The sequence below is a fragment of the Salmo trutta genome, chromosome 1, assembly GCF_901001165.1.
Source record: "Salmo trutta chromosome 1, fSalTru1.1, whole genome shotgun sequence".
Taxonomy (NCBI): Eukaryota; Metazoa; Chordata; class Actinopteri; order Salmoniformes; family Salmonidae; genus Salmo; species Salmo trutta.
This window is the reverse complement of record NC_042957.1, coordinates 59,588,319-59,651,272: the sequence shown is the minus strand read 5'-3', so window position 1 is coordinate 59,651,272 and position 62,954 is coordinate 59,588,319. Positions and strand designations below refer to the sequence as shown.

The 62,954-nt window shown below is 43.5% G+C and overlaps 2 protein-coding genes across 6 annotated transcripts; both read left to right on the top strand.

Annotated features, from left to right (window-relative positions):
* Positions 1-3,390: 3,390 nt before the first annotated feature.
* Positions 3,391-37,316, top strand: LOC115203374 (synaptotagmin-C). 2 transcript variants are annotated; one of them, XM_029768022.1, is made up of 12 exons: positions 3,391-4,637; positions 5,442-5,868; positions 13,413-13,799; positions 14,197-14,311; positions 19,967-20,149; positions 22,992-23,118; positions 23,750-23,968; positions 25,797-25,917; positions 27,844-28,015; positions 33,062-33,191; positions 33,692-33,782; positions 34,248-37,316. In XM_029768022.1, exons 2-11 carry the CDS (start codon positions 5,721-5,723, stop codon positions 33,776-33,778), a joined length of 1,689 nt encoding a protein of 562 aa, XP_029623882.1. In that variant the 5' UTR covers positions 3,391-4,637; positions 5,442-5,720; the 3' UTR covers positions 33,779-33,782; positions 34,248-37,316. The 2 variants fall into 2 exon arrangements, with proteins under 2 accessions (XP_029623882.1, XP_029623889.1); XM_029768029.1 differs by lacking the exon at positions 3,391-4,637 and adding an exon at positions 4,663-5,031.
* Positions 37,317-40,122: 2,806 nt separating this feature from the next.
* Positions 40,123-56,078, top strand: LOC115203353 (mediator of RNA polymerase II transcription subunit 25). Of its 4 annotated transcripts, none has more exons than XM_029768001.1 (20): positions 40,123-40,270; positions 41,117-41,244; positions 41,335-41,380; positions 41,497-41,621; positions 41,716-41,814; positions 43,414-43,534; positions 43,665-43,821; positions 43,912-44,039; positions 44,176-44,224; positions 44,503-44,777; positions 44,907-45,005; positions 45,983-46,068; positions 46,192-46,249; positions 46,338-46,445; positions 46,834-47,007; positions 49,726-49,839; positions 50,715-50,786; positions 54,522-54,692; positions 54,922-55,042; positions 55,553-56,078. In XM_029768001.1, exons 2-20 carry the CDS (start codon positions 41,120-41,122, stop codon positions 55,657-55,659), a joined length of 2,235 nt encoding a protein of 744 aa, XP_029623861.1. In that variant the 5' UTR covers positions 40,123-40,270; positions 41,117-41,119; the 3' UTR covers positions 55,660-56,078. The 4 variants fall into 4 exon arrangements, with proteins under 4 accessions (XP_029623861.1, XP_029623852.1, XP_029623845.1 ...); XM_029767992.1 differs by having other exon boundaries at positions 44,149-44,224; positions 45,986-46,068; XM_029767985.1 differs by having other exon boundaries at positions 44,149-44,224.
* The last annotated feature ends 6,876 nt before the right edge of the window (positions 56,079-62,954 follow it).

Sequence of the window (62,954 nt, the reverse complement as noted above, 5' to 3'; positions counted from 1 at the left end):
TAGAGTAGGATGGTAGAGTAGAGGAGAGGATGGTAGAGTATAATAGAGGATGGTAGAGTAGAGGAGAGGATGGTAGAGTAGAGGAGAGGATGGTAGAGTAGAGGAGGGGATGGTAGAGTAGAGTAGAGGAGATTATGGTAGAGTAGAGTAGAAGATGGTAGAGTAGAGGAGGGGATGGTAGAGTAGAGTAGAGGATGGTAGAGTAGAGGAGGGGATGGTAGAGTAGAGTAGAGGATGGTAGAGTAGAGTAGAGGATGGTAGAGTAGAGGAGAGGATGGTAGAGTAGAGGAGAGGATGGTAGAGGAGAGGATGGTAGAGTAGAGGATGGTAGAGTAGAGTAGAGGATGGTAGAGTAGAGTAGAGGATGGTAGAGTAGAGGAGAGGATGGTAGAGTAGAGTAGAGGATGGTAGAGTAGAGGAGAGGATGGTAGAGTAGAGGAGAGGATGGTAGAGTAGAGGATGGTAGAGTAGAGGAGAGGATGGTAGAGTAGAGGAGAGGATGTAGAGTAGAGGAGAGGATGGTAGAGTAGAGTAGAGGATGGTAGAGTAGAGTAGAGGATGGTAGAGTAGAGGAGAGGATGGTAGAGTAGAGGAGAGGATGGTAGAGTAGAGTAGAGAAGGGCAGTATCCTAAAGAGCTCAAGAGAAGAGAACCAAGCTCTGCTTTTTAAAGTGAGGTAGTGAAATAGAAAACTATACAATCATATTGTTATGAAAATGCATTATGTAAAATTAATCAAACACTGTTGCTTTTTAAGCTACTAGATGTGTAACATCATAATATGTAGTTTTTCCTCAGGAGAAAACAAAACGTTACTGAAAATAATGAGAGGTAGATTTGAGATGACTCTACAGATACAAGAAACCAAAACATTCCTGAAAATAATGAGGTAGATTTGAGATGACTCTACAGATACAAGAAACCAAAACATTCCTGAAAATAATGAGAGGTAGATTTGAGATGACTCTACAGATACAAGAAACCAAAACATTCCTGAAAATAATGAGGTAGATTTGAGATGACTCTACAGATACAAGAAACCAAAACATTCCTGAAAATAATGAGGTAGATTTGAGATGACTCTACAGATACAAGAAACCAAAACATTCCTGAAAATAATGAGGTAGATTTGAGATGACTCTACAGATACAAGAAACCAAAACATTCCTGAAAATAATGAGAGGTAGATTTGAGATGACTCTACAGATACAAGAAACCAAAACATTCCTGAAAATAATGAGGTAGATTTGAGATGACTCTACAGATACAAGAAACCAAAACATTCCTGAAAATAATGAGAGGTAGATTTGAGATGACTCTACAGATACAAGAAAACAAAACATTCCTGAAAATAATGAGAGGTAGATTTGAGATGACTCTACAGGTTAAAGAAAACAAAACATTCCTGAAAATAATGAGGTAGATTTGAGATGACTCTACAGGTTAAAGAAAACAAAAAGAAGAGGGAGTTAATAGAAAATGATCCCATCAGCTTCATTGAGATGCTGCTGAAACATCCCATTAGCTGTACCTCATGGATTACCTCTCTTTGTCTCTTCCTGCATCGTGCATATTTTCACACAACCTGTCTTTGCTCGTTTACATTTTCTCTCACTCAAACACATAGGTTGTCGTTTTTCAGACAGAACATTACTTCGAATAGCAAAGGAATTCTGTTAAAAGGTAACAGTTGCAGAGCCTGTAGAGTGAAAGTCAGCTGTGCATATGAGGAGACGGTGAAATCTTCTAAACCCATCCAAATGTTTGATTGAACTCTGAAATTAATCCAAACTGCTTAGCCCTTTGGTCGAATTCACCGCTTCTGTTGCGGTGAAAGGAAAAGTGAAGTCCCTCAAGAAAGAGTGACGTCTGATGTGAAATAAAGTGGACGTGCTGACGTTACCATAATCTCTGCATAATGGTCGCTATACAGCAGGTAGTGTGATATTATACTAGTTTTGACATAATGCAAAGCTGTGATGTTGAACGTATTCTGTATGAGAGACATACTGAGTCAGGCTCAGGTGTGAATGAGCTGAGATTTACGCTCCTCTCCTATGATCCCCTGTGTGTGAAATACGTGCTTTTTGGGTTTCAATGTGTCACAGTTCACACATTCACTCCTCTCCTCCTTTTCTGCCTTTTCGGCTTTTCTTAACAAACTGGCACAACCCCAGAGATTCATCACACTCCAGAGAGAGAAGGCCCCCGAGAGCATGCCCAGAATCAGTTGTCCCAAACAAATACAAGCCTTACCCATTATAGGCCCAAAGAAACATCTGGCCTAAAACCAGTGCTTAGGGGCACTTTCAGTTAACATCATTCATCACATGTTAAATGTGTTTAGCTGGAGGGGGTCTCTGATTGGACAGTGACATTACTAACCATCTGTTTCTTGCCATAAGATTGGGCAGTAGCCTTGGTTATCCGTCTTTGACCTTAGTGGGCGCCTGGCTACTCTCTGCTACATGATTGGACAGTGACCTTACTGGTGCCAGATTAATGTTTTGTGATTGGAACGTGACCTTCCTGGTTCCCCAGTCCATGTTGAGCAGTGAATTTACTTGCAATGCAGCCACCATTTTGTGATTGGGACAGTGACCTCACACCGCTTACCTTACCTCTCTGTTGTTTGATTGGACAGTGACCTTCCTGGTTGCCTAGTCTGTCTATTGTGATTGGACAGAGCACGTCCTTGGTTTTCCAGTCTCTGTAGTGTGATTAGACAATTACCTTCCCTGTTGTCCAGTCGCTGTAGTGCGATTGGACAGTGACCTTCCTGGTTAACCGGTCTCTGTTGGTGTATTGGTTGCCCAAGGTTATTGATTTAAAACAGGGCAGCAGTCAATGGAATGTCTGTGGGAGGTTTGTGTTCCTTTGTGGCTGTGAGCGTCTCAGTATAGGGTGTTGTATGGAGGGAGAGATGAGTCTGTACGTGTCTGAAGGCATATTTATCAGTAAATAATGAGGCTCTGTAAATATTTAGCTTGTAGTAAATTGCACAGCCAGACCTTGATTACTATTGTTGCTATGTCACCAACACTGCCTCCTGTTCCACAGTTTTCCATTCCTTTCTACTTACCTTTCATCTCCTCCTCTCCCTCCTTTCATCTAATGTCCATATCGCTCCTTTCTCTCCCCTCTTTCTCATACCATCTCATTCTCTCTCACATACACATCCGTACACATTCTCTTTCTCTCCCCTCTCTTTTCCTGCCTCCCCCTGATGTTCTTGCTGGCATTTGAGAGGACCAGTTTGGTGCCAGACAGCCATTCCTCAGATTGAGATATGCTGGGTTTTAAAGTCACACTCAGAAAGATTTACTTTCTCAGTCTGGATGGAGGGGAGTGGAGCGGGGATACAGACTGGGGTGTTGGGTTGGGGGTAGCGTTTTAATACGCTAATCTCAGACTCATTTTTTACAATGGAGCGAGCTGAGATGGACAGATAAATGGACCTTGTTTAGTCTGAGTTTGATCCAGACGAATTGACGGGCCTAATATGCCTATCAGAAGTTTTCAGATATAGAGAAAGAGTGTGTTTGAGAGTGAGTGAGAGAGAGAGAGAGAGAGAGAGAGAGAGATGAGGAAGGAGAAAGGGCAGCAACATGTCCTGTCCTGAGTCTTGTCCTGATTGAAACGTGTCTCTTCTTAATGCTGTGATGGATTGATGGATTGATGGCCAGGGAGATAGATGGACATATAAGCAACACTTTGCTAGGGAGGTTGCCAGTCACTGCACAAAGACTGATGCTGACATTTCACAGAACCACAATCATCAAATGATAAATAGATGTTCCTTTGGCCGAACAGGGTTCTCATTGGACAAGTGGGCCTACCTCTCGCTGATACGACGTCTCGTTGGACGTTCTGGCAGCAGACCCCTCACTGATGAGAAATCTTATTCGCCCAATTTGATTACAGTATGCCAGCTATTACTGTGAATGTAGACATTCATTAATTGATGTAGTTTTAGACATATTTCTACCATATATCCCTGCGGACACACAGACTGTGAGAACGGAGAGAGCTATAGAGAAAGAGAAAGTTGGGGCATTGACCTGCTTTTTGGAGACAGAATGAGTTCAAAACAAAGGGAGAATGTTAAGGAGCTCTGGAAATAGAGATCTCTGACAAAAGGACAATGAGGACAACGTCTGTCTGTATGTGCACTGAAACACTAATAGTCCTGAGATTTGACATTCTGTGTACTACTAAGAGCATCCAAACAACAAGAGACAAATTCAATGTAATACCCTTGTGTAACCATTGTAATACAATCTCTATCACAATCTCTGTGGATTTTGTGCTTGACCTCATTCAGTAATGTGTTGTCATTGTCTTTCAGGTGATGTTGGAGCCATTTATAAGACATTCTATGAATCTAGGTTGGAGGAAAACCAGGAAAACTACTGCATTCCATTGAATCCGCTTGGAACTACATTACCCAGAGCCAAACCGGGCTCTAAATGCTGTTAGAGCTATCCCTATCTCTGTGACATTAGAAAAAGAAGAACACAAACTAAGGTTATGAATTTGTTGGAATCATAACCAAGTGTTGTTCAACTGTATCTTGGTGGAGAAGACATTTCAAACATGACAGGGACTCCTAGACTTTACAAACAACTCTAATACAGGTATGTTGACATAAAACAGAAATAAAAATGTACCATAAACCAGGTTTCCATCCAACCATTAAACGCGGATGAATTACCTGACGTATAAAAAATGTCCAGGCTGATGGACAGGAAATGTCCGTTGAAATTCATAAATGCCGACAGACAAGTTGTTAATTCGACATGTTGGGATCTTTTTGTGTCTGTAAAATTAGTTGTCTGAGAAATGCTAACGGGAACGCCTTCATGCGCAAATATTGATATAATAACCATCATATGGAAAATAAACTTGGAGCCACACGATGACCCACCACGACGTGGAAGAGCAGGAAAGGTTTACAGCCAGATCATGAACTTCACGTGGTGGTTAAGTGCACGGTGATCATGCAAATTTCCAAGAAGATAAATATCGAGGGTAAGCTATTATTTGAATTCTGGGGATATGATGATCGGTGTTTGGCTGCCAATTATCATATCAGTGAACTCTTGTCTAGAGAGCATGCGCCAAAACCAGATTGGCCAAGTTTGCTATTTATCGCAACAGTTTTTGTGACAAAACCATCGGTACCCCATTTAACTTACATGTTTTATCCGGTACATGGGAACTTAACCACAAAAGTGATTTTTATCACACACAGACTTTTATCCACAATGGGTTAGTTTGATGGAAACTCACCTCTGGTGGGAAAATGCACATATTGTTTTATGCAGATTTGAGAATATTTCTATGAAAATCTGTCACCAATTGGTACAATGATAACAGTACCTATTTATACATCGTCTTTCATCTTCTTTTTCCTAATCTTTTCCGTTCATTCCTCTCAGGAAAAGCCAAAGGGGTGGGTTTGGCTCACACATTTATGAGCGTGTCAGTCATAGAGGGTCTCTGCTAGACTCCGCCTAAGTAGACAGCGCCTGACAGAGCCCCTCCCCTTATTCCTGGATTGGTCCAATCTCCACCGGCCCCACCCATTTCTCCAGACCCTCCAAGGAACGTGGCCGGATCGAACCTCTTCTCACCCAGGTGCCGTCCGTTTGGTGAGGGCGGCGAGGGCTGTGCTGTGATTGGTTGACTGCGGGTGGGAGTGCAATGCGGATTGGAGGATGTCGGGGGACTGGGATGAAGACCACCTGTGTAAGAAGGCCCTCACTCTGGTGGAGGAGTTGTGCTTACACTCCTCAGCGAAGGACAGCCATGAAGCCAGCTGCCAAGACTTCGTCTACATGATGAGGGGACAGCAGCACGAAACAGGTAACAACATAGTAACATACAGTAACATACAGGAATCATTAACATACACTAACATACAGTAACATACAGTAATCATTAACATACACTAACATACAGTAACATACAGTAATCATTAACATACACTAACATACAGTAACATACAGTAACATACAGGAATCATTAACATACACTAACATACACTAACATACAGTAACATACAGTAATCATTAACATACACTAACATACAGTAACATACAGTAACATACAGGAATCATTAACAACACACTAACATACAGTAACATACAGGAATCATTAACAACACACTAACATACAGTAACATACAGTAATCATTAACATACACTAACATACAGTAACATACAGGAATCATTAACATACACTAACATACAGTAACATACAGTAATCATTAACATACACTAACATACAGTAACATATAGGAATCATTAACAACACACTAACATACAGTAACATACAGTAACATACAGGAATCATTAACAACACACTAACATACAGTAACATACAGTAATCATTAACATACACTAACATACAGTAACATATAGGAATCATTAACAACACACTAACATACAGTAACATACAGGAATCATTAACAACACACTAACATACTGTAATATACAGTAACATACAGGAATCATTAACAACACACTAACACACAGTAATATACAGTAACATACAGGAATCATTAACAACACACTAACACACAGTAATATACAGTAACATACAGGAATCATTAACAACACACTAACACACAGTAATATACAGTAACATACAGGAATCATTAACAACACACTAACACACAGTAATATACAGTAACATATAGGAATCATTAACAACACACTAACATGCAGTAACATACAGTAACATATAGGAATCATTATCACCACACTAACATACAGTAACATACAGTAACATACAGGAATCATTAACAACACACTAACATACAGTAACATACAGTAACATACAGGAATCATTAACAACACACTAACATACAGTAACATACAGTAACATACAGGAATCATTAACAACACACTAACACACAGTAATATACAGTAACATACAGGAATCATTAACAACACACTAACATACAGTAACATACAGTAACATACAGGAATCATTAACAACACACTAACACACAGTAATATACAGTAACATACAGGAATCATTAACAACACACTAACACACAGTAATATACAGTAACATACAGGAATAATTAACATACACTAACATACAGGAACATACAGGAACATACAGGAATCATTAACAACACACTAACATACAGGAATCATTAACACCACACTAACATACAGTAACATACAGGAATCATTAACAACACACTAACATACAGTAACATACAGGAATCATTCACATACAGTAACATACAGTAACATACAGGAATCATTAACAACACACTAATATACAGTAACATACAGGAATCATTAACAACACACTAACATACAGTAACATACAGGAATCATTAACAACACACTAACATACAGTAACATACAGTAACATACAGGAATCATTAACAACACACTAACATACAGTAACATACAGGAATCATTAACAACACACTAACATACAGTAACATACAGGAATCATTAACAACACACTAACACACAGGAACATACAGGAATCATTAACAACACAGTAACATACAGTAACATACAGGAATCATTAGCAACACACTAACACACAGTAACATACAGTAACATACAGGAATCATTAACACCACACTAACATACAGTAACATACAGGAATCATGAACATACACTAACATACAGTAACATACAGGAATCATTAACAACACAGTAGCATACAGGAATCATTAAAGACACAATAACATACAGAAACATACAGGAATCATTAACAACACACTAACATACAGTAACATACAGGAATCATTAAAGACACAATAACATACAGAAACATACAGGAATCATTAACAACACACTAACATACAGTAACATACAGGAATCATTAACATACACTAACATACAGTAACATACAGGAATCGTTAACAACACACTAACATACAGTAACATACAGGAATCATTAACATACACTAACATACAGTAACATACAGGAATCATTAACAACACACTAACATACAGTAACATACAGGAATCATTAACATACACTAACATACAGTAACATACAGGAATCATTAACAACACACTAACATACAGTAACATACAGGAATCATTAACATACACTAACATACAGTAACATACAGGAATCGTTAACAACACACTAACATACAGTAACATACAGGAATCATTAACATACACTAACATACAGTAACATACAGTAACATACAGGAATCATTAACATACACTAACATACAGTAACATACAGTAACATACAGGAATCATTAACATACACTAACATACAGTAACATACAGTAACATACAGAATTCATTAACAACACACTAACATACAGTAACATACAGAATTCATTAACAACACACTAACACACAGTAACATACAGGAATCATTAACAACACACTAACATACAGTAACATACAGGAATCATTAACAACACACTAACATACAGTAACATATAGGAATCATTAACATACACTAACATACAGTAACATACAGGAATCATTAACATACAGTAACATACAGTAACATACAGGAATCATTAGCAACACACTAACACACAGTAACATGCAGGAATCATTAACAACACACTAGCATACAGTAACATACAGTAACATACAGGAATCATTAACAACACACTAACATACAGTAACATACAGTAACATACAGGAATCATTAACAACACAGTAACATACAGGAATCATTTAGCAACACACTAACACACAGTAACATACAGGAATCATTCACATACAGTAACATACAGTAATATACAGGAATCATTAACACCACACTAACATACAGTAACATACAGGAATCATGAACATACACTAACATACAGTAACATACAGGAATCATTAACAACACAGTAGCATACAGTAACACACAGGAATCATTAAAAACACAGTAACATACAGGAATCATTAAAGACACAATAACATACAGAAACATACAGGAATCATTAACATACACACTAACATACAGTAACATACAGGAATCATTAACATACACTAACATACAGTAACATACAGGAATCATTAACAACACACTAACATACAGGAACATACAGGAATCATTAACATACACTAACATACAGTAACATACAGGAACGTAGAGGAATCATTAACAACACAGTAACATACAGGAATCATTAAAAACACAATAACATAGAGGAATCATTAACAACACACTAACATACTGTAACATACAGGAATCATTAACAACACAGTAACATACAGTAACATACAGGAATCATTAACAACACAGTAACATACAGGAATCATTAACAGAGTAACATACAGGAATAATTAAAAACACAATAACATACAGGAACATGCAGGAATCATTAACAACACATAAACACAATAACATACAGGAATCATTAACAACACACTAACATACAGTAACATACAGGAACATAGAGTAATCATTAACAACACACTAACATACTGTAACATACAGGAATCATTAACAACACAGTAACATACAGTAACATACAGTAACATACAGGAATCATTAACAACACACTAACATACAGTAACATACAGTAACATACAGGAATCATTAACAACACACTAACATACTGTAACATACAGGAATCATTAACAACACAGTAACATACAGGAATCATTAACAGAGTAACATACAGGAATAATTAAAAACACAATAACATACAGGAACATACAGGAATCATTAACAACACAGTAACATACAGTAACATACAGGAATCATTAACACCACACTAACATACAGTAACATAGAGGACTCATTAACAACACTGCAACATACAGTAATATACAGGAATCATTAATACACAGTAACATACAGTAACATACAGTAACATACAGGAATCATTAACACACAGTAACATACAGTAATATACAGGAATCATTAACACACATTAACATACAGTAACATACAGGAATCATTAACACACAGTAACATACAGTAATATACAGGAATCATTAACAACACAGTAACATTCAGTAACATACAGGAATCATTAACACACAGTAACATACAGTAATATACAGGAATCATTAACAACACAGTAACATTCAGTAACATACAGGAATCATTAACAACACAGTAACATACAGTAACATACAGGAATCATTAACACACATTAACATACAGAAACATACAGGAATCATTAACAACACAGTAACATACAGTAACATACAGGAATCATTAACAACACAGTAACATACAGGAATCATTAGCCATGTATAGGACATGGAGGTTTTTCTGTCCAAGTGACATTAGCAGGAAAAAATCCCAGGAAAAACTCCTGGCCATAGTAATGTGTATTGTGGGATAGAGCAGAATATCCTGAAGAAGAGTTATTATCTGGGTTGCGATGCCAGGGTTGCCCTGAGGGGCTGGCTAGCCGTCCCACAGCTAATCAGGGCACCTCCGGAACACTTTGAAATATTCATGAGACATTTCCAAATTGATAACGAAGGTCCAGCTCTCTGTTTATAGGGCAAACCAAAGAGTCCAAGTGCAATCCCAACCTGGCTAATTGTAAATATGGAGCATCGTCCCAGATCCCTTTGAATGAATTCTAGACAGCAGAGTGGATGAGTGGTGGAGCTAGCTAGCTGCAGTCCCAGCAGCATTCTGGTCCTGTGTGGATTCTCATGGAGAGGTTTTGGAGCGGTGGCAGAAATGTGCAGTAGTGGAGATTAGAGGGGATGCGTGTTGATCAGTGTGCTGTAGTGTAGATTAGGCTGGATCTGCTGCATGGAGCACCTAGAGATTTGTGTGACACAGTGCAGGATGTCATCATGCAGTGGGTTTGGTGGGAGGCGTTAGCGGCTAGCCTCTGGGTAATGACATGAGAAACCAAAGCAAGGGCCTTTGGGCAGTACAGGATTCCTCCATCCGTCGCCTGTCTGTCAATCAATGGCTTGTGTAAGCAGGGTGGGTGTGAGCTGTTTGATGTTCTGCCTGAAAAACTCCCAGTCGGATACATCACTTACTGATTGACAGCCGGTGTCAACTACCCCATGCTGGGTTTCTGTCTCATGAGAACCACCCCCGTCTGCCTCCGCCAAGCTACCCCCCTCGAACACACACACACACACACGCACACACACACACACACACACACACACACACACACACACACACACACACACACACACACAACACACACACACACACACACACACACACACACACACACACACACACACACACACACACACACACACACACACACGTTAACCGTTAGGCTGTGTGGATTAGGACTGACCTATGGGGATCAGTATTGAGCACCTGACCTCCTGAAAGACTAATGAATAAGCAACGTTTTCCACCTGACAGTCCCCCCCCACACACGCTTGATCACAGCCCTGTCTTATCTATGCCCCCTGAGCTGCCACACACACACAAACATGCACAAACACACGCATGTTATTCTCTCTCTACCGTCCTAAACCCCTCCCCTCTTTAGTTCTCTCTCTAAATCCTTGTTGCCTTGTTTGTCCTCCATCTCTCTTCATCATTCATTCTCTTGTTCTTTCTCTCTCCATCATTATCTCTTTTTGTTTTCTTCTGTGGCATGGCATGTTGGTGGATGGTGACTATATTAACCTGGCTGTATCCTTCTGGGTGGAATGGAGGTGTAGATGGAGAGGCTGAATGTGTCAGCCAATATGTCTGTTTCAACATGGTTACCAATCTGTCTCTATCTGGCCCGCCCCTACAGCCTCTCTCCTCTCCTCTCCCCCTCTCTTCTCTCAGAATCTCCCTCTCTCTCTTATCATGCTCCACCTATTCCCTCTGTCCTTATCTCTTCTTCCCTTTTTCCTTTCTCGTTCCCCCCGCTCATTTTCTTTCCCACCATCTCTTTCGTTCCACCTCTCATCTCTCCCTTAGGGCTCCTCTCCCCTTTCTCTCTCTCTCTCTCTCTCTCTCTCTCTCTCTCTCTCTCTCTCTCTCTCTCTCCCCATCTGTGTCATGTTCTCCACAGTGATACATCAATGCCCCCCCACCTCTCTCTCATTCTTTCTCTCTCTACCCCTCTCCCTCTTTCTCTCTGATCATATCCTTTGAACAAGTTCTGATTAATGTCATACATAGACTGATGAATAATTCACCACAGTGAGCGAGAGGAGAGAGAGAGAGGAGAGAGGAGAGGGGGAAGAGGAGGGAGAGAGAGAAGGAGAGGAGGGGAAGAATGATGGAGAAAGGGCAGAAGGAGAGAAAAGAAGTGAGAGATAGAAGGAGAATAGGGGGAGAGATGGAGGAGAGAGAGGTAAAATAAGACAGCATGGAAAAAGGAGAGCAATGGAGGATGTGAGAGAAGACTAAAGAAAGGGGGAAGAGATGAAGAGAGAGAGACAGAAGGCGTTGAGAATTCCAGGAGATGCATCCTAGGGGTAGAGGAGTGTCTCGCACTGGCTGCTGTTGTCTCATTTACTCATTTACTCTCAGTCTCGTTGTCAGTGAGTTATAGATACAGTTTCAATATCTTTTGAATGATTGAACAATGTTTGTGTCTTTGTCATGCCCACAAAGCCACTTGGGATTGAATCGAGGAAAGACAGAGCCAGGGAAAGGAAGGGAGAGGGTGAAGGAAAGATACACAAAAAAGAGAGACAGAGATAGGAAGAGAGGGAGAGCGAGAGGGGGAAGGAAAGATGGGGAGACCGAGAGACAGAAAGATTAAGAGGGATAGGAAGAGATAGAGAGGGTGATAGAAAGAGAGGGATGGGGAAGGAAAAATAGAGAGATGGACAGACAAAAAGAGAGAGAGCGATAGAAAGACAGATAAAGAGAGACATTCTCCAGGTCCAACACTGATCGCTCTACACCCAGACAATGGCCTCAGGTGATTGGCAGGCCTCTGGTCTGTGTATTGGATAGGGCTGGAGGAGCTGTCCACCAGACTGGTGCTGAAACCGCGCTTTTTTACTTATTTTTTTCTCACCAGGATGACTCATCCCCCCCCCCCCGCCGTTTCCCCTCAGACAAAATCTTTTAGCCGTCAGTGATTAAAAGCTCATAACCACGAGCACAGGCCTAATCACATCACAGGAAATATCATTGTGGGTGTTAGTATTTTTATTGTGGTGTTATCAGTCCACCAACGTTTGTTATGTTTAAGCTGCCATATTCAAAATGGGTATATTAGCATTTGAAGCGGCGTATCACATTACGCTCTCAGTGTGTTGTCCCTCTGCTCTGATGATGTGGGATTTAGTGGATGTTGGGTTGATAGTGGATGAGGAGTGGGAGAAGGAGGCTTAATTGAGAGAATAAACTATGTGAAGGATACTGATTAATGTGACATGAGGCTTTTTGGTATTTTAGATGATGAGGTTGAAGTATTGAGTCTTCATCCATCATTGCCTTAAACAAACTCACCCTCTGTCTCTGTCTCTCTTCTCTCCATCCTTCCCTCTCTTCTCGTCCTCCAGAGATCTCTGTCAGCCTGTTGTCGGTGATCGTGACGTTCTGCGGGATCGTCCTTCTCTCAGTCTCTCTCTTTGTCTCCTGGAAGCTCTGTTGGTTGCCATGGCGAGACAAGGAGGGTGGGGGCCTGAGCTTGACATCGGGGCTGATGCCCGGGGGCGTGGGTGGGATGGGCGGCAGTGGGGGGGCCTCCCTCCTACCTCCTGTCATGCAGAGGAAGGCGTCCCACTCCTCACTCTACCCCTCCCTGGCACAGCCCCAGCAGCATCACCCACACTTCTCTGACCTGGTGGGGGTGGAGAGTGGCCAGGGGGTGGGGGGCGTGGTGGGAGGCCCGGAACAGACCCAGGAACACTCCTACCTGGACATGGACTCCTACCCCAACAACGCTGGTGAGAAGGAACGCCTGATCTCACCCCACTGATACTGAAGTAGCTTTATTATAGCATGTGTACAGAGTTTGCGTCATATAATGCCTTGGTCGATGTTTTAAGTCTTGTACTATAGTAACATATCATATTTATATCTACAAAATGTTCTGTACTATATTACATTTTAACTCCACTGACGGTATGTCTAGCCAGAGTATTATTAACACATTGCTAAATGCACTACAACCCCCCCATAAACTGAAGAAATAAGACACAACAATCTCTTACAGTAGAACCAGCTTCACTTTCTATACAAACACCTCTTCTCTATCTCTTCCTATCCCTCCCTTCTTTCTCTGCACTCCTTTTTCTGTATTGCCCTCTCTCTCTCGCTCTCTCTCTTTGGTCTGTGGTCTAGGGAATCTTAAATTGAGCCAGACGTCTCCAGAGTTGCCCCCCACCACTGAGGGGGGAGCCGCCCCACCCCACAAAGACATGCCCAACGCCCACTCCCAGCAGCAGGTCACTGCACGGTCAGTATTGTACTGTGTGTGTGTGTGCTTGTTTGTTTGTGTGTGTTCTCTGTGTCGGTGATTACAAAGAGGTTATGGTATAAGTAGTGAATTTGTGTGTGATTGATTAATATATGCAGGATGTGATATATCTATCTATCTATAAACTCAGCAAAAAAAGAAACGTCCTCTCACTGTCAACTGCGTTTATTTTCAGCAAACTTAACATGTGTAAATATTTGTATGAACATAACAAGATTCAACCACAGACATAAACTGAACAAGTTCCACAGACATGTGATTAACAGAAATTGAATAATGTGTCCCTGAACAAAGGGGGGGGGGCAAAATCAAAAGTAACAGTCAGTATCTGGTGTGGCCACCAGCTGCAATAAGTACTGCAGTGCATCCCCTCCTCATGGACTGCACCAGATTTGCCAGTTCTTGCTGTGAGATGTTACCCCACTCTTCCACCAAGGCACCTGCAAGTTCCCGGACATATCTGGGGGGAATGGCCCTAGCCCTCACCCTCTGATCCAACAGGTCCAGACGTGCCCAATGGGATTGAGATCCGGGCTCTTCGCTGGCCATGGCAGAACACTAACATTCCTGTATGCAGGAAATCACGCACAGGACGAGCAGTATGGCTGGTGGCATTGTCATGCTGGAGGGTCATGTCAGGATGAGCCTGCAGTAAGGGTACCACATGAGGGAGGAGGATGTCTTCCCTGTAACGCACAGCGTTGCCTGCGATGACAACAAGCTCAGTCCGATGATGCTGTGACACACCGCCCCAGACCATGACGGACCCTCAAATCGATCCCGCTCCAGAGTACAGGTCTCGATGTAACACTTATTCCTTCGACGATAAACGCGAATCTGATCATCACCCCTGGTGAGACAAAACCGCGACTCATCAGTGAATTGCACTTTTTACCAGTCCTGTCTGGTCCAGCAATGGTGGGTTTGTGCCCATAGGCGACGTTGTTGCCGGTGATGTCTGGTGAGGACCTGCCTTACAGCAGGCCTACAAGCCCTCAGTCCGGCCTCTCTCAGCCTATTGTGGACAGTCTGAGCACTGATGGAGGGATTGTGCGTTCCTGGTATACCTCGGGGAGTTGTTGTTGCCATCCTGTACCTGTCCCTCAGGTGTGATGTTCGGATGTACCGATCCTGTGCAGGTGTTGTTACATGTGGTCTGCCACTGCGAGGACGATCAGCTGTCTGTCCTGTCTCCCTGTAGCGCTGTCTTAGGCGTCTCACAGTACGGACGTTGCAATTTATTGCCCTGGCCACATCTGCAGTCCTCATGCCTCCTTGCAGCATGCCTAAGGCATGTTCACGCAGATGAGCAGGGACCCTGGGCATCTTTCTATTGGTGTTTTTCAGAGTCATTAGAAGGGCCTCTTTAGTGTCCTAAGTTTTCAGAACTGTGACCTTAATTGCCTACCGCCTGTAAGCTGTTAGTGTCTTAACGACCGTTCCACAAGTGCATGTTCATGAATTATTTATGGTTCATTGAACAAGCATGGGAAACAGTGTTTAAACCCTTTACAATAAAGATCTGTGAAGTTATTTGGATTTTTACGAATTATCTTTGAAAGACAGGGTCCTGAAAAAGGAAAAAAATTTAATTCTTCTGAGTTTATATTTATAAAGTGCATTTGGAAAGTATTCAGACCTCTTGAATTTTTACACATTTTGTTATGTTACATCCTTATTCTTAAATGTATGAAATATTTTTTTGCCCTCATAAATCTAAACACAATACCCCATAATGACAAAGCAAAAACAGGTTTTTAGAAATGTTTGCAAATGTATTCAAAATAAAAAACAGAAATACCTTATTTACATAAGTATTCAGACCCTTTGCTATGAGACTCGAAATTGAGATCAGGTGCATCCTGTTTCCATTGATCATCCTTGAGATGTTTCTACAACTTTATTAGAGTCCACCTGGTAAATTCAATTGATTGGACATGATTTGGAAATGCACACACCTGTCTATATAAGGTCCCACAGTTGACAGTGCATGTCAGAGCAAAAACCAAACCATGAGGTCGAAGGAATTGTCTGTAGAGCTCCGAGAGCTCCGTGTCCAGGCACAGATCTGAGGAATGGTACAAAATCATTTCTGCAGCATTGAAGGTCCGCAAGAACATAGTTGCCGCCATCATTTTTAAATGGAAGAAGTTTGGAAGCACCAAGACTCTTCCTAGAGCTGGCCTCCTGGCCAAACTGAGCAATTGGGGAAGAAGGGCCTTGGTCAGGGATGTGACTAAGAACCCGATGGTCACTTTGATGGAGCTCCAGAGTTGTCCTTTGGAGATGGGAGAACCTTTCAGAAGGACAACCATCTCCGCAGCACTCCACCAATCCGAGTGGCCAGACGGAAGCCACTCCTCAGTAAAAGGCACATGACAGCCCACTTGGAGTTTGCCAAAAGACACCTAAAGACTCACAGACCATGAGAAACAAGATTCTCTGGTCTTATGAAACCAAGATGTAACTCTTTGGCCTGAATGCCAAGTGTCACATCTGGAGGAAACCTGGAACCATGTGAAGCATGGTGGTGGCAGCATCATGCTGTGGGAATGTTTTTCAGCAGCAGGGACTGGGAGACTAGTCAGGATCGAGGAAAAGATGAACGGAGCAAAGTACAAAAGTACAGAGAGATCCTTGATGAAAACCTGCTCCAGAGCGCTCAGGACCTCAGCCTGGGGCGATTGTGCACCTTCCAACCTTAAGCACACAGTCAAGACAATGCAGGAGTGGCTTCGGGACAATTCTCTGAATGTCCTTGAGTGGCCCAGTCAGAGCCCAGACTTGAACCCGATCGAACATCTCTGGAGAGACCTGAAAATAGCTGTGCAGCGATGCTCCCCATCCAACTTGACAGAGCTTGAGGATCTGCAGAGAAGAATGGGAGAAACTCACCCAATACACGTATGCCAAGCTTGTAGCATCATACCTAGGAAGACTTGAGGCTGTAATTTCTGCCAAAGGTGTTTCAACAAAGTATTGAGTAAAGGGTCTGAATACTTATGGGAATGTGACATTTCAGTTTTTATAAATTTGAAAAAATGTCTAAACCTGTTGCTTTGAAATTATGGTGTATTGTGTCTAGATTGATGAGGGGAAAAAAACAATTTAATCAATTTTAGAATAAGACTCAAATTTTTTTCAAAAATCGCTGTAGCGCCCCCTATCCTAGGCGACCGTCAAGAGGTTAAGTAACAAAATGTGGGGGAAAATCAAGGGGTCTAAATACTTTCCGGATGCGCTGTGTATACATTACCAGTCAAATGTTTGGTCACACCTACTCATTTCAGGATTTTTCTTTATTTTTACTATTTTTTACATTGTAGAATAATAGTGAAGGCATCAAAACTATGAAATAACACATATGGAATCATGTAGTAACCTCAAAGTGTTAAACAAATCAAAATATATTTGATATTTGTCACAGTAGCCACCATTTGCACACTCTTGGCATTCTCTCAACCAGCTTCATGAGGTAGTCACCTGGAATGCATTTCAATTAAACGGTGTGCCTTGTTAAAAGTTAATTTGTGGAATTTCTTTCTTTCTTAAGGCGTTTGAGCCAATCAGTTGTGTTGTCACAAGGTAGGGGTGGTATACAGAAGATTGCCTTATTTGTTAAAAGACCAAATCCATATTATGGCAAGAACAGCTCAAATAAGCAAAGAGAAACAACAGTTCATCATTACTTTAAGACATGAAGGTCAGTCAAGAACTTTGAAAGTTTCTTGAAGTGCATTTGCAAAAACCATGAAGTGCTATGATGAAACTGGCTCTCATGAGGACCGCCACAGGAAAGGAAGACCCAGAGTTACCTCTGCTGCAAAGGATAAGTTCATTAGAGTTACCAGCCTCAGAAATTGCAGCCCAAATAAATGCTTCAGAGTTCAAGTAACAGACACATCTCAACATCAACTGTTCAGAGGAGACTGTGTGAATCAGGCCTTCATGGTTGAATTGCTGCACAGAAAACACTACTAAAGGACACCAATAATAAGAAAAGACTTGCTTGGGCCAAGAAACACGAGCAATGGACATTAGACTGTTGGAAATCTGTCCTTTAGTCTGGTGAGTCCAAATTTGAGATTTTTGGTTCCAACCGCCGTGTCTTTGTGAGACGCAAAGTAGGTGAACGGATGATCTCTGCATGTGTGGTTCCCAACGTGAAGCATGGAGGAGGAGGAGTGATGGTGTGGGGGTGCTTTGCAGGTGACACTTGTCTGTGATTTATTTAGAATTCAAGGCACACTTAACCAGCATGGCTACCACAGCATTCTGCAGCCAACAAGTGCTCAGCGTATGTGTGAACTCCTTCAAGACTGTTGGAAAAGCATTCCTCATGAAGCTGGTTGAGAGAATGCCAAAAGTGTACAAAGCTGTCATCAAGGCAAAGGGTGGCTACTTTGAAGAATAAAATATATTTTGATTTGCGAACACTTTTTTGGTTACTACATGATTCCCTATGTGTTATTTCATAGTTGTGATGTCTTCACTATTATTCTACAATGTAGAAAATAGTACAAATAAACCCTTGAATGAATAGGTGTGTCCAAATTTTCAACTGGTACTGTATATATTTTTAAGTATGTGATAATTATATTATCTAAGGGTCATCACATTTGAATTAACCCTATCGATCTTTTTAGTGTGTCTTATTCTGTTTTCTTTTTTACAACCCTGTTTCTATTTTTTATGTAAATGCCATGTTATAGAAGGGTCCAGACACCTTTTTTGTAATTTCACGTGTTTTTGGGAAACTTACCCCAACCACAAATCACTTCCTCATCCTCGTTGTGCAGTACGGGGGCCCTGAAAAAAACATGAAAAAAGGCTCCAAAAACACCCAAATACATCCTTTTAGAAACGGCAAAGCTCTCAGTATAGTGATGCAAGTCTTTAGATGTTGTACACATGAAAATGTGTCATTCCAAACTTTATCCGTAACGTTATATTCCATTTTGTTGCGACTCGAGCGATACTACTCCGTCCATTCTACAGGCAACTGCCAAAATAAAGGAAACACTTGAGTAAATGTATATTGATGTCTTCAAGGTTTTGATGTCTTCACTATTATTTTGCAATGTACTTCCACACAGTAGGTTCCAGGCATTTGTAGAACCATTGAAGCTGTTCTGGCAGCTCGTGGTAGCCCAGCGCCCTATTAAGACAATTTATTATGGAGTTTCCTTTAATTTGGCAGTTACCTATAGCAGCAGTCTAAACAGAGAATGGAACAGCTGGATAGGGGAAATGGCTCGAGTAGCACAAAATGGAATATAACATTGCTGATAAAGTTCGGAATGCCACAATTTCATGTGTACCACATCGAAAGACCTGCATCACTATACTGAGAGCGTTTCCGTTTCTAAAAGGACATATTTGGGTGTCTTTGGAGCATTTGTTCATGTTTTTTCAGGGCCACCGTACTGCACAACGAGGATAATGAAGGGCTTTACTGTTTGGGGTAAGTTTCTCAAAAACAACTGAAATCACAAAAAAGGTGTCTGGACCCTTCTATAACATGGCATTTACTTCAAAAATGTAGATTTGGTTGTAAAAAAGAGAACTTCTCCTTTAACCCTGTCTGTCTCCAGTGAGTGTTAATGTGTCTATTAAGCCCTTCTCTCTCCCCAGGCCCAAGCCCATGACTCACCAGTTGTCCAGCCCTGATTTCCATGGTGAGGAGAAGAGCGAGCAGGTGACCAGCATTGGCCAAATCAAACCAGAACTCTACAGACTGCGTGGGGGTGACCAGGGGGAAGGGAAAACGGGGGACAATTGCGGCAAGATCAGCTTCCTCCTGCGCTACGCCTTCAAGTGAGTGAACCGATTCACTTAATTAATCCTCTTCACACCTCGGTCTGAGTGCACTGTTAAATATACATTATATTAAGGCTTAGACAGAGGATCAACAGCTGCTCTGTCATCACAGCTGACTTAAGGTACTTGCCCTAGAAATTCTATCATTGCAGTGTCAACTATCACCCATGTATACTTTTACATTATGGACTAAATAGTGTACACAAGATAGACATTGTTATTGTAATTGTCTAATTTTCCATATGTAACAGTGTAGGTTCCGTCCCTCTCTTCGCCCCAACCCGGGCTCGAACCAGGGACCCTTGCACACATCAACAACTGACACCCCACGAAGCATCGTTACCCATCGCGCCACAAACGCAAGGGGAAACCCTACTTCAAGTCTCAGAGCGAGGGACGTCACCGATTGAAATGCTATTAGCGCGCACCACCGCTAACTAACTAGCCATTTCACATCGGTTACACATACCTTGAGTGCATTAGTCATGCATGCCCCCGTTGTAGGTTTTCTGCAGCACTGGCTCTGTTTATTTAAATGGTGGGTGTGCCCCCCTTCGGAGGGTTGAAGATGGGAAGATGGAGGGAGGACAGAGGAGAGGAGGGAGAGAGCAGGGGCAGTGTAGTACAGTCTGCTAGCTCAATCTCAGTCTCAGTCTATGTGTGGCTCTGTGGCTGCCTGGTGGGGTCCTTTCTCTCTGCCGTCACACAGAGAAACATTACAATAGAGAAAGAAAGTGCTGATGTTGGAAAAACAAGGGAGTGAGAGGCAGTTAGGGTCATGAATTATATATGGTGAGCTACTTTAAACAGCAGATCCTGTCAACACATAATAACACCAGACTGTTATAGCACGAATTACAGACACACAGATTAGAGAGAGAGGGAGAGGGAGGGAGGGAGGATGATGTTGGTGTATCTCTACCTGTACCTACATGTATTTCTACCTCATGTCACAAGATCATTTGTTCTGCTCTGCTTTCTGACACACTGTGAATCTTTGTTGGGAAATCTAGAGAGAGAGGAGAGAGACAGAGAGAGAGAGCGGGAGAGAGAGGGAGAGAGAGGAGACAGACAGAGAGAGAGGGAGAGAGAGGAGACAGGCAGAGAGAGCGGGAGAGAGAGGAGACAGACAGAGAGAGCGGGAGAGAGAGGAGACAGACAGAGAGAGTGGGAGAGAGTGGGAGAGAGAGGGAGAGAGAGGAGACAGACAGAGAGAGTGGGAGAGAGCGGGAGAGAGAGGAGACAGACAGAGAGAGTGGGAGAGAGCGGGAGAGAGAGGAGACAGACAGAGAGAGCGGGAGAGAGAGATATAATGTGTGTCACCATCTCTTCACACCGTTAGTACTGTGTGGGATAATTGTAATGTATTTACCATACATCAATGTTAACGTGCTAGACCCGAGCACATTTGGGGAATAGCTGTCAGGACAACAATGTCAATTTTCCCTCGGCCCTCTGGGAAATGTATTTTCTATTGACACTGTAGTTAAACGCTGACACATTAGTGCTGTGGGAATAGGGTGGTTTCCAGCCATTGTCTGTGAGGAATAGTATAGCGAATTTCCCTCTGACAGATCAGTAATAGGTGTATTTTCTTCCGAGTGCTTCTGGGACCGTGTTAGTAGGCCGTCATTGTAAATAAGAATTTGTTCTTAACTGACTTGCCTAGTTAAATATATATATATTTTTAAAGTTCCTGCTCTTTGTTGTCTTGATGATCAAACAGACATGTGAGAGTAGGAACACTACAGTGTTTGTTGATGTAATGAGGTAATGTTGTTGAATGTGACATGCCATCAGGGCCAGCTTTTATACAGGCCTCACCTGGCATTTTCAATTATGCTTTATAAAACTACACTGCTCATAGTCATAAGGACTACAGTTCCCAACACGTACTGACAGTGTGTATCGACTTCCAAGCGGAGATGATACTGGACTTAAAGTAAGTAGATAGACTTAAGAAATACTAATTGGACATGTTTCTCTGATTAACGTGCTTATCCAATTTAAATATAACTTCCTAATTTACTAATGACGGTATTAATCTTATACCTGATTTGATGTGATTGTAGGATTGGCATGTTTACCTGATTTTCTTAATTGGACGTGATTGCATGATAAACATGAAACCTGATTGGATGCAATCGTGTCGTCAACAGGCTTTTCTCAGTCCTGATTGGGCCAGATGATTAAACAGTGTGTTTATCTGAGCTGCTATTGGCTATAGCCTGGTGGTGCTCTCTTCCCCAGAGTTCACGCTGTGCTCCTAAAGGCCCGTAATGAAGTGGTGACACGCTCGTTAACGCAGAAAGACAGGGTATAATGAGGTCTGATTAAAGGCCTGCCAGCCATCTTCACTCTCTTAATTCAATCCCTCATCAGTAGTTCTGCAGACAGACCACTGGACGTAGGCGGTTTAGAAGGACGTCTTCGTGTGTGTGTGACCCAGACTGACCATAACACAGTGGAATAGCCTACTATGAGGAGTATTAATGGCTTGGCTTCTCTCACTGGAACTGCTGGAGCCAATCTGTGGCTTTGTAGCAATGGATTATGCTACTTGTAGAAGTTGCTCTCATTCACAGATCGACCTTCCTCAAGTTCTCCATTAGCAGGGAGTAAACCCTTAAATCAGTGTCGAGGGTTGCTTCATCCTAGACCTCAATGGATCCCCATCGACCCACTCCATAGATACAACATACTCTCCTAACCACTCCACTGTCTCTATCTACTCTGTAGCCCTACGTATGTCTGCCCAGTTACGTTTGACATATAGATTGTGTTGTGTGTGTGTGTCCCAGACGGTGAGTCTAACATATATATGTGTCCCCGTCTGCAGTACAGAGCAGCTAGTGGTGAAGATCCTGAAGGCTGTAGACCTGGCTGCCAAGGACGCCAACGGCTTCTCAGACCCCTACGTCAAGATCTACCTACTGCCAGACAGGAAGAAGAAGTTCCAGACCAAGGTAACACATTTATCAAGCCTGATCCCAGATCTGTTTGTGCTGTCTTGCCAATGACCATACATACCTTGGAAGAGTGCAACCAGATCTGGGATCAGGCTGTCATTTATTACACTTGTCAGTTTTCACACAAATGGGGCTAGTTTTCAGTCCAGTTTGAAGGCACAGTAAAATACTAACCTGACAAATGTGTAGTTTCACTCTGATGCCAATTGAGAAATTTGTTCATGCATAACTTGGAGTTCTGTGTGAATCATCCATTGATGTCACCCAGAGATTTGTGTATGCATTACCACGAGAGATTTGTGTATGCATTACCACGAGAGATTTGTGTGAAGTTTCATTGCCGTTTCTCAAATTGGGATTTTATTCTAAATTACTGTCAGTAATTTATTATAATTTATAAATGCGTAGTCTCCTCCCTTACACATTGGAATTAGCTGATATTTCGTTCAGCCTAATCTGAATAAATATGTTAGGCTGTCTAGCAGACTCTCTTGCAGACTCTCTTGTTGACTCTTGTTCTCTCTCTCCCTCTCCCCCCCCTCTCTCTCCTTCCCCTTTCTCCCCCCTACACCTCTTTACCTCTATCCCGCTCTCCCTCCTCAATTCCCCCCTCTCCTCTCTCCCACAGGTCCACAGAAAGACCCTAAACCCTATCTTCAACGAGACGTTCCAGTTCGGTGTCCCCCTGGCAGAGCTGCACTCCCGGAAGCTACACTTCTCTGTCTACGACTTTGACCGCTTCTCCAGACACGACCTGATTGGCCAGGTGGTTGTGGACAACCTTCTGGACTTCAGCGAGGGCACAGGGGAAAAGCCTGTCTGGAGGGACATCGTGGAGGGCACTGCGGTGAGAGAGAGAGCCCATGCCTGACATCATAATGCCAACGCAATGCCACCACTATGTTACCATGATGACACCACTATACCACTATAATATCACCACTATGCCACTATAATGCCACTCCTATGCCACTATAATGCTACCACTATGCCGCTATAATGCCACCGATATGCCACTATAATGCCACCTCTATGCCACTATAATGCCACCACTATACCACCACTATGCCACTATAATGCCACCACTATACCACCACTATGCCACTATAATGCCACCACTATACCACCAATATACCACTATAATGCTACCACTATACCCACCACTATGCCACTATAATGCCACACTATGCCACCAATATACCACTATAATGCTACCACTATAGCACCAATATGCCACCAATATACCACTATACCACCAATATGCCACTATAATGCCACCACTGTACCACCACTATGCCACTATAATGCCACCACTATACCACCACTATGCCACTATAATGTCACCACTATACCACCACTATGCCACCAATATACCACTATAATGCTACCACTATACCACTATAATGCCACCACTGTACCACCACTATGCCACTATAATGCCACTGCTATACCACTATAATGCCACCACTATGCCACTATAATGCCACCGCTATGCCACTATAATTATACCACCACTATAATGCCACTATAATGCTACCACTATACCACCACTATGCCACTATAATGCCACCACTATGCCACTATAATGCCACCACTATGCCTCTATAATGACAGCACTATGCCACTATAATGCCACCGCTATCCACTATAATGCCACCACTATACCACTATAATGCCACCACTGTACCACCACTATGCCACTATAATGCCACTGCTATCCACTATAATACCACTGCTATCCACTATAATGTCACTGCTATCCACTATAATACCACTGCTATCCACTATAATGCCACTGCTATCCACTATAATACCACCGCTATGACACTATAATGCCACTGCTATCCACTATAATACCACCGCTATGACACTATAATACCACTGCTATCCACTATAATGTCACTGCTATCCACTATAATGTCACTGCTATCCACTATAATGTCACTGCTATCCACTATAATGCCACTGCTATCCACTATAATGCCACTGCTATCCACTATAATGCCACTGCTATCCACTATAATGTCACTGCTATCCACTATAATGTCACTGCTATCCACTATAATGTCACTGCTATGCCACTATAATACCACCGCTATGCCACTATAATGCCACTGCTATGCCACCATAATGCCACTGCTATGCCACTATAATGCCACTGCTATCCACTATAATGCCACCGCTATGCCACTATAATGCCACTGCTATCCACTATAATGCCACTGCTATGCCACTATAATGCCATTGCTATGCCACTATAATGCCACCGCTATGCCACTATAATGCCACTATGCCACCACCATGACCACTGGCTGTGCCGAGTTAGGAGGAAGCGGGGGAGAGTGTTTAAATAGCCTTTAGATCTAGCGCAATTTAACTTTTATCTTCTTGGGGACATTGAAAGATTGACATTTCATTAATGTACTGTAATGACAGTTGCCTTCAGTTTGAATATGCTGCCCGTTTAGATTGTGACACCTGTCATGTCTCTGTGGCAATTATCAATGATGCCTGCTTCATGGTTTAGCAAACCAAATGCAAGATGGTGGTCTCTTTTACAGACCCTGCTCTCAGCCTGTGGCTCTTTGGGTATTACTGGCTGAGTGTTTACCACACGTTTGCTGGGATCCCTGTTTGAACCCTGACCTCTGTGTGTGTGTATGTGTGTTGTACAGGAGAAGGCTGACCTGGGGGAGCTGAACTTCTCTCTGTGTTACCTGCCCACGGCAGGTCGGCTCACCGCCACCGTCATCAAGGCCACCAACCTTAAAGCCATGGACCTCACCGGCTTCTCAGGTGACTTACCTACTGACTGCAGCACACTGACCGCAGCACACTGACAACAGCACACTGACAACAGCACACTGACAACAGCACACTGACAGCAGTACACTGACCGCAGCACACTGACCGCAGCACACTGACAACAGCACACTGACAGCAGCACACTGACCGCAGCACACTGACCGCAGCACACTGACAACAGCACACTGACAGCAGCACACTGACCGCAGCACACTGACAACAGCACACTGACCGCAGCACACTGACCGCAGCACACTGACCGCTTCACACTGACCGCAGCACACTGACCGCAGTACACTGACAGCAGCACACTGACCGCAGTACACTGACAGCAGCACACTGACCGCAGCACACTGACAGCAGCACACTGACAGCAGCACACTGACAACAGCACACTGACAGCAGCACACTGACCGCAGCACACTGACCGCAGAATACTGACAACAGCACACTGACAACAGCACACTGACCGCAGCACACTGACCGCAGCACACTGACCGCAGCACACTGACAACAGCACACTGACAGCAGCACACTGACCGCAGCACACTGACCGCAGCACACTGACCGCAGCACACTGACAGCAGCACACTGACAGCAGCACACTGACCGCAGCACACTGACAACAGCACACTGACAGCAGCACACTGACCGCAGCACACTGACCGCAGCACACTGACAACAGCACACTGACCGCAGCCCACTGACCGCAGCACACTGACCACAGCACACTGACAACAGTACACTGACAGCAGCACACTGACCGCAGCACACTGACCGCAGCACACTGACCGCAGCACACTGACAACAGCACACTGACAGCAGCACACTGACCGCAGCACACTGACAACAGCACACTGACAGCAGCACACTGACCGCAGCACACTGACCGCAGCACACTGACCGCAGCACACTGACCACAGCACACTGACAACAGCACACTGACCGCAGCACACTGACAACAGCACACTGACCGCAGCACACTGACCGCAGCACACTGATCACAGCACTGGGGTTGTCTCTTCTGTTAGAAACAGCCTGACAAGACTCACATCATACATTTTGTATTTCAACTATTATTTGAATGCAATTAGGCCTGCATAAACAGATGGAGCAAACACATCAATTGACTGAATTCATGAATATTTGAATATTGATATGTTACATTCTGGATATATTGCCCAAATAAATACTGTTCAACTGTTCCAAACACAATGAAGTGTCAAAAATCTGTTTTGTGGCAATGTTGGAAACACAAGCAAATAGCAAAAATCATAAATGTTGGAGTGCTAAAAACCGCAGCCAACAAACAACCAAACGCTTTAAACACAATCATGTCCTGGCCTGATTGATGGCTGGGACTTAGGTAGCTGATGATGATTTAATGAATGAACGCCTAACTAAAGTAATTGAGTTATTAATCCTGCCTGTGAGGATGTGATGATCCTGCATTACCACGGTAACAGTTACTATACTGATGAAATGACACGCTAAATTATGAGGCCACACCGTTATTATTGCTTTTATGATTAGGAGATTATTAGAATGCCTAACAAAGGTATAAAAAATCCACCATAAAATCAAATGGTAACTCTCAGTGTTCTGTAAGTGCTACAACGGACTAGAGCGGCAGTTTGTATTCTGTGGTAATTGACGTGAATCCACCTGTTTTACTTTGGCCTTAATCCGCCTCGTCCAAGGGGCCTTGATTTGTATGTCTTGTATGTGTTAAAGACAGATGCCTGGACGTGGGAGTATAAGTTGTTAATAGCCTGCTCAAGGTTTGTCTCATATCTTTGTCCCTCTCTTTCTCTTTCTTCCATTCTCTTCCTCTATTTCTTTTTCTCTCGCTCTCACTCTTTCTTTCTTTCTCTCTCTCTTTTTCTCTCTCTCCCTCCCTCTTTCTCCTTCTCTCAGACCCGTACGTGAAGGCTTCTCTGATATGTGACGGCCGCAGGCTAAAGAAGAGGAAGACATCCATTAAGAAGAATACGTTGAACCCCACCTACAACGAGGCTCTGGTCTTTGACATCCCTCATGAGGACATCGACAGGGTGTCCATCATCATCGCTGTCATGGACTATGACTGGTAAGAACAGACCTGGTGGGATGTGGATGTAATTGATACCATTATAATACTGACTATGTATGTGGATGGTTGCTGTTGTTAATTGTTAGATAAGGGTATGTCTGTTAATTGTTAGATAAGGGTATATCTGTTGTTAATTGTTAGATAAGGGTATGTCTGTTAATTGTTAGATAAGGGTATGTCTGTTAATTGTTAGATAAGGGTATGTCTGTTGTTAATTGTTAGATAAGGGTATATCTGTTGTTAATTGTTAGATAAGGGTATGTCTGTTGTTAATTGTTAGATAAGGGTATGTCTGTTAATTGTTAGATAAGGGTATGTCTGTTGTTAATTGTTAGATAAGGGTATGTCTGTTGTTAATTGTTAGATAAGGGTATATCTGTTGTTAATTCTTAGATAAGGGTATGTCTGTTGTTAATTGTTAGATAAGGGTATGTCTGTTAATTGTTAGATAAGGGTATGTCTGTTAATTGTTAGATAAGGGTATGTCTGTTGTTAATTGTTAGATAAGGGTATGTCTGTTAATTGTTAGATAAGGGTATGTCTGTTGTTAATTGTTAGATAAGGGTATGTCTGTTGTTAATTGTTAGATAAGGGTATGTCTGTTGTTAATTGTTAGATAAGGGTATGTCTGTTGTTAATTGTTAGATAAGGGTATATCTGTTGTTAATTCTTAGATAAGGGTATGTCTGTTGTTAATTGTTAGATAAGGGTATGTCTGTTAATTGTTAGATAAGGGTATGTCTGTTGTTAATTGTTAGATAAGGGTATGTCTGTTAATTGTTAGATAAGGGTATGTCTGTTGTTAATTGTTAGATAAGGGTATGTCTGTTGTTAATTGTTAGATAAGGGTATGTCTGTTGTTAATTGTTAGATAAGGGTATATCTGTTGTTAATTGTTAGATAAGGGTATGTCTGTTGTTAATTGTTAGATAAGGGTATGTCAGTTGTTAATTGTTAGATAAGGGTATGTCTGTTGTTAATTGTTAGATAAGGGTATGTCTGTTGTTAATTGTTAGATAAGGGTATGTCTGTTGTTAATTGTTAGATAAGGGTATGTCTGTTGTTAATTGTTAGATAAGGGTATATCTGTTGTTAATTCTTAGATAAGGGTATGTCTGTTGTTAATTGTTAGATAAGGGTATGTCTGTTAATTGTTAGATAAGGGTATGTCTGTTGTTAATTGTTAGATAAGGGTATGTCTGTTAATTGTTAGATAAGGGTATGTCTGTTGTTAATTGTTAGATAAGGGTATGTCTGTTGTTAATTGTTAGATAAGGGTATGTCTGTTGTTAATTGTTAGATAAGGGTATATCTGTTGTTAATTGTTAGATAAGGGTATGTCTGTTGTTAATTGTTAGATAAGGGTATGTCAGTTGTTAATTGTTAGATAAGGGTATGTCTGTTGTTAATTGTTAGATAAGGGTATGTCTGTTGTTAATTGTTAGATAAGGGTATGTCTGTTAATTGTTAGATAAGGGTATGTCTGTTGTTAATTGTTAGATAAGGGTATGTCTGTTGTTAATTGTTAGATAAGGGTATGTCTGTTAATTGTTAGATAAGGGTATGTCTGTTGTTAATTGTTAGATAAGGGTATGTCTGTTGTTAATTGTTAGATAAGGGTATGTCTGTTGTTAATTGTTAGATAAGGGTATGTCTGTTGTTAATTGTTAGATAAGGGTATATCTGTTGTTAATTGTTAGATAAGGGTATGTCTGTTGTTAATTGTTAGATAAGGGTATGTCTGTTGTTAATTGTTAGATAAGGGTATGTCTGTTGTTAATTGTTATATAAGGGTATGTCTGTTGTTAATTGTTAGATAAGGGTATGTCTGTTGTTAATTGTTAGATAAGGGTATGTCTGTTAATTGTTAGATAAGGGTATGTCTGTTGTTAATTGTTAGATAAGGGTATGTCTGTTAATTGTTAGATAAGGGTATGTCTGTTGTTAATTGTTAGATAAGGGTATATCTGTTGTTAATTGTTAGATAAGGGTATGTCTGTTGTTAATTGTTATATAAGGGTATGTCTGTTGTTAATTGTTAGATAAGGGTATGTCTGTTGTTAATTGTTAGATAAGGGTATGTCTGTTAATTGTTAGATAAGGGTATGTCTGTTGTTAATTGTTAGATAAGGGTATGTCTGTTAATTGTTAGATAAGGGTATGTCTGTTGTTAATTGTTAGATAAGGGTGTGTCTGTTAATTGTTAGATAAGGGTATGTCTGTTGTTAATTGTTAGATAAGGGTATATCTGTTGTTAATTGTTAGATAAGGGTATGTCTGTTGTTAATTGTTAGATAAGGGTATGTCTGTTAATTGTTAGATAAGGGTATGTCTGTTAATTGTTAGATAAGGGTATGTCTGTTGTTAATTGTTAGATAAGGGTATGTCTGTTGTTAATTGTTAGATAAGGGTATGTCTGTTGTTAATTGTTAGATAAGGGTATGTCTGTTGTTAATTGTTAGATAAGGGTATGTCTGTTAATTGTTAGATAAGGGTATGTCTGTTAATTGTTAGATAAGGGTATGTCTGTTGTTAATTGTTAGATAAGGGTATGTCTGTTGTTAATTGTTAGATAAGGGTATGTCTGTTGTTGGTAGTTGTTTTTTTATGGTGTGTAGCAAGGTTATTATAGTAAACTGAAACTAAAACAAAAACTAATTATGACTAATCATCACTCAAAACCATTTAGTAAATTTAATTAAAATAATTAACAAACCCATTTCAAAAATTATAACTGTACTGCCTCCAAAACGAAATAAAATAAAAAACATCATGAATTATGTTTTTGGGGGGCAAAAATCGAACAGGGTTTTTAAGCTTAACTAATGATTGGTTGACAATAGAGCCTCCCACAATGCAGGTGATGTCTGCAGGATGAAGTTGGTGAAGAGCAACTGCAGAAACTTGCAGTCGACTGCAGTCAAAGCTTCATGACCTTTGATCATATGATTTTTGTAAAGTTCATGCAGATGAAATGTAGGCTCCAGTCTGACAATTTATCACCAGAATGCAACACTTTAAAAGGCGGTGACCAACGATGGCGCTTCAACGCTCCTGGTTATTGCGGAAATTGACCCACCACTACTGTTTACTTGGTGCATCTACTTCATCTCCCTGAGTCTACCTTTAAACCTAACCTAACCTATGACCTGACCCATCACCTTATGCATTACTGCCCCACAGTGGCAAGAAGTGACATTCCAAAAAACACAAAAACTATATGCATGTTTTTATAAAAAGTAAACAAAATAAAAAATAAGGTAAAGTAGATCTGAAAACTAACTGAAACAAAACTGAATTTCGAATAAAAATCTTAAAACGAATAGGAATATAAACAATAATAACCTTGTAGTTAGCACTCTGTTACGTTGATAGACATTGTTATTGGGTCGGTGTGTAGTTAGTACTGGATCATGTGTAACGTATGTTGATGGTGGTTATTATTTGGTTGGTGTGTAGTTAGTACTGGATCATGTGTAACGTATGTTGATGGTGGTTATTATTTGGTTGGTGTGTAGTTAGTACTGGATCATGTGTAACGTATGTTGATGGTGGTTATTATTTGGTTGGTGTGTAGTTAGTACTGGATCATGTGTAACGTATGTTGATGGTGGTTATTATTTGGTTGGTGTGTAGTTAGTACTGGATCATGTGTAACGTATGTTGATGGTGGTTATTATTTGGTTGGTGTGTAGTTAGTACTGGATCATGTATAACGTATGTTGATGGTGGTTATTATTTGGTTGGTGTGTAGTTAGTACTGGATCATGTGTAACGTATGTTGATGGTGGTTATTATTTGGTTGGTGTGTAGTTAGTACTGGATCATGTGTAACGTATGTTGATGGTGGTTATTATTTGGTTGGTGTGTAGTTAGCACTGTGTGGGTCTATTACGTTGATAGATGTTGGTGTGTAGTAGGATGGGTCATTCTGTAACCTTAAAATAACTGCCCAGTGTTAAATATGACCTATTATTTCTTACAATATGAGTGAAATAGTTTTCCTTCCAATTTAAAAAAAATGATGTATGTTAAGAAGCTTTTCTGTGTTGGAATAGTGTGGGCGTACCCCAACAATAGAATGGTGTGGGCGTATACCGGTCGTTAAAAATATCATCCTCTAGACCGCTGATTGGCCAGCTCATCCTCCTCAGGACTATGAAGAAGTAGCAAGCATTTTTGAAACGGTCTTTATGAGATACAAGTTTGAGGTGTTTTTTTCTCTAATTCATGCTTTTGCCACTAATACGAGTACAAGATGAATAAACACAATTATTTGGGTATGAATCAGCAGAATATGAACTTTGAAAAGTGTGATTTTCACTGGACAGTTACTTTAATAGATGTTGTTATTTGGTTGTTGTGCACTAGCATGGGTCAGTCTATAACATTGATAGACGTTATTTGGTTGGTGTGTAGTTAGTACTATGTGGGTCTGTACCGTTGATAGACGTTGTTATTTGGTTGGTGTGTAGCAGTGGTCTGTTAAACACGTAGCTGATTGTCCCTGTGAGTCAGACTCCTGGCGGACGCCTCCTGTTTTACATGAGGATGGGCTCCTCATGAATAAACATGGTTTATGCTAATGCTAATGGAAATAGTGTCTGGTGGTGAGACACTGTGTAACCATGCCAGTGTTTCTCTGTCTGGCACTCACACCCTCCATCATCACACCATCGCCTGGCTGGTGTGTGTTTGTGTTTTCTTTATCTATTATTAAACCCATGTTGTAGGTTATAGCATCTCTATAGTTCGATGCTTGTTTGTGTGTGTGCATGCATGCGTGTGTTTGTGTATGATATGAATGTGCTCGCCATTGGTATTGAAACCTTTGTAATAGTCTCTGTATATTGTGCGCTCGCTATTGAATATCCAACCTCTGTGGCCGCATTCATTTTCCCAGCACTCAAGGTTGATAAATGAGGCCTACTTTGCCTGTTCGTCACAGTCTCTCTCCCTCTCCGTCTCCATCTCCCCCCACCCTCTCTCCCTCTCCCTCTCCCTCTCTCTCTCTCTCTCTGTACCTGGCTGTCGGTTGGTCAGTATTGGTCATAATGAGGTCATAGGAATGTGTCGTGTGGGCAGTGACGCTGAGGGTCCTGGGAGGGAGCACTGGACAGCCATGCTGGCCAACCCCCGCAAACCCATAGACCACTGGCACCAGCTCGTCGAGGTAATTATGTGTGTGTGTGTCTGTGTACCGTTGAGTGTGTGTGTGCGTGAGTGCGTGTTTGGCGTGTGTGACTACAGTGCTTTTTTGTGCAGGCCTGTGCTCTCATTCTATTTTCCTACTTCATGTATGTAATTGTACTTGGCCTTCTTTTCCCCTGTTCTAACTAGTCTTTGTTTTTCTATTCATTCGTTGTAAGTAACCACACATACATACAGTAGTCTGGGGACCGTATGTATCAAGCATCTCAGAGTAGGAGTGCTGATCAGTTTTTCCTTTTAGATCACATTGAATAAGATGACACGGACAGGGGGGACCTGATCCTAGATCAGCACTCCTACTCTGAGATGCTTGATACATACTGTACAACAGTTGGTCTGTCTATTCATCCACTCACCATATTTTTTATTAGTAATGAAATATCTATTTTAGCATACATTTACCTTTGTTAACTACAGTGTCTGAGTTGGTGATATTAACTCTGCTTTAATATATTTTTCCAGGAAAAACTTGTGGCCTCATTTGTGTCAAAGAGTCCCGCAGCCTCTCCCAAGCCTCACATCGTGGTGGACAGTCCTCACTCTGAGTAGAACTGTGAGTAGTACTCTTGGTTCAATGCTTTCACATGCAGTACCAGGACCAGTGTTGGAGTCCTTTCCATTCCAATTCAGACAAATTAGTTGTAGGATTTAGAAAACATCGTCATTACAAAGGACGGGCAATTTCTGCTTCATGAATTAGATTGAATTGATTTCCTGCATTGCCTTTATTGAAGTGGACCCCAATCCTGACACACAATTTTTCAATATTCCATAACTTTCTGTGGAGGGACCTATATAACCACAGCTTTGTGATTATAACCTTGGTGAATGTGATCCAGCTGAGACTCAGAGGCTGTTAGATTAGCGAGCTGTGAGGCAAGAGTATCTGTACCATCTAGATGTTATGTACCCCACCCCTGACTTACTGTACTCTGAGGCTCTGTTCTCTGTTTATGTATCTTCTCATCCGCACTGTCTCTCCGACTTTATCTCTCTCTCTTTCTCCTTTTCTCCCCAGGTTATTATCATCTTTCCAGTTCCAGACTTTCCTTTCTTTCTGCTCATCTGTGAATAATTCTCTCCATCAAACAAAGAGAGATAAGGAGACACATCGACTGCTACTGCTGTTCTACTGCTACTGCTGATCATTCCAACTCCTGTCCTGTCGCAACAAAGCACAGGAAACAGATTCTACATTCTATACAAGCAACCCTTAGAACGCTGAGACACACACACACACACACACACACACACACACACACACACACACACACAGTGCTTCAGGTTAGAGCCAGTAATTCATCCAGGAGGAGTGTGATGATGCACATTTCTTCCTCCAATCAAACCTGGGCCTAACGTTTCTGCACTGTGTGGACTTCAAAAGACAAACGTGTCAATGCTTTACTTTAGGCCATTAGTATACAAGTGTAGGAGTTAGGAAACATCCATGTAGTGTTTTCAGCAGGACAAACATCAGTTGTGGAGACTCTAGTCTAGTCCATTCTTGAGGCCTGGTTTGGGCCTACCCTCTGGATCTGGGCTTTTCTGGCTTCTTTTACCTGGAGGAAGGAACCTTTGCCGGTCGTTATTATTGATGTCAGGGGAGGGAGAAATGTGGATGAACCCATCTGCTGAAGCATGTTACGTAACCTTGAAATGTGTCCCTTCGCCTCATTATTTTGTCACCTTCTTCATGGTGCTCATTAATGTGAATTTGCTTTTATTTTTCTATTTGTTTGGTTTTGGGGGTTTGTGTAATATAATCATCCAGAAAGGAATTTATCCATACCATTTTTTTACAATCCACTAAGGATGTGACCGTGAGTACTTGAAGACCTGAACTATTAGAGCGCCTTGGGATGTTACAGGAATAGTGTTCCACTGTTTGGACATACTGGCAGACTTTATCCTAGAGGACTCTACAGGGGAACTGTGATGAGGACGGACCTGCTCGGCTTGGAGTGCACTTACTGGAAATGTATCCCACAGGGAAGGATTTCACCATTATATCAAATTTTTCTATCATTCCAAGATTTTGTTTTTCAGAAAGACATTATTTAATTTGAAAAGATAAAAATTGTCTGCAGTCCATCATGTCTCTGACTGGACGACAGTGTTAGAAGGACACACACATTTGTGTTGCTTTGATTTGTGTGTATTTCTGTGTTTGTGTGTGTGTGTTTTGTATTCGTGTGCATCTGTGTGTGTATGCCTGTGTGTCTGTGTGTGTGTCACTGTGACCTTCTGTGTGACACGTTTCTGTGCTCATGCCGTCCCTATCTTCTACCTGTCCTCGCGGCTCCACACCATTCCTAGCATCCACAGACTGAAACTCCTGTCTTTGAACAAAATGTGTCTTCTGTCCTGTGTGTCTTAGAGGAACCATTTTTGTGTAGGACCCATTGCACTAGGTGGGGAGTGGGATACTTATGATCCCTGGTGAACAGTCGGACTCTCACAGAGATTAGAGTGTATTGTCTATGTTGTTTCCCAGATCAGCTGTCAGTCACTCAAAGGTGCCCCCCTGCCTGATCTAAGTAACTGTGTTGGTTGTGTACTTCTTTTAGTAATGTGTACTGTGTCTGAGGGGAAACCAGTTGGCACCGTGATGTTAGATACGTTTTGATTACTTGAGGTAGAATTTTGGGGCTGAGTAATGACTCCTTTATGTCCCCTAGCAGGCCCTCCAAACGGGGAGACAGAGAGGGGGAACCATGTCCTTTATCTTTAGTGAAATACGACGACCCCCTGTTTACGCTCTGCACTTCCTCTTTAAGCACCATGTGGCTACTGCCATGAGAGAACCATGTCTACCACCACTTCTGCTACTATAACCTCAACTAACAGTTAGCACTACTAATGCTATGGCTGCCATTTCCCCTTAAATGCATTCAGGGGGATGCAGTTACTATTCCAACTTCAGGCCAAGGAAGTGCAGGGATGCTTACTGGTATGCTTGGTATGTTCACAGATTAAAGCCGTATATCCCATATCATAGCCAGAAGTTTTCCATCTGGAACTGTATGTCAGCTCAGGTTGTTCTGGGAGGTCATTGATCTGCCTGTATAAGTAGATACTATAGTATTGATCCATTGGCCTATCCCCAGGCTCTGTCTCCATCCCTCACAGTCCACATGATTCTCTGCCCCATAACACTGTGGTGTTAGTACTCACTCAGCACTGGAGGTTGCTAGTGTGCTCTCAGTATTACCCTCCACCTCTCTCTCTCTCTCTAAATATACCTTTCTATTGCCCCTTTATCTCTTTCTATACCTGTCTTTCTCTCTCTCTTTTTCTCTGTCTCTCTCTCTCTAAATATACCTTTCTCTTTCCCCTTTCTCTTTCTATACCTGTCTCTCTCTCTCTAAATATACCTTTCTCTTTCCCCTTTCTCTTTCTATACCTGTCTCTCTCTCTCTAAATATACCTTTCTCTTTCCCCTTTCTCTTTCTATACCTCTCTCTCGCTCTCTTTGATTGCTTGTTCTCCCACTCTATTTCTGACAACTCCCTTTTCTCCACTTCCATCTCTCTCCACACAGCCATTCACCCCCTCTCTCCGCCTCCCTCCATCTTGCCCGCTCTCTCTGTGTGTAGGACTCCTCTCTCCTCTGTCTCTCTCAGTGTTAGTGCAGTTCTGAATGGACATGGGGAAACGTGTGTGCATGCTTATATTAACATGAATGATGTCAACTTGATGCAATGAAAATTAAATAAGTGATGCTTTAAGCAAAACCTGACAATGAACTTGATATTAATACTACTAATGACGAAAATGGAGACCTAGCAATCGTTATCTCTGTAATCAAAACAATGATGATAAATAACATTGGTTATCCTGTATATCTTCATTAAATAGTTATTCCTGATTTCATTTTTGATTCTTTAAAAAATATATAATTTCTTTTTTATATGGGTTAAACGGATAGACATTTGAACAGAAGTGAGACATTCAGTCAGGATGCTTGTTTCAGCCAGAGAACTAGGGGGAGGAGGGTGAAGAGGAAGATGATGTAGGTGAACGTGTGGGAGATGGTGTGGCTGAAGCAATGATCATGGAAATAAAGGATATGTATCATCCAGCCTCATTCTGTGTGTGTTTGTTTATTAATCACTGTGTGTGAAGTAGGTGTGTGTGCGTGCAAGCCTTGTGTACTATGTACGTATACAGTAGCATATATCTGTATCCATACTGGATTGAATCTTCTCTGAACCTATAGGACCTTCCTCTCTCTTTCCTACCGTGCATTATCGTCGTGTGTAATTATTTAGTCACTTTGTCATGAATTCTTTATTGTGTCCTCACTTTATCGAAATGCAAAGTGGAGTGCTGCTGCCTGCCCTGAGTGTGTCTTTCTCTGGTCTGCCACCTACTGTTGCTTTGTGAGTCTTTTCTAGTAGTCATATAAATGCCAGGGAAGTCATGCAGTGATTATACCCTTATGAACTGAGCATTACAGTCATGCCCACTATCAGCACACTGAAACTCTGCTACACCAACCCAGGGGGAAGTGTGTGTGCGTGCTTGCATGCATGCACGTGTGTGTGTGACACAAAGAGAGAGGAGTAGGAAAGGATTAAGAGAGTGAGGGGGAATGACACAGAGAAAGAGGAAGGCAGGGAGTGGATGAGGAGATGAATTAAAAAACAAGGAATGGAAGTGAAAGAGTGTGTGTGTGAGAGTGAGTGAGTGTGTTTGTGTGTGAGGGAGAGGCGGAGGAGAACAGGTCTGTATATAGACACACTTGTCTAGGGGCAAATGGGGCACCTGCAGCACTTTGACAGTGTGAGCAGCATGAGAACAGTTCAGAACAACACACACACATACACACAGAAGTGCCAGTTAGCACTGCTACAACACCATGAACTGCTGGGGAGGAGGGGGGGGGGGGCTGGATGTGGGTGAAGGGGCCGGGGGAACTGCTGTCTCCATGGCAACGTTCCCACCGTGCAAAAAAAATTATTTAGTCGGAAAGACATTTCACTCAGTTCAGTGAGCTGAAAGAAGCAGAGAGGGAGGGAGACTGGGGGAGGTGTGTGCAATACAATACATAGAGCTGTTTCTATCACACTGGAGGGATTTATTAGGAAGCTGTCAGCTGCGCGGTATTGCTAATATATTACTCATTACTATATATAATGGTAATGTATTCTGTTATCTCATTAAATATAGATGTCATTGCTGTGGGTGAGCCTTTGGTGTTTTTGAATTTAGCAAGGAAAGAAAGCAACGACACCATATAGATAAAGGGAATGTAAACCTCATATCTATGTGACAAAAATATAAATATTCACTGTGCGGTGTGAGACTCATCATATGCAATATGGCTACACTTTTCAGTCCCCTCCATATACAATTTCACATTTTCAACTTAATGTTATGCCTCCATAAATGTCACCCCAGAATTAGAACGTGTGTGTGTGTGTGTGTGTGTGTTTATTTGTGTTTTGACCTAATACTGTTTTCCAAAATCAGTGTCTGTTATTTGTGGTAACCCAGTTCTGTCTGTATGTCAGGTGTATCAGTGTGTTGGTGGTGATTACCTGTTGAGGACCAGATGGTCCCCTCTCTCCCAGCTGGAGGAGCCGTTCAAAAGAGGGATGGTCTATACTACACACCACCTGGAACAACCAGACAGGACAATCAAAGCACCTGATAGAGAAAAATGATCAAACCCCACAGAAAAGTCCCCTAAAGCAATATGCCATTTCTCATCACCAAGAGGAAGTCAAAATACAACAGTGACAAAATTTGTTTTCCAACCACATCAGGAGTTGAAAGCTTTTCTAATTGCAGGAGAACTGCCAGTTCTGCCAATTGAACTTCAAAAGCAGTGACAAACTGCACATCCCTCAAAGCTACAAAATACATCAAAGTCCCCTAGAAAGGGATGGACACCCGGTCCCTTTCACCGGAATTAATTTGGCCACTGTGCTTAAGTCAGAATGAAAGGCTCTGTGGGTTTAATGAGTTTGGGACCCAAGGATAGCCTTGGGCACACTCCTGGCCCCGCACAAACCCTGCTAAGGTCACTGGGAGCCAGCGCCCATGATGTTGCCCTCACTTGCTGTTTGCCCATGGCCTAAATAACACCGCTGCCTCTTTACAGCGCCTTGCACTTTAAATTGGGTTAAATGGATTCAGAACATTGTTTCTGTGGGATTGAGTTTGATGAGCTCTGATGCCCTTTGCTGTTCGCTGGGCTGTGCTGACTGGCTCACAGTGCCACAGGGGAATAGATTCTATTGTTGGATGAGAGAAACACAGCGCCCGTTGCGTTCCGATCACAGGTTTCGCTCGTGGCGCATTGTGTTGATTTGACAACAGGTTAGCTCGCTGAAGGCCGCCCCAGTAATTATGTGCTTGTTTCAGCACAGAGGATAGGAGGTGATCGAGACATGTCTTGGTTATAAAAAGGTTATGTTGGCAAGGGGGTTAGGCAGAACCTGTAGGCCCATTTAACAACCTATGTAAACATACAGGACGTATAGGTTTATGCTTGATGTACTGGATACATGGACAAGGGGGGCTATAATCACTGATGTATCACTTCCTTGCCTGTTGTCTCTCAAATCATGCAGCTCACTGCATTCAAGGTCTAGTCATTTTCTAAGACTGGCAGACTGTGCTGACCTCTGGTGTAACAAGGCGGTATGGCATATATGGCAAATAAATAATATCTCATATATATTATACGTCTCTATAATTTCACTGTAAATGTCATCAATTTGGTATAAATGATAGGACTCACTGACTGTCAGGACTGTCACTTACAGCTTAGGTTCCTAATGGCAGCCATAGAGAGGTCAATCAGATCTTGATCAGTTGCTCCGGTTGTTGATTGAGCATCCCTTAAGGTCCATTTTCAAGCCCAACCAGGCCTGAGATGTCGATAACAGAATGTTTGACTAGTGGTTTGTTTTCGGCACGGCCTACTTTGTGTGTCAAAATGACAATGGTTTCATTTTATTAACTGTACAATTTAAGTATTTGGCCTCTTTCTAAAACACAATTATTTGGCTGACGGCTAAATACCGCCAGGTGAGTAGCCATCTAGCTAGCTGAATGATTTGCTGATGGAGATCCTTTGGCTAGCATTGGCTTGTTGCCACCTCGCTAATGCTATAATGTGTACATGCCCACGATTAAGGGAAGTTCTACTTCGCTTACTAAAGCTTTTATATTTGTCTATTAAAATGTTTGAAATGTTAACCACATTACCGTTAGCTGGATAACTTTATAGTGAATGTCAGAGTTGCTGGTCATTGAAGTACAAAAGTTAGCGGGAGCTAAGCTAACGTTGGCTGACTGGGGGTGTGTTCATTACGCCGATTCTACCGTTTACTCCAAACGGAAAACGTTTTGCCACGAACAATAGTTTCTATTAGGCAAATTCAGGTAGGACCCTCCCCGTTATTATTATTGTTTTGCTCCCGTTTATTTCGTAAACGGTTTCCGTTGCAAGACGTAATGACACACACGTGACTTTAGGATGCTTTGACTGAGCATAATCAGTAGCCGTGGTCCATCAGTATACGTTTATTTATAGTTGTCCAGCTAAAAACGACCAAAGGAGTGTAGCCAATTGTGCATTTTACGACTGTCTATCTTCTGCCTAACGCACTATGCCTGATTTGGTTATTTTTCAATATGGACAACTGATTCTGGACTGATGGACAACTTTCCATCTGCGAATCCATGCATTTCGTTTTATCAAGATCGAGTGTTCATGCGATGTATTGTTAAATAGTTAGCTATCATAACGTAAACCTAGGTAACATATCACAGTATGTTATGCATACCTGTCACAACCAGTAATCACAGGGAGAGCAACTTTTGTTATGGCCCAGCAACTGATTCAACTAGTCAACTTTTTTCTCCATCTAGATCATGGACCTGCCCATTAAACCTGGCGCCAATCAAGTGGCAGACGTGGTGTTCGTCATCGAAGGAACTGCAAACCTCGGCCCCTATTTTGAATCCCTCAGAAAACATTACATACTACCTGCAATCGAGTAAGTGGACTTCAAATGTACTTTTTGCTTCATTGGGTATGTACAATATCGCTCTGTGGAGTCCTGACTTGGTCTGTCCCATCATCACAGGTACTTCAATGGAGGCCCTCCAGCAGAGACAGACTTTGGAGGAGATGTGAGTCTTAATTTAACTTTGTTTTCTCCTTATGGTTATTACAATTTATTTACTCTTTATTTAAGAAGGTATGAGAACAACAATGCCAATTATCTTCTCCTCTTCTCTTCTCTCAGTATGGAGGCACACAGTATGGTCTTGTTGTGTTCAACACAGTGGACTGTGCTCCTGAATCCTACGTCCAGTGTCACGCACCAACCAGCTCAGCCTTTGAGTTTGTCTCGTGGATTGACAGCATCCAGTAAGATTTGTTTTTGTCATGCCATTTAGAAGGACATGTTAGGATTCGTTAGTATTAATCTTCCTTGATCAATGTGTAACTTTGTCTCTGTCAGGTTCATGGGAGGAGGAGCAGAGAGCTGTAGTCTCATCGCAGAGGGTCTGTCTGTGGCCTTGCAGCTCTTTGATGACTTCAAAAAGATGAGGGAGCAAATGTGAGTTATTTTTTTATTACTAAACTCAGCAAAAAAAGAAACGTCCTCTCACTGTCAACTGCGTTTATTTTCAGCGAACTTAACATGTGTAAATATTTGTATGAACATGACAAGTTTCAACCACAGACATAAACTGAACAAGTTCCACAGACATGTGATTAACAGAAATGGAATAATGTGTCCCTGAACAAAGGAGGGGGGGGGGGCAAAATCAAAAGTAACAGTCAGTATCTGGTGTAGCCACCAGCTGCATTAAGTACTGCAGTGCATCTCCTCATGGACTGCACCAAATGTGCCAGTTCTTGCTGTGAGATGTAACCCCACTCTTCCACCAAGGCACCTGCAAGTTCCCTGACATTTCTGGGGGGAATGGCCCTAGCCCTCACCCTCTGATCCAACAGGTCCCAGACGTGCTCAATGGGATAGAGATCCGGGCTCTTCGCTGGCCATGGCAGAACACTGACATTCCTGCCTTGCAGGAAATCATGCACAGAATGAGCAGTATGGCTGATGGCATTGTCATGCTGGAGGGTCATGTCAGGATGAGCCTGCAGGAAGGGTGCCACCTGAGGGAGGAGGATGTCTTCCCTGTAACGCACAGCGTTGCCTGCGATGACAACAAGCTCAGTCCGATGATGCTGTGACACACCGCCCCAGACCATGACGGACCCTCCACCTCCAAATCGATCCCGCTCCAGAGTACAGGCCTCGGTGTAATGCTCATTCCTTCGACGATAAACGCAAATCTGACCATCACCCCTGGTGACACAAAACCGCGACTCGTCAGTGAAGAGCACTTTTTGCCAGTCCTGTCTGGTCCAGCAATGGTGAGTTTGTGCCTATAGGCGACGTTGTTGCCGGTGATGTCTGGTGAGGACCTGCCTTACAACAGGCCTACAAGCCCTCAGTCCAGCCTCTCTCAGCCTATTGTGGACAGTCTGAGCACTGATGGAGGGATTGTGCGTTCCTGGTGTAACTCGGGCAGTTGTTGTTGCCATCCTGTACCTGTTCCACAGGTGTGATGTTCGGATGTACCGATCCTGTGCAGGTGTTGTTACATGTGGTTTGCCACCGCGAGGTCGGTCAGCTGTCCGTCCTGTCTGACTGTAGCGCTGTCTTAGGCCTCTCACAGTACGGACATTGCAATTTATTGCCCTGGTCACATCTGCAGTCCTCATGCCTCCTTGCAGCATGCCTAAGGCACGTGCACGCAGATGAGCAGGGACACTGGGAATCTTTCTTTTGGTGTTTTTCCAGTCAGTAGAAGGGCCTCTTTACTAAGTTTTCATAACTGTGACCTTAATTTCCTACCGTCTGTAAGCTGTTAGTGTCTTAACGACCGTTCCACAGGTGCATGCTCATTAATTGTTTATGGTACATTGAACAAGCATGGGAAACAGTGTTTAAACCCTTTACAATGAAGATCTGTGAAGTTATTTGGATTTTTACGAATTATCTTTGAAAGACAGGGTCCTGAAAAAGGGCTGTTTCTTTTTTGCTGAGTTTAGTAGACACACACACACACACACACACACACACACACACACACACACACACACACACACACACTAGCATATGTCTCTTGTCTCTATTAATCAGAGGTCAGACACACAAAGTCTGTGTGCTGCTGTGTAACTCTCCACCATACCTGCTCCCTGCCGTGGAGAGTGTCAGCTATACGGGCTGCACTGCAGACAATCTGGTCAAGATCATCAGAGATGTAAGTAACATAGCACCTCTAACAGATAGAGCGTGTAGTCTATACAGGCTGTCATTTTAGGGAATGATGTGACTTGTGTACTTATTAATGGCTGCTGATACCCCATAATAACCTTGTGCCTCTTCCGCAGAGAGGGATTCATTTTTCTGTGGTGTCACCACGGAAACTGCCAGCGTTACGGGCGCTGTTCGATAGGGCGTCACCAGTCGGGGGACCAGTCGACCCCCACCCAGACTACAGCCAAGACCCCTTCCACATGATCTTGGTTAGGGGTATCTCACTTCCTGGTGAGGAGCAGCACTCAAAATACTTGACAGAGAACAGATTGATTGAAGTCAGTATCGGCCCATCAAATTCTAAAAGGTTTCTTTCTCCAGTGTCATCAGGGGGAGGATCGGGCCCTCTCAAACCAATTCTACCCCCTCAACCCCTGCCTGTCAGTCAGCCTCCTCTTGGTCCCGCCTCGCAGGCTCCTCCACCAATAAGCACGGCCCATCCATATCAGGTACTGAAGATATGTTTTAACTTGGCAGCTTTTACCAGCCCATCAACATTGGATTGACAGGCTCTTAGCTGACACAGTATTCTCTCTCCCTCTCTTGCTGCCCTGTCAGCCCCCACCTTCCCTTAACGCGGCTCAGGCAGCTGCACAGATGGCTGTAGAGGCAGCCAACAACCAGAAGAGTCGCTGTGAGTACCAATAGCCTGCATTCTTCTATCCTCTGTCACCAGTATGGTTGATCATCAGCCCAGGTTGATTGTTAGTCTATTACAGGGGTGTTCACCTCTTACCCTACGAGGTCCGGAGCCTGCAGGTTTTCTGTTCTACCTGATAATTAAATGCACCGGGTCGAAATCAGTCCCTGATTAGAGGGTTAGAATGGGGGACAGTACGGAACTGGCTTCGAGGTCCAGATTTGAATATGAGGGGTCTGTTACCTTGTCTTTTTTTGGAATCCCCCATCCAGTCCCAGGCATGGTGAATCCTGGTCCCCCATTCAGCGGTCAGTCAACTCTCCCATCTGTAGCAGGAGTGAAGTTGGCTCCCTCCAGTCAGCCCAGCCTATCCACAGTCACCACAGTTTCCACACCCATGTTGACTCAGCAACAAGCCCCTCCCCCGCAGCAGCAACAAGTCCAGCCACCAGGACAACCACAGCCCAATCAGCAGCAGCCGGTGCCCCCTCAGCAGCAGCAGCCCACAGCCAATCAGCAGACGCCCCCATCCTCACAGCCTGGCATGGTGAGGCCTGTCCATATGTTGCATCATCTTCCCACAATACTCCACATCAATATTCAACTTCTCTGCCTCCAGTCAAGTTGTCTTTCTCTCCATCTAACGCTCTCTCTTTCTCTCATTTTCTTCTGATAGCCTGGTGTGTCTGCAGCCCAGGCAAATCCGATTGGGGGGCAGCAGCAAGGCGTTGCCAATAAAATTGTAGCATGGAGTGGGGTACTGGAGTGGCAAGAGGTGAGGGAAACTAGAACTTGGTGTAAACATGTTGCTGAAGAGGTCTATACGTCTTCTATTTGTGTGTTTGTCATCCTCTGACCTTGTAAGGAAATGTTATAAGGTCTGCAACAAAGCTATGCTTGGAACTGATTGAATCAACAGTCATTGATTGTGACGTGAATAATCATACTATACCTTTGTGATGGATTTCACCTCAGGTCAAAGTGATGGAGTTACTTGACATGGTTGAACCTGTTGTAGGGGAACATGCATTTTAATGATCTAAAATACTAATTAACTCTGGAGATCTTTGTGTTTCCAAGCCTTTTGAAAACTTGACTTGATCAATATTCACTATTCAAGTATTCAATATTCAAGTATTGACTGATTTGGACTACTTCTTCTGTGATACCTGTTGACCATGAAACTATCACACAACAATGTGCAGCAAGCCTACACACTATAACCAACACACAGTTAGACCACAAAATCACCAAACACATAGACAATAGACATAGTATTGCCACAGGTCACTAAAGTGCATCTGAAGTCACGTATCAATAGATGGAGCATTCAGCTTAGATTTGTAAATGTTCCTTGTAATGTTCAGGTCAGGATATTGCTGGCTCCATATCTTAGTCTCCCCTAATCCAGGAGAGTCCTCCCAAATGCTGTATAGAACACATAAAGAACCCATACATCTGGTCTTTAATCCCAACACAATGCAGTAGTAATGGTCAACAGGGACTGCAGCAGAGCTGACCAATCTGGGATTGATTAACTATTGATCCCCTGAAGATGAACGCTGGCAGCACTATTTTGCATGTTGGGTCATTTCTAACATGGAGGTTTTTATTCAAACGGTGCCCCTGGGTGTAGGACCAAAGCCCCCTGGTCACTCTGTATGCTAACTTCCAAACCTCTCCTTCCGTTTCTCCAAACATTCCTCTCCTCCCTCCCTACCTCCCCCACCCTCTCTCCATCCATCACTTCAGAAGCCCAAAGCCTCGTCTATGGATTCCAATACCAAACTCACTCGCTCCCTGCCCTGCCAGGTGCAAGTCAACCAAGGAGAGAACCTGTGAGTGTTTCACTGCAACTATCTTTGATATCATGGCAGTGTCAGCTGCACTGATTGGTCATTGTGTGTATTGCTATATGTATGGAGAGTTCTGATTGGTTTGTTCCCTGTTCTTCATGACAGAAATGCCGACCAGTGGCCACAGAAGCTCATCATGCAGTTGATCCCACAACAGCTACTGGTCAGAGAACCCTCTCTGCGTGTGTTCAGACATTACTCGATGACATTGAGAATACAGACATCTAAGTAAAGTCTTTCTCCCTCCCCAGACAACACTCGGTCCCCTCTTCAGAAACTCTAGAATGGTTCAGTTTCTCTTCACCAACAAAGATGTGGAGTCACTAAAAGGTCTTTATCGTATCATGGCCACTGGATTTGTAAGTCCAGCTCTTCTGCTTCACATGCTCTATTTTTGCTGCCATCTGTTCCTATCCTTTTCCATCTCAATATTCAATACAGTGGAGTCTCCAACAATAGACATCAGCAGTTCCCTCCATTGTGCACTAGATGGACTAGGCAGATATAAATAGGCTGCAGTTACACTCTGAGAACACTAGAGGGGGCACCATGTTGCTCATCATTTAGTAAACGCAACAGAGATTTTCAAGGCGTCACAGAAAAACTGCATGCAGCCTGTGAGATTACCCAGGTCCGATTGAATTCAGGTCAGGTTGACTGGTTTTGTATCACTTGAACTATGACGAGGGCTGTGACAGACTGACAGACAGTGCTGACCTCTGACCTATGTCCCCCCTCTGGCTGCAGGCGGGGTGCGTCCACTTCCCCCACAGCGCCCCCTGTGAGGTGCGGGTGCTCATGCTGCTCTACTCCTCCAAGAAGAGGATTTTCATGGGCCTCATCCCCAACGACCAGAGCGGCTTCGTCAACGGCATCCGACAGGTCATCACCAACCACAAACAGGTCCAGCAGCACCGCTCGGTGAGTCATACAGACACGGGTCATCACCAACCACAAACAGGTCCAGCAGCACCGCTCGGTGAGTCATACAGACACGGGTCATCAACAGCCACAAACAGGTCCAGCAGCACCGCTCGGTGAGTCATACAGACACGGGTCATCACCAACCACAAACAGGTCCAGCAGCACCGCTCGGTGAGTCATACAGACACGGGTCATCAACAGCCACAAACACTGCTTGGTGCATCAGACAGACAAGTCCAGCAGCACCACTCTGTGAGTTAGGAGGGAATGAAGGGATTAAACCTGGAGAAAGGGGAGTAGTATACGCGCTACTGACTGGAGCTATACTAGGCCAGCACAGTGGAAGGGCTTCCCAAGAGCAGTCTTGGGCCAATGTGGTACATTTTTGTAAATATCTTTTTACCTTTTTAACTAGGCAAGTCAGTTAAGAACAAATTCTTATTTTCAATGATGGCCTAGGAACAATGGGTTAACTGCCTTGTTCAGGGGCAGAACGGCAGATTTGTACCTTGTCAGCTTGGGGATTCAATCTTGCAACCTTTCGGTTACTAGTCCAACGCTCTAACCACTAGGCTACCAGCGGAAAAGGTTTTCCAGTTTGAGAGCACTGCCCCTTGTCATTTCTGGTTTGATCTCGATTACAGCCAACACAATTCTAACAACCGTTATGATACCGTGTTTTCCTTCAGGTAAACATTTAGCGTGCAGATTTTTTGTGACAGAAACGGAATGCCTCAGTTCCAAATCCAACCTGCCTGTGGTCTGCATGACTTTATATCCTCACAGCCTTTCTGCTCCCATTATAGTTGATGCCGCCTGTCTACTCATGCTGCTAATTTTATGTGAAAAACATGTTAGACCGTGTGTATTAAGAGAAGACAGAGACATGAAATTATAATGAAGACATTTTTTTTTTGCCTTGTGTCACATTACATATTCAAAGCTGCATTGCCATAGCAATTGTCTATTATCAATCTTAACACAATTACAATTTAAATTATTTGATCGTTGTTTGGGGTATTTTTTTTCCAGAAGAGGCTCTGCAATAGTGTTACTGGTGATTTAGATATGATTTTATAAGCGTGAAAGACCCAAATTGAATATTTTCCCTGAACCATACAGATGACTTGATGTTAAAGGTCCGATGCAGCTGTTTTTCTCTCAATATCAGATCATTTCTGGGCAACAATTAAGTACCTTACTGTGATTGTATTTAATTATGGATGGGGGTTAGAAATAATTTCACTATTTGAATAGTATCATGAATATTTGTCAGATATCTGGATATTCTAAATACATGTGGTTTTTAAACTTCAACCTGAGCACTGCTGCCTGAAGGAGAGAGGCTGGCGCACTATTGCTGCAGCTGTAGAGGGGACGGTGTATGTGAGATAGGAGCGGAGGGAGGGAGGGAGAGAGAGACGGCTATAGTTAGCTAGGCTAACAACTCGCTGTAGCCTACCTGTTCTCATTTCGCTAACTTTTAATTACATCATTTTATTCCATCTCGCATGTATTAGTAAACTCTCACTACATTTTCTACACATTGAGCCTCTACGCAGCTTTGATTGGCCAACATAAATAACAAGCTACACACGTGAAGGATACCTCTTTCTTTTTTCTTTTTTTTCTGGGGATAATGTCATAAAAACTACATTGTAAAGTTTGTTTTATTAAAAACTATACAGAAAATGTTTTATTAATTATTTGAAATGTCACTTCATTTAGAAAAGGCTTTTTCAATGTTAAAATAGGCCTATTATTTGAATACATGCACATCCCTAGTTAAAATTGTCAAAAATAGCTTCTTAGCAAAGAGCATTTTCTTAAGCTGTCTGGGAGTGGTCTGAGTGGGGAGTGGAAAACTTAACTAGCTGTTATTGGCAGAGAGGTTTGGAACTCTCTCTTATTGGTCTATTAACTAATTTACTGCCTGGTGATGTCACCAGGTAGGCCAAAACGCCAACCCACCAAACAATATTTCAGATGGTCTTTTAAAACAGCTCTGACACTTAAAGAGCATTATCATAATTTTCATAGTATTATTCCAACCTCAGTGTGTAAAACACAGTAAAATCAGGTTTTGACTGCACTGGGCCTTTAATGTGTACTCTGGGTGTTTTTAGGCAGGCTGCTGAGTTAAATAGGAAGTCCACAGGGAAGAGAGAGGAGAAAATAGAGGAGACGGACAGCTTTTATCCTGAGAGACTATAGATCCTAGATCAGGGTTGTCAAACTAATTTACCCCGCGGGCCACATTCTGTCTTCACCGAGGTCTGGAGGGCCGCACTTCAAATGGGTAATATTTCCTCGCCGTCAAAAAGTGCGAAAATATTCCTCCATCACTTTTGGAATTTTAGGTGCTCCCTGACTGTCTAGCTTTCGATGACTGTTAGCAAACTGGACAGAGTGAAGAGACTATAAATGTAGGTCAATTATAATTTCTACAGTTTTGCTTTGGTTTTAGTCATTGCAATGTCAATTGAGATTGGTTTTCCCCCGAAAAAATATTATAGATAAAAAAACTGCAGGCAGGATTGTGGACTTGAGTTTGACACATGTCGTAGATGGTGGTGTTGTCTCATCCAGTGGCAGGATTAGACAGGTTAGGATAGGCAGGAATACCATTATAAGTATGTGTCACAGTTATAGGGATGTTGGTTACATATGTAAACCTTACACTAGAAAAGTAACCTTGTTGGTTCTCTTCTCCAGTTGGGTTCAGGAGGGCCGATGCCAGGGCCACCTGGCCAGGTTCAACCCAATCAGAACTTCCTCAACCGGCCGCAGGGGCCCATCCCTGTCTCCCATGGCAACGTGCAGCAGCAGGTACTGTGATTAATCCTGTGGTGTCTCAGCTTGTGCTCCTCCTTTCCTCCCTCTCCCTTCCCCCCTCACACGCTCCTCCTTTCCTCCTTCCCCCCTCACACGCTCCTCCTTTCCTCCTTCTCCCCTCACACGCTCCTCCTTTCCTCCCTCTCCCTTCCCCCCTCACACGCTCCTCCTTTCCTCCTTCCCCCCTCACACGCTCCTCCTTTCTTCCCTCTCCCTTCCCCCTCACACGCTTCTCCTTTCCTCCTTCCCCCCTCACACACTCCTCCTTTCCTCCTTCTCCCCTCACACACTCCTCCTTCCTCCTTCTCCCCTCACACACTCCTCCTTTCCTCCTTCTCCCCTCACACGCTCCTCCTTTCCTCCTTCTCCCCTCACACGCTCCTCCTTTCCTCCCTCTCCCTTCCCCCCTCACACGCTCCTCCTTTCCTCCCTCTCCCTTCCCCCCTCACACGCTCCTCCTTTCCTCCCTCTCCCTTCCCCCCTCACACGCTCCTCCTTTCTTCCCTCTCCCTTCCCCCCTCACACGCTCCTCCTTTCCTCCCTCTCCCTTCCCCCCTCACACGCTCCTCCTTTTCCTCCCTCTCCCTTCCCCCCTCACACGCTCCTCCTTTCCTCACTCTCCCTTCCCCCCGTACACGCTCCTCCTTTCCGCCCTCTCCTTTCCCCCCTCACACGCTCCTCCTTTCCTCCCTCTCCCTTCCCCCCTCACACGCTCCTCCTTTCCTCCCTCTCCCTTCCCCCCTCACACGCTCCTCCTGTCTGCATCTCCTGTTTCTATTGTCCCGCAATGACTGCATGTCCCGCAATGACTTTCATCTCCTCCCCTTCTGCACCTCCTCTTCCTCCTCTTCTCTCTCTCCTCTGTTCAGTCTGTGGTGGTGGGCATGCCCTCTGTTAGTCAGGTCACTCTGATGGAGGAACAGCAGAGACAGGCCAACCTGGTGAGACTCACACACATATACACAAAAACTCTCACCCAAAATATATTTTTTTTAAATGCACTGAACTTTACCAGACACAAACTCTCCCTGTGCTCGTTTTGGCACCTGCCTGGTTGGTGAGCAGCTCCTCTCCTCTCTGCATGTATTGGCTACTCTCTCACACTGTCTCGATGGGTGCTCACTGCTACCAATATAGCCAGCCCAGCATGTTCTGGGTTCAGCGAGTTACATTGTTACATTCGGCCTGTCTCTTTTTAAAGTGAACCCGGTACACCATTCCAATGAATCATATATACAGTGCCATCAGAAAGTATTCATACCCTTTGACTTATTTCATGTTGTGTTACAGCCTGAATTCAAAATGGATTAAATACTTTTTTTCTCACCCATCTACACACAAATACCCCATAATGACAAAGTGAAAATGTGTTTAAAAATGTTAGCAAATTTATTGATAATGAAGTACAGAAATATCTCTAACCTAAGTATTCACACCCCTGATTAATACTTTGAAGAAGCACCTTTGGCAACGATTACAGCTGTGAGTCTTTCTGGGTAAGTTTCTGGATTGTATTATATTTGCCCATTATTCTTCTTAAAATTCTTCAATCTCTGTCAAGTTGATTGTTGATCATTGCTAGACAGCCATTTTCAAGTCTTGCCATAGATTTTCAAGCCAATTTAAGTTAAAACTGTAACTCGTCCACTCAGGAACATTCATTGTCGTCTTGGTAAGCAACTCCAGTGTAGATTTGGCCTTGTGTTTTAGGTTATTGTCCTGCTGAAAGATGAATTCCTCTCCCAGTATCTGTTGGAAAGAAGACAACCAGGTCTTCCTTTATGATTTTGACTGTGCTTATAGCTGTATTCCATTTATTTTTATCCCAAAAAACTCCCTAGTCCTTGCCGATGACAAGCATACACATAACATGATGCAGCCCCACCATGCTTTAAAATATGAAGACTGGTACTCAGTCATGTGTTGCGTTGTATTTGCCTCAAGCATAACGCTTTGTTTTCAGGACAAAAAGTGTAAAAAAAATTGTCACATTTTAAGTGCCTTGTTGCAAACAGGATGCATGTTTTGGAATATATTCTGTTGGACATAAGACTGAAAAAACACCAGCAAATCAGCGCCAGGTGTTTTTAATTTTTGAAATCTCCAAAGTATTCCAATGTATAATAGAGAGATATATGTGATTGTGTACAAATGTAAGCAAGGTTTGAAATGATTATATTTTAGTCAAATATTATATCTGTTTTGGCTTCTTGCGGTCAATTTGAAGTCTACAAATGATTTGTTATTATGTTCCGGCCCCCTGACCGTCCGCAGACCACAAATCAGAAAACTGCCCTGACCACAATATTGCTACACGCAAAGAGAAACTAAAGAAAATGGGAAGATGCTTTTTATGTTTTATGTACACACAGCAATGTGATGTCTGCTTCCACATGTTGCACATGACACATCTTTGACTTTACAGAATTTTGCTATGTGTTTCTGTCCTAAACATAAAAAGCATCTTCCCATTTTCTTTAGTTTCTCTTTGCGTGTAGCAATATTGTGGTCAGGGCAGTTTTCTGATTTGTGGTCTGCACTGTCACAGAATAGACAGTTTTGTTCCTTCTGGCTGGCTGTATGCAGTCCCTACTGTTTCTGCAGATGCTGTTGTTTCCTCAGTTATTCCCCATTCAGTGAAGATGAATCCAGATGGACAGAACACTGTGTTGCTACAAACGGCAAAGGCATGGGTAGAAGGCCCATCGGGCAGGAAGATGGCTCGTTGCTTACTAGATGGAGGCAGTCAGAGAAGCTTCATACATGAAAACCTTGTGAAGGGCTTGAAGCTACCAGTAATCAGACAAGAGGCACTCACTCTTCACACGTTTGGCTCCTCTGCTCCAGCAACGTCCCAACGCAACACAGTGAAAGTCATCTTGGAGAATGTCTGGGACAAACAGCAGAGAATAGAGAGAGAGGCAATTGAAACCCCACAAGTGTGCACAGCTGTGATGAAGGTTCCTGGTGAACAGATTCAACATGAGCTCAATAGAAAAGGACTGCAGCTCGCAGACTTTCCAGGAGATGACAACGATCCTGAACTCTCTGTCCTGATAGGAGCAGACTACTACTAGCAGATAGTATCAGGCAGAGTGGAGCGACTGACGGAGACGCTGGTTGCTTTAGAGAGCACCTTTGGATGGTCGGTGCAGGGACCCGTGTCCATGTCAAGTGTTGCCGAGGCAACCTGCATGTTCATCCCACTTGAAGACACACTAGTCTCCAAACAACTGCATGCATTCTGGGAGCTTGAGTCTCTGGGTATTATAAGCGAGAAAACACAGAACCCAGAGGAAAACGAGGCTCTACAGAAGTTCGAGGAAACAACCACCTTCAAAGATGGGCGATACCACGTGGAGTTGCCATGGAAACGAGAAATGCCAGAACTCCAAGACAACTATAGAATCGCCAAGAAACGGTTTGAAGGTCTGAAGAAAAGACTGAAGAAGGATGTGACGTTGTACAGCAGATACAATGAAGTCGTAGAGAACTACTTACAACAGGATATGGCAGAGGACGTGCCCAAGGACAACGCATCAAGCGCAGACAACGTAAAATACTACTTACCCTCTCTAGGGGATGTGGGACGAAATCGTCCCACACTATTCAACAGCCAGTGACAAATCAGAGCGCCAAATTTAAAACCACAAAATGTCATAATTCAATGTTCTCAAACATAGGACTATTTTACACCATTTTATAGATACACTTCTCCTGAATCGAACCACGTTGTCCGATTTTCCAAAAGGCTTTACAGCGAAAGCAAAACATTAGATTATGTTAGGAGAGTACATAGAGACACAAAAACATACAGCCATTTCCAAGCAACTAGCATGCATCACAAATACCCAAAACACAGCTAAATGCAGCGCTAACCTTTGATGATCTTCATCAAATGACACTCCTAGAACATCATGTTACACAATACATGCATTTTTTTTGTTCGATCAAGTTCATATTTATATCCAAAAACAGCATTTTACAATGGCTCGTGACGTTCAGAAAATATTTTGCCTCCAAAACTTCCGGTGAATCAGCACACCAATTTACAAAAATACTATTCATAAACCTTGATAAAATATTAAATTGTTATTCAAAGAATTGTAGATAAACATCTCCTGAATCCAACCACGTTGTCCGATTTCAAAATAACTTTACGTGGAAAGCACACTTTGCAATAATCTGAGTACTGCGCTCAGAAAAAGACATCAAGCAATACAGATAGCCGCCATTTTTGAGTCATCTAAAAGCATAAATAAAACTAGAAATATTCGCTTACCTTTAGTAATCTTCATCAGAAGGCACTTCCAGGAATCCCAGGTCCACAATAAATGTTGTTTTGTTCGATAAATTATGGAGTTTATGTCCGAATAGCTCCTTGTTATTTGCGTGTTCAGTTCAGCTACTCCAAATGTAGGATGCGCGAGGAAAATGTCACAAAGAAAAGTTAGGGAAAAAAATCTTTTTTTTCTTCTAAAATGTTATACAAACAACATTCAATTTTGTGTGTAGATCAGTGACACTAAATCTAAATTCAGGCTGTAACACAACAAAATATGGAAAGGGAAGGGGTGTGAATACTTTTTGAAGGCACTGTATTTAAAGTCTCTACTTAGTCCTCTTATCTCTCCAACCTTCTTCTAAACCTCTTCGACTCTCTGCTTCTCATCCAGATGACGATGAGAGCATCTGGCGCACCTAATCAGCAGCCGCCTGTCACCGGTGCTCCGCCCAACCAGGTCGCTCAGGGTGGACAGGCCCCACCCCAGGGTGCCATGCTCCGCCTACCAAACCCAGGAGCCAATCCGCAGCTGCGCAGTCTCCTCCTCAGCCAACAGCAGCCAGTAAGAACACAACAGTTAACTCTACCAGCCTTGACCGTCATTCATGAAATACATTTGTTGTTATAGTGCATCGTCTTGTAGCCAGGGCTAGATCACCACTGCACACTCTAGAAAGGCTTCTAAATATGTAATACTTGTCTCTATTGGTTAATGATAAAGGATATAAGAATGAAGGTCCTACCTACTGTATGATTGATGGTAACCTAGGTGTTGTGTTCCTGTCTCTCAGCAGGGTGGTGTTGGTCACATGCAGGGCATGATGCCTCACCAGGGGCTGGGAGGGCAGCTGGTCCACCCTACTCCAGGAGCGGGCCCCCAAATGCAGGCCCAGTGGAGACAGCCCCTGGCAGGTTAGCTACAGCCGTGGACCCTTTCACTCACATCACACACTGTGAAGACAGTTTGGAGCTAGACATCAGTGCAAGGATTGGCTTTAGAATGCAAACAATAGTTTCCTAATGATTCACCTTTTGTGTGTAAACGGCTAAATTCAAAAGGGAGGGTGATTGAACATATCTCTCCCATCTGTGCCTATGGTTATCAGACTGAGACTGGGCTATATGGTGTTGACACCAGCAGCAGGATGAATTGAGGATGTCACAGATTAGAGTGATGCTGTCTCATAGAGTATGTGCATGGTGCCCTTTGCTGCAACCTAATAGCTGAGCAGTTTAGACTCGCACTTCACATTCTTGGTTTTTGCTCAAGTCTGCTCGATAATGCTGTTTACTTCGTACGTCGCTGACTCTACCTGTAACTCAACAGTAGTTAGTCTGTAGTTTATTACCACTCTTTATGATAATGTCATCAATGCACATTGCTGTCCCAGGTTAACTCTCTCCTCTCTCTCTCCCTCTCAGGTCAGATGATGATGGCTGCTGGTCAGAGGGGCCCTGGAGCCCAGCCCCCCGGGATGCCCCAGGTGTCTTCCGTCATGGAGGACGAGATTCTCATGGACCTTATTTGAGTTTGGACCCAAAAAGACTACATCCCCCAGCAACCAACATTTTCAGTTTCATCATGGGGGCAGACTGGGAGATGTAGTTTTCCTAGTTTCTACTCTGGCTTTTTTTTTTTTTTTCTTATTTTATATCAAAAGTTTGTACTGTAGAGTTATTGGAGATGATGAGGGGAGGACATGCAAGCACACACTCTCATGCATATGCACACAAAAACACACCCTATCACACACCTAATGAAGCCAACCCAATGGGAGGACAGTGTTCATTACACTGTTGTGTGCTTGTATGGAAACCTGTTTTACATTAATTTAATTGTTTATATGAAATGTCTTTTTTATTGAGGTTTAACTTTTTCTGAAGTTGTGTTTTTGAGCTATATTACGTTTTATTGAGATGAAATAGATACATTTTGTCAAGGAGCCAACCAATGTGTAGAGTCCTTTTTTAAAAGTGAGTGTACACATAGACCAGGCCTCTCCAACCCTGTTCCTGGAGAGCTACCGTCCTGTAGGCTTTCACTACAGTCCTGTTCCTGGAGAGCTACCGTCCTGTAGGCTTTCACTACAGTCCTGTTCCTGGAGAGCTACCGTCCTGTAGGTTTTCACTACAGTCCTGTTCCTGGAGAGCTACTGTCCTGTAGGTTTTCACTACAGTCCTGTTCCCGGAGAGCTACCGTCCTGTAGGTTTTCACTACAGTCCTGTTCCCGGAGAGCTACCCTCCTGTAGGTTTTCACTACAGTCCTGTTCCTGGAGAGCTACCCTCCTGTAGGTTTTCACTACAGTCCTGTTCCTGGAGAGCTACCCTCCTGTAGGTTTTCACTACAGTCCTGTTCCTGGAGAGCTACCCTCCTGTAGGTTTTCACTACAGTCCTGTTCCTGGAGAGCTACCGTCCTGTAGGTTTTCACTACAGTCCTGTTCCTGGAGAGCTACCGTCCTGTAGGTTTTCACTACAGTCCTGTTCCTGGAGAGCTACTGTCCTGTAGGTTTTCACTACAGTCCTAATCTAGCGCACCTGATTCTAATAATCAGCTGGAGCAAAAACTTGCAAGACTGTAGCTCTCCAGGAACAGGGTTGGAGAGGCCTGACATAGATTGATCTGTGCCCGAATGCCTGTTATCCAACTCTTTCTGACAGTAGTCTGTCTGAATGTGTGTATTAACACTACAGCAGTGTGTGAGAATGACTAAAATATATATAGTTTGAAGTGTGTTTCTGCCAAATGGTGTCAGTGTTAATTCTAACTACTCCAATATGTTGTGGAACCATACCGAGGCCTCCTGTGCCAAGTAGTTATACCAGATGGCGTCGCTTGGCCATGTTTTCCCTGGCATAATGCACAATCAGGCTGACCGCATGCGCACATGGCAGTGTCCACATATGTGCCCAAAATGAGCTTCACACTGCACACACATACACATTGCAGACACTCACATAACTCAACTCATCCATGAAATATTGTTGGCAATAAATCCTGTAGCGTGTATTATACACAGACACCTGTACTAACTGCACACAGTCCAGTGAGCTGTATACACATGCTGAAAAACAAAACATTATGTACACTTGAACCTTATTACCCCACAGACCACTAACACATTGTTAGCCCTGTGCAGATGCACAGACGGGAAGTGATGTCAGTCCCTGTCACCAGGGAGATGGAGATGGTTGCTTAGATACCATGACACTGGGTTCTTGTTTCTAAGGTTTTTTTCTCCACCTCTCCCTCACGTACTCACACAGACGGAAAGACAGAGACACTGACTAGTCCCCCAGTGGCTGGTGTTCATCTCTCATCTGCCTCCCTCCTTCCATCACTGGACGACCCTGTGAGCTGACATTCTCTCTCTCACACTCTCTTTCTCTCTCCCTTCCCCTTTCTCTTGTCTGTCTTTCTAATGGGCTGAGTTAATCTCTCTGTATTTCGACATCACTGCGTGTCCTTTAATGCCAGCAGCACGTCTTTGAAATGTTGCTTCTACCATATGAGCAGGGAAGTAGCAGAATAGTGCGCATGAGACTAAAAGTAAAGTATGATGATTTTGTTGTGATATATATTGAGTTGATAAAGCAGATGTGACCTAGCTCTTTGCCTATGTTATTGAATGGGACTGTTGACATTTCCTCTAGCTATGGTCTGTCCATCCTGGTTGTCAAGGGGACAGTGGGCCATTGTATGAGCCTGGGTGTTTATAGGGCCTGGAGATGGAGTTTATTGGCCTGGTGGCAGGAGTGTTGTTGGGCCTGATGGGGTTTATGGGCCTGGGGGCAGAGTTTGTTTTATGGCATGCTGGATGAGAGGAGGAGTGTTATCAGGCCTAGCGGTGAGTGGATGTGTTTTTACTGCCTTCTGGTACAGCTACATTTAGCCTGGAGAGGGGATCATATCATGCCTTAAATTGGATTGGTCTTTACTTTTTAGGGCCTGGTGGTGGAGGTGCACTGGGCCTGGTGGTGGAGGTGCACTGGGCCTGGTGGTGGAGGTGCACTGGGCCTGGTGGTGGAGGTCAATGCAGCCTAATGGATGTGGGGTGCCAGATGGTGTTGTTTGTGATAGACCTCCTCCATCGACTCAGTGGTAGAGATGCAGGCTTGGTTAACTCTGTCAGAGTGCAGCTCCTCTTTCAGAGTGTAAAGCTAAGCTTCAGAGCATTGATGGATCCTAGTTGGGCTAGTCACGAGAGATGAATGTTGAATTTGGTATGTATCACAGAGGATAGGTTGTTGTCTACTGCTGGGGTCAATGCTGTTAACCCATCAGATAAAGACCAAAGGTCTCCCAAGGCCTCCAGATAATGCAGAGAGTTCAGCGCTGAACTACTGAGAAGGGAAACAGGGTGCCTCCTGCACGGCCGGTGTGTCTGGCTCACTTCATACCCTACAGTCTCCATGTTGCTGCGGCCCAGCGGAGTGCTAACGTGGCACAGATCCCAACGCTAACCGTTAACGCTAACAGACACTTAACTCACAAACACAGCAACATCCACACCACCGCAGCCATGAGATCTGAACATTGCAGCACATCTCAATGTGCTAACACAGCCCAACACAGAGAGGAACAGGAACATCAACCCAGCGAAGCAGGACAGAGCTTTAACCAAAACGCAGAGCCGCAGATACTAGGTTGCAAGTGCTCTACCTTCATATGAACTGCATCCTTCCAGCGGCTCCCATCTATTCATTTAACGGCTTGTGGTGTCCACTCACTCAATCAGTCACTTATCGGCTCCCCTGACGGCCAGAACAGAACCCAGCGCGGGAGGGGGGGGGGGGTCACTCCTGATCATACAGCCTGAGCAGACACTGTGGTACAGGGAGAGAGAAAGAGAGAGAGAGGGAAGGAGGAGTGGATGTGTGTGTGGCTCTTTTAAATGATGAGGGTGGAGAGATGAAGAGATTGGAGGTGAAAAGAGAGCGGTCTATATCAAAGGTGAGAGAGATTGAGAGGTTCAAAGTGGAGAAAGAACAGTCAATATCAAGAGGCAGTGATAGAGATCCAGGCAGACAGACAACAGCTCTGTGTGAGAGAGAAAGAGGGAGAGAAGGAGGGAGGGATGTGGTGTGTGTGAGTTAGAGAGGGAGGGATATCCACTGCACTGTTGTGTGACTGGAAATTTAATAGAGAAAGGGATGGAGGGAGGCATGCAGGGGAGGAGGAGGGGAGAGCTAGGGAGAGCGATGCAATGCAAAAGCGCTGCATATTGGTATGGAATTCCAGGGGACTTCTATAGGCTGTGAACAATGCCACACCGTTACTGCATAGAGAGATGGAGGGGGTAGGGGACAGGGAGGAGAGGAAGAGGGAGAAAGAAAGCTAATGGTATAGATATGTCTGTGGAGTGAGTGCTCTTTTGTGTACTGCAGCGAGTGGGACTGGTGGGGTAAACGGAAGAGAGACGGTGGGGGGTAAGGGGTTGGAGGGGGCTGCTTAGGCCATGTACATAATGGGGGCATTGAGGGGGCACCATTCCAAACACAGACCTTAGAGGGAGCCCCAATCACATGTAACGTACTGACTTTCATGAAATGGTCCGTTACTCACGTGGAATGACAAGGAAGGTATAGGGAGATAGGACATGACAATGAAGCAGGCTGCCTTCGCACAAACAGAAGTTCTGAGTGTGTGTGTGTCAGAGAGAGAGAGACTGAGAGAAGAGTGGCTGTGAAAAAGACTGATTCACCATGTCTGAATATAGAACGTTATCAATTCACCACTAATCGCCCATCTGATTATCCCCGGCCCCCCTTCCTTCCCTCTCTCTCTCTATTGCACAGACACAGTCTCTCATTGCAATGACCTCTCCTTCCTCTCTCAGTCCCCCAATCGCTGTCTCCCACTGACACGCCCCCTCCCATCCCTGAGTATCACAATATTGATCTCATATTTGAGAGAAATCATACTAAATGGAGAGGACACAGACCCGCTCTGAAAGATTCATAGCAATAAGTGAATGTGTGTGCTGGGGGGTGGGGCTCTAGGTACTGTATGTGCTTGATCGTTGCCAAGGGAACCTGTCAGAGCCAAACAGCAGAGAACGTTCCCTAATAAAAGCACACGTGCATCTTTACCTCCCCCCTGTCACACACACACTCTCTATCCGTCTCTCTCACACACACTCGTTCTCTCTCTCCCAATCTCTCTATCCCCTCCTCTCTCTACCTCTCTCACACACATACACCCAAACACTATTTTTCTCTCTATCCCCCCTCACTTTCTCTCTCACACACACTCATATGCTCTCTCTATATATTTCACTCTCTCTCTCGCTCGCTCTCACGCTCACTCTCCCTCTCCCCCCCTCGCTCTCTCTTTCACTCTCTCACTCCCTCCCCCCCTCTCTCTCTCTCTCTCCCTCTCTCTCTCACTCCCTCCCCCCCTCTCTCTCTCTCTCTCTCTCACTCCCTCCCCCCTCTCTCTCGCTCTCACTCCCTCCCCCCCTCTCTCTCTCTCTCTCTCACTCCCTCCCCCCTCTCTCTCTCTCCCCCCCTCTCTCTCTCTCTCACTCCCTCTCCCCTCTCTCTCTCTTCCCCCCTCTCTCTCCTTCCCTCTCTCTCTCTCTCTCTCTACCTACTCAACTTAAAACCCTGAGTATAACCTGTAGAGTAACAACTAAAAACACACAGATGCACATTTATCTTCATCAGCTGTCTGTCAGGATTATATGTATATCACTGGAGGCTGCTGAAGGGAGGACGGCTCATAATAATGGCTGGAATGGAGTCAATGGAGTGGTATCAGACACATGGAAACCATGCGTTTGATACCATTCCATTGACTCCATTCTAATAAGCCGTCCTCCCCTCAGCAGCCTCCACTGTTCACATCAGCACATGCTTTTCGATCTAAATCAAGCAAATTGTATTTGTCACATGCGCACAATACAACAGGTAGACCTTACAGTGAAATGCTTACGTACAAGCCCTTAACCAACAATGCAGTTTTAAGAAAATACCCCAAAAAAGTAAGAAATAAGAATAACAAATAATTAAAGAGCAGCAGTAAATAACAATAGCGGGGCTATATACAGTGGGTACCGGTACAGTCAATGTGTGGGTTCACTGGTATCGAGGTAATTGAGGTAATATGTTGTACATGCAAGTAGAGTTATTAAAGTGACTATGCATAGATATAACAGACAGTAGCAGCAGCATTCCAGTGGGGGGGGGGGGGGGGGGGGGCAATGCAAATAGTCTGGGTAGCCATTTGATTAGCTGTTCAGGAGTCTTATGGTTTGGGGGTAGAAGCTATTTAGGAGCCTCTTGGACCTAGACTTGGCGCTCCGGTACCGCCTGCCATGCGGTAGCAGAGAGAACAGTCTATGACTAGGGTGGCTGGAGTCTTTGATAATTTTTAGGGCCTTCCTCTGACACCGCCCGGTATAGAGGTCCTGGATGGCAGGAAGCTTGGCCCCGGTGATGTACTGGGCCGTACGCACTACCCACTGTAGTGCCTTGCGGTCGGAGGCCAAGCAGTTGCCGTACCAGGCAGTGATGCAACCAGTCAGGATGCTCTCGATGGTGCAGCTGTAAAACCTTTTGAGGATCTGAGGACCCATGCCAAATCTTTTCAGTCTCCTGAGGGGGATAGATTTTGTCGTGTCCTCTTCACGACTGTCTTGGTGTGCTTGGACCATGTTAGTTTGTTGGTGATGTGGATGCTAAGGAACTTGAAGCTCTCAACCTGCTCCACTACAGCCCCGTTAATGAGAATGGGGGACTGCTCGGTCCTCCTTTTCCTGCAGTTCACAATCGCCTTTGTCTTGATCACATTGAGGGAGAGGTTGTTGTCCTTGCACCACACAGTCCGGTCTCTGACCTCTCTATAGGCTGTCTCATCGTTGTCGGTGATAGGCCTACCACTGTTGTGTCATCAGCAAACTTAATGATGGTGTTGGAGTCGTGCCTGGCCGTGCAGTCATGAGTGAACAGCGAGTACAGGAGGGGACTGAGCACGGACCCCTGTGGGGGCGTGTTGAGGATCAGCGTGGGGGATGTGTTGTTACCTACGCTTACCACCTGCGGGCGGCCCATCAGGAAGTCCAAGATCCAGTTGCAGAGGGAGGTGTTTAGTTCCAGGGACCTTAGCTTAGTGATGAGCTTTGAGGGCACTATGGTGTTGAACGCTGAGCTGTAGTCAATGAATAGCATTCTCACATAGGTGTTCCTTTTGTCCAGGTGGGAAAGGGCAGTGTGGAGCGCAATAGTGATTGCATCATCTGTCGATCTGTTGGTGCGGTATGCAAATTGGAGTGGGTCTAGGGTTTCTAGGATAATGGTGTTGATGTGAGCCATGTCCAGCCTTTCAAAGCATTTCATGGCTACAGACGTGAGTGCTACAGGTTGGTAGTCATTTAGGCAGGTTACCTTAGTGTTCTTGGGCACAAGGACTATGGTGGTCTGCTTGAAACATGTTGGTATTACAGACTCGGTCAGGGAGAGGTTGAAAATGTCAGTGAAGACACTTGACAGTTGGTCAGCTCATGCTCGGAGTACACTTCCTGGTAATCCATCTGGCCTTGTGAATGTTGACCTGTTTAAAGGTTTTACATCAGCTGTGGAGAGCATGATTACACAGTCCTCAGGAACAGCTGATGCTCTCATACATGTTTCAGTGTTACTTGCCTGGAAGCAAGCATAGAAGTTATTTAGCTTGTCTGGTAGGCTCTGTCACTGGGCAGCTCTTGGCTGTGCTTCCCTTTGTAGTCTGTAATAGTTTGCAGGCCCTGCCACATCGGAGCCAGTCGTCCATTAAACCCAGTGAAGCAGTGAGAATGTGTCTTGCATGATCTGCTATTTGTGAC

Coding starts and splice junctions, on each gene's coding strand:
- LOC115203374 (XM_029768022.1), top strand. CDS start 5,721: ATGTCGGGGGACTGGGATGAAGACCACCTGTGTAAGAAGGCCCTCACT. Junction 13,800..14,196: donor CTCCTACCCCAACAACGCTG/GTGAGAAGGAAC, acceptor TCTGTGGTCTAG/GGAATCTTAAATTGAGCCAG. Junction 23,969..25,796: donor ACATCGTGGAGGGCACTGCG/GTGAGAGAGAGA, acceptor TGTGTTGTACAG/GAGAAGGCTGACCTGGGGGA.
- LOC115203353 (XM_029767985.1), top strand. CDS start 41,120: ATGGACCTGCCCATTAAACCTGGCGCCAATCAAGTGGCAGACGTGGTG. Junction 41,381..41,496: donor AGACAGACTTTGGAGGAGAT/GTGAGTCTTAAT, acceptor CTCTTCTCTCAG/TATGGAGGCACACAGTATGG. Junction 41,622..41,715: donor TCGTGGATTGACAGCATCCA/GTAAGATTTGTT, acceptor TGTCTCTGTCAG/GTTCATGGGAGGAGGAGCAG.